The sequence below is a fragment of the Nicotiana tabacum genome, chromosome 17, assembly GCF_000715075.1.
Source record: "Nicotiana tabacum cultivar K326 chromosome 17, ASM71507v2, whole genome shotgun sequence".
In the NCBI taxonomy this organism is placed as follows: Eukaryota; Viridiplantae; Streptophyta; class Magnoliopsida; order Solanales; family Solanaceae; genus Nicotiana; species Nicotiana tabacum.
Window position 1 is genome coordinate 101,879,440 of NC_134096.1, and position 60,948 is coordinate 101,940,387.

The window sequence follows — 60,948 nt, forward strand, 5'->3', positions numbered from 1 at the left end:
GTGGCCCTGATGAGAACTGTGAGAACCATGGCCGGATGATGCACCACGGTGAAATGGCCGAGCTGGTTGAGCCTGCCTGAAATGATGACCTCTACCGTGCTGAAACTGATCCCCAAAAGGAGCACCGCTGAATCCACCCTGTCCACGAGGCCTCTTGGCCTCCTTCTCAACCCTTTCCTGACCGTGAACCATCTCAATCTGTCGATCAATGTCGACAACCTCATCAAAGGTAGCACCAGACACCCTCTCTCTGGTCATAAGCAACTATAGCTGAAAAGTGAGACCATCAATAAACCTCATGATCCTCTCCCTGCCCGTAGGAACCAACCAGATAGCATGACGGGCCAACTCAGAGAACCGCATCTCATACTGTGTCACAGACATATCACCCTGGCGAAGCCGCTCAAACTATCTGTGCAGCTCCTCTTTGCAAGATCGAGGCATAAACTTCTCCAAAAAGACCACGGAGAACTGTTGCCAAATAAGGGGTGCTGCGCCAATAGGCCTACACCTCTCGTAAGTCTCCCACCATCTGAGTGCAGCCCCAGAGAACTAAAAAGTAGTGAATGAGACCCCACAAGTCTCCAGAATAACAGCAGTATGGAGTATCCTCTGACACCTATCCAAGAAGTCACGATCATCCTCTCTCTTTGTGCCACTGAAAGGTGGTGGCTGGAGTCTCCCAAACCTCTCCAACCTACGCTGATCATCCTCAGGCATATCAGGAACCACATAATCCTGTGCAGCTACAACTGGCTGGGCTGGTGGTGCCTCCGGTGTCTGAAGTTCCTGAATAACCTGCTCGGCTGTGCGAGCAACGAGATTCTAAGTGCCTCCCCCGGCCTGAGAGGTGATTGCGGCCGTCGAGATAGAGACCGCCTGAGCAAGGCCGGTACACACTGTTAGAATCTGAGCTAGAGCCTCCTGGAGGCCTGGAATCACAATAGGCACAGGTGGTGCCTGAGGTGGTGTATCAACAACTGGAACCTGGTCCTGATCTGGGATAACTGGTAGATCTGCAGGTACTGCCCTAGCTGATGTACGGGCTGCACCTCTGCCCCTACCACGGCCTCTCGCACGGCCTCGGCCTCTCGCGGCCCTGGCTGGTGGTACTGGTGGTACTGGTGGCTGGCCCTCCTGACCGGCAGCACGAGTCCTCACCATCTGTGAGAGAATGAAAGTAAGTAACAATAATAAATAAAGATTGAGCAGTAGTGACGAGCAATAAAGCATATCAAGTCCATATCACAAAAATTCAGTAAAGTACAACATGCTTTAAAAATCAGTGTTTAAATCAAATTATTTAAAGATATTTTTCAATAGTTTTTCAAATAAAGGCTCAATGCAAAGGTGAACAAAAATGATGAGATCATAAACAACCCTTCGGGCAAAACATCACTCATATACAGTACCTCGGGCAAACCTCACAGTCACTCATGCCTCTCGGACATACCTCATAGTCACTCATGCCACTCCGGCATACCTCACAATCACTCGTGCCACTCGAGCATACCTCACAATCACTCATGCCTCCCAGTCACTCAACAATCGGCACTCGAAACTCGCACTCAGTAAGTACCTGCGCTCACTGGGGGTGTGTACAGACTCTGGAGGGGCTCCTTCAGCCCAAACGCTATATCAAGACAAATCATGGCATAAATCACTCAGGCCCTCGGCCTATATCGAACATGCTACGACGTGCAGCACGATCCCATAATTATCCTCACAAATCAGGCCCTCGGCCTCACTCAGTCATAAACCTCTCAAGCCACTCAGGCATTTCAGTAAAAATAGGGCATTCGGCCCAAAACAACATTTATATGCATCAAAATAGAGTCATAAAACTGAGTTATGCAGTAAACAAGTATAACCATGACTGAGTATAGATTTTCAATCGAAAATAGTGAGAAGATAGTAAGAAAAGGCCCCTAAGGGTCCAAACAGCACTGGCACAAGGCCCAAAATATGGCATTCAGCCCAATTTATAGAATCACTTTCTAAAACATATAAGTATCATATAGTTTTAACAAAATATGAAACTTTACAGTTGCTACGGGACGGACCAAGTCACAATCCCCAACAGTGCACGCCCACACGCCCGTCACCTAAAAATAGTAGAATGATACGAAATTCGGGGTTTCATACCCTCAGGACTAGATTTACAATCGTTACTTACCTCAAACCGGTCAAATCTCTACCCCGCAATGCTCTTGCCTCTCGACTCGGCCTCCAAATGCTCCGAATCTATTCACAATCAGTACAATACCATCAATATACGCTAATGGAATGAATTCCACAAGAAAAACTATCAAATTAGCCCAAAACCCGAAATTGGCTCAACCCGCCCCCCAGACCCACGTCTTAAAATCCGACAAAATTTACAAAACTAGGAAGCTCATCCACTCACGAGTCCATACATACAAAATCTATCAAAATCTGACATCGTTTGGTCCCTCAAATCCTTAAATTAAACTCTCTAAAATTTCAAGCCCTAACCCCTCATTTTCACTAATTACATGATTAACAATGGGAAATCACCATACATACGAGTATTAGGGCTCAAGAAACTTACCTCACTAATAGCCCTTGAATCACCCTTCAAATATCACTCCAAAAGCTCCAAAAACCAACTTGAAAATGGTGGAAATGAACTAAATTCGCGAAGGGTTCTATTTATGGTTTCTGCCCAGGCTTTTTCGCACATGCGGACAATTTCTCACTTCTGCGCCACCGCACTTGCGGTCCAATCAACCGCACCTGCGTAAGTCACTTAAACGCCCAGGCTCCGCACCTGCGCTCACTTTCCGCATCTGCGGGAAAATACCTCGCACCTGCGGCCACTGCCTGACTTCCTCAGTTTCGCTTCTGTGTCACCCATCTGTATCTGCGGACTCGCAGATGCGACCAATCCTACACACCTATGGACCCAGCCTACCTCGACATTGTCCGCACCTGCGACCTCTTGTGCGCTTCTGCGGCCTAGCAGGTGCGGGAACTTCATCGCACCTGCACCTTCTGCCCAGCTCCTCCAACCTCGCATCTGCGACATCCCGCTCGCTTCTGCGGGCTCGCACCTGCGATGAGACATCCACAGGTGCTATTATGACAGCTGAGTTCCAACTTCAGCAATCCTCCAATATCCAAACTTGTTCCGTTAATCACCCGAAATCACCCCGAGGCCCTCGGTACCTTAACCAAAAATACCAATAAGTCATATATCAACATACAAACTTAGTCGAACTTTGAATCACTCAAAACAACATCAAATCACCTAATTACCCTAAGATTCAAGCCTAAGAACTTCTAAACTTTCAAATTCGACATCTGATGCTGAAACCAACCAAACCACGTCCGAATGACCTCAAATTTTGCACACACATCACAAATGACACTACGAATTTACTCCAACTTTCGGAATTCCATTCCGACCCCGATATCAAATTTTCCACTGCCGACCAAAAATCACCAAATTTCCAATTTCATCAATTCAAGCCTAATTCTACCACGAGCGTCCAAATCATATTCCGGATGCACTCCTGAGTCCAAAATCACCTAACGGAGCTAACAGAACCATCAGAATTCAAATCTGAGATCGTTTACACATAGGTTAATATCCGATTGACTTTTCTAACTTAAGGTTCTAAATAAGAGACTAAGTGTTTCATTCCACTCTAAAACCACTCCGGACCCGAACTAACTAACCCGGTATATCATAATAGAGCTTAAGAGCATAAAAGAAATAGAAATGGAAGAAACTGGGCTATAACTCCCGAAATGACCGGCCGAGTCGTTACACATATGTAATATAAGTGACACATAAGAAATGAAGTGCCACGTGTAAGTACGAGTTGAGGATAGACGAAGCATGCCATATGTAAAATATGGGCATGACAACCTTGAGTTCCTCGAGATGATGAATGTGATACAATTAAAAGTCAATCTCTAATTATGCATACCAAGGTATGCGAGGATAAAGTATGTGAACTTAAATGGGTAAGCGTGAAAATATTAAGGCATAAGATGCACAAAAGGCATAATCTTGGAGGTTATAAGAAACAATATAGGTTGTTAGAGAAGAAAAAGAAAATGACGTGGAATGATAATCTTGAGTTTTTCTAGTCGAGGTATGTCTTATTTTATTCTATTGAAATGATAAAAAAAAAATTGAGAATTCCCAAGAATGATCTCAAAGCAACTCTATATGTGCCCGATATTGAAAGAGCAGTTAACTTGTGAGTGAACAGATCCTTATGATTCAAGAAGAATAAATATAGAAATGGATCATGGGCTAAGTTAAAGTTGTTGGAAAGTTATACATATAAGGTATATGACGTACGGCTCAAAACAATGATTGAAAACGGTTATGGTACGGATTTGGATATTGAGAAGTTACAAGAATTCTAAGACTACATGATAATGTGTCATAAATCCCTACATGAATGTGTATGGACGAGGTCAACAATACCATGAATAATAGGAAAATATGCAAGTATATATTTATCGTATGAAACATGTTGATATAAATATGTGGTATTAGCTATGACCAAAAGAGTTCATATTGTGATAAAGATATGAGGTAATAAGACCCCACATGCGTGTCATCTTTATCAGAAGTATTAGCCTACTCGGTGGGATACCATCAAAATAAAGTTTCATGAAAGGACTTAAGAGCAAGAAATATAATTTCAGAGATATATGCTACGCGACTTGAGAACATGATGGTGGCATAAAGATAGGATGTGTAATTCTAACATGTAGCATTGTGAAGATGGTATATGTTGTAGAAAGTTATATGATGATATGTGGATTTAGAGATAGGATGTGTAATTCTTACATGTAGCATTGTGAAGATAGTATATGTTGTGAAAAGTTATATAATGATATGTGGATTTAGCCTAAGGGAGTCACACTTGTTCAACATATTTAAGCATGAGATGAGAGGCGCAAGGTAGTCGTACTTGCTAGAATTGTATTAGAGCATGGATTGAAGGGTGAAATATTAAAAGAGATTTCAATGGTAGAGTGAACATGAAAGAGTGAAGTGCTAGCTATAAAGATGTCGCAAGGGCGGAAAATAATGGACCTTAGCAATATATGTTGCAGCTAGTAGCGACGTGATACTTGGATACGAAAATGAACAAAGAAAGTTCCTACGAGTATAACCAATATATCATATTGTTAGAATAATGACCATACCAGTATAATGATGAAACAAAAGACAATGTACAATGAAAGATTGAAGCGGTAAAATAGAGATTTATAATTGGGGGAGCCCGCCTGAAAGCTTTTGACAAAATAAAGGATGTAAAATCAGGTGAGCATGTACATGGTCCGAGAAAATTTATCCGAAATTTTAGTTAACTCTTTGAGTGGTAGATAAGAGTTTCAAATTTTATTTGTTCTTAAGTGGGGGAGCGTATGAGTAAGCAGATGTCACCTTTAAAGTGATGGTTTATAAGAAAAAAAAATGAAAGGTTATAATTACTAAAAATAAGATGAATGAGGTATTATCAGTAACCTTTATGATCAGAAGGGTACAATTTTCATGAAGTGCTTGTACGACAAATACAAACTTATTACGAGCAATAGTTACGATATTCTACATCAGGGATGTTGAAAGTTATTTCTGATAGTCAAGGATTTAATACGCAACTTGAATGTATTCCGACAACTTGGGGACATGTGCTATTTGAATTAAATTCAAGTATTGTAGAGAACGAGGGAGTACTTTGAATTATACATGTAATTGTATGGAATAAGAGAGTCCTTTTAATATGTGCGCACTTTGCACGAAATAAAATAGAAATGGATAATGCAATGCTTATTCTTAAATGAGAAGAGACTTCTATACAAAAATAAAGTATGTGAGTAAAAAGCACGGGTTCAAAGAAGAGCACTAATATTAAATGAGTGCAGGTACCATCGTAGTAACAATGACTCTTGACTGTTGAAAGTTTACGGGCTACGGTAGCATGTCTATGGTGCGCATGAAAATAAATGCAATCCCAATTTTTTGGTAGAAAAATATCACAAGATACTCAATGGTGTCAAGAAATTGGTAAAAGTTAAGAAATAAAACTAGAACACGGATGTCCGCGAGTAGGTGGCAAACTAGTGTCATGAACTCAAACGAAGTTAGTTGAATTATTTTTAGAGCAAACTTGTTGGTAACAATAGTTATCAAGTTATGTATCTAACATGAGCTCTAAAGGTATGAGCAAAAGTGGGGGTATAAAATTATCATATGATGGATAAATCTGAGATAAATATCGTATTAATCTTTGGAAGGAATAAAAGAACATTCCAAAATAGTTTTGATGATTAGTGAATATTAAAAGTCTCAAGTGGAAAAACTTTTCCTGGAAACAAGACTCAAAAAGGGCAACAGACTAATTTGAAAGTATTGGTTATAAGAAAATTTAGAGACTATGAGTCGGAATAGATAAGTTTACAGGTACCAAGTGGGAAATATAATTTTGCTCTCACCAAGCATGATCCATAGCTTCAAGGAAGCTGAGAATTTAGGAAGCATGGATATGTTCCATTCTACATTATGAAATTTTTAAAAGTTCCAATCACAGATAAATTTTAGTTTACTAGAAGAGACTTTTCAGGTACAACTTGACGTACACATGACAAAAGAAAATGCATGCATGTATAATAGTGATATGGGAGCTATGTATAATAGCAATTATTGATATTGAATGGTATTCATATATGTTATAAGTTAAAAGTTTTAAAGATATACATTTGATGCACTTATGGTATATGTACGGCCGAGTGAGGTCAAGATGGTACATTATATTATGTGTTGTTGGTTGTTGAGAGATATTGTTATTGGTGCCCGTGTGGGGGCTTGTTCTGGACAGGTTAAAGTTTTTGGATAGTCCTAGTTATAGGGGAAGCTCTGTCGAAATTTTTAAGAATTTGTAAAGATAGCCAAATTTTGAGGGCCATAAGTAAGTTGAGATTTTGGAAAGGAAATATAAGACCCATGTAGTAATAAGTGCCTATGCATAATGGTTAAAGGTAAAAGGATGGTAACTCTATTCTTAGAAGTGACTTGTAAAACATTCGAGGACGAATGTCCTTAAGTGGGGGAGAATGTAGTACCCCGAAAATTTCGAAGTACTTAAGCGCTATTAAGAAAGTTGATATGCGCTAATTATCGAGTCTAGTTTCTAACGCTTCAAACCATTTGTTATTTGGACATTCCTACAAGAATTATGACCAAATTACCAAAGGCTGACGGAGGAGCCAGCAGATGCGAAGCATATGAGGCCGCGTCTGAAAGAGAGGCTGGCAATGAAGTGCTGCCATAGCATCCAGGTCCGCATCCGAGCTTCAAAGAGGAGTGAAGTGGGGATGCGAAGCATATAGGTCCGCATCCGAAATCCAAAAATCTGGACCTATAAATACAAGGTCGGGGGAGGGGAGTATTTTGAATATTTGGGGGTTAGGGTTCTAGAGGTGAAGAGGCGAATTTGAGCTCAAATCAAGTCCAATCAACCAAGGTAAGTTGTTAATGATATTTTTGGTTGATTGTTACTCAATATACATGAGTTCTAACATCATTGTTACATCCAAATACTAGATTTCTTTATCAAATCCTCAAGAACACAAAAATCACCAAAGTTGTGGTTTTTCAAGATTGATCTACTAGAAGCAATCCTAATGCTTCAAACTCGGTTATTATGAGTATTTAGAAGTATTTGAAGCATTTGTTACAAGTTTTAATGGTTGAAAGATTGGATTATAAAACTCTAGTTCATGGCATGAATAATACTTTTGAGAAAATAAGAGAGAAGATGAATGGTAATTTTGACGATGAAATTTATGAATACAATGAACCTATGGAATTATTTGTTTGCAAAAGATGGAAGTGATCAACTAAGTAATCACCCGAATTATATATTTTGCAAGTGTTGATTATGGAAGACGATAAATAGTAACTTGGTGGCAATGGACAATTGATGTAGTATCATTAATGACTCCGAATGGGTATTAAAACATAAGAATGAAGTTGAATGGTCTAGCATGTAAAACTATTTGGCGATTTGAGTTGTTGGAGGCTTATAGACAACTACTGAGCCATATATGGATGTTGATCAATATCTTAGGTCATATTCTGATATAATTAGGATGTCTAATTGTAGATATTGACTTGTTAGTGATGTCGAGAATTTTAATCAATATTGGAATGATGAAAGAGGATTGAAAGCTTGTGAATGTTAATAACACGAAAACGAGGTAAGTTGCTTAAAACTTACTCTTCTTGAGGGACTTTCTCTAAAAGCATGTTTCGAGTTAATACTTAAGTTGTTTGCAAATGTGCTTTCGTGCTTTTGGGGACAAACAAGTACGGATGTCTCTATGTACTAGAATATTATGTTGCATATGTAGCGTCATGCCATTTTATAAAATTTTATTTTAAATCTTGTTGGCAATGTGACACTTAAGGTAAATGTTATAAGTTTTTATCAAAACTTACGTATTGACAAGAGTATACATATTTGAGTGCTAAAGATAAGTTTTCATGGAAAGTATTTCTTTTGGAAATTGACGAACATAATAACACTTGTGGTATCTTTTAAAGATTGCTGTTAAATTGCTAAAGGCTTTAGCATGTAAAAGGTTATTTATTTAAATTTTGTTCAAAGAATTTAGATTTTCTATAAATGCTATGATTTGATAAAAATAGATCATTTGGGGCTAATATGCTATGAATCTATTTTGAACTATCAAATGTTATGGGAGTTACTTGTGTTCACCGAGATTGACTTCGGATATATCGTGTTTGTTGTCATGACACTATATGTGCCGGTGTAGGCGTAGATGGACGCTTTGTGGTATAGACTACGGTAGAGTGCTCTCCCTCGAGAGAGTACTATTTTGTACTATTATTAGCATGGCTGAGTCGATTTGTACGAGACTACGATGAGACGACCTGAGTAAGTAGGGTATATGATACTTGCCGCTAGGTACATAACCTAGTTGAACTTCTTGTGTTGGTGATGGTATAGTACTCCCAGTGAAAGGTAAGGAAGATTTTCTTATGTTTAGGCCTGCCGAAAGTGATTTCGATGACTTAAAGCAAATGGAATGATTTTGTACGATTTTATCCAAACTCTTGGGTTGATGTAAATGTTTTAAAAGTTTATATTGTGGGTTATATTTCACTTGTTTGTTATTTAAAATAACAAGGGTCATGAATTGATAGAATTTCTTATCATTTTATATCAAATATTGGTGCATTATTTTTATAAAGTTTATCCAAAGAACTTGAGTTAGAGAGAGTCTATGACACTTATTAATTACCGTTGTGGTGTACTCAGCCCTTAGGGTCCCCCCTCCAGGGCTCTGCTTACTTTACATGTTTCAGTATGATGTATGATACGTGGCATGTGATCAGGCCAGGATGACTCTCTTTTCGAGGTATTATGAAGCACCACTTTTATTTTGTAGTAGCTATCATGTTCTTCCTTATTTTATTTTGTTAGAACTACTCCAACAGTTGGTTCTATTCATTGGTATAGAGGCCCCATAGATAGTTGTGAAAGGTTTTAATAATGGGGTTGTACACGACATACATGAAAGTATATTTATTTTACTTAGTCTCATTGTTATTTTCATGAAAGACATCATGTGTAATTTTGAATTGGAAAATATTTTATCATTTAACTTGAAAATGTATATGATTTTCAAGGAGCTTCTGCAGTTAAATTAGTTTTCATGCATATGATTTTGGTGCATCACATGCTTTGGTTCACTCGGGTCGGGTAGTGTGCCGGGTGACGGTCACGTAGATTTTGGGTCGTGACAAACTTGGTATCAGAGCACTAGGTTCTAAGTCAAGTCCTAGGAAGTCTATAGAGCCATGTCAAGTAGAGTCCCTCTTATCGGTGTGTTACCGGCCACACTTATATCGGGGAGGCTACAATGACATCTAGGGAGTTCATTTTTTCATACTCTATATCGTGCGTTTGTGCCTGAAATGAGAGTACTGATTCTCGATCGTATTGATTTCCTGTTGAGGAGGATATTGAAGTGACGATAATGAAGCCCAATGTTCAAGTTATAATACGAGATGTTTTGGCTAATAGCCAGAAAGTGTCAGATTTGTTCAAAATGGAAAGATAAGTTGAGAATAGATTGGGACTGATATAGTCAATACGTATGGCTTTGGTGAATAAGAATTATCAGTCGAATACTGAGAAATCATTGAAAAAAATAAGGTGATGATGTCAACTAGTATTGTCAGGATGGTGTCCTGACTTGTAAAGAGTTTTACTAAAGGATGTGAATAAGGGCACATATGTTAGGCCCTAGATTTCAATTCAAGATCGTTGGTCAAGATGTTGGAGAGACTGTTTACTATGGTAATCACCATTAACGAGTTTAGCAAAGGTATAAAAGAAAATATTGTAAATGAAGATGCTGCATCTTAAATTATCATGACAAGATATGGATCTAATTGATAAGTGAATGTGAATCAGTCAAGTTTGTGGTAAACAAAGTATGACTCATAAGAAGTTTGGCATAGTTAAGACAATGTCAATAATGACCAAAGACACATTCCCAAAAGAAAAAAAAAGACTTTCTTGATCATTCGAAAAAGGGAATGTCATAGGATGAGGGACATGAACCTTAATTATACTAGACACTGGTTTCCTCTGAGCATGATAGGTTATCGTCACGATTGTGTCATACTTAATATAAGTGACACATAAGAAATGAAGTGCCACGTGTAAGTACGAGTTGAGGATAGACGAAGCATGCCATATGTAAAAGATGGGCATGACAACCTTGAGTTCCTCTAGATGATGAATGTGGCACAAATAAAAGTCAATCTCTAATTATGCATACCAAGGTATGCAAGGATAAAGTATGTGAACTTAAATGGGTAAGCGTGAGAATATTAAGGCATGAGATGCACAAAAGGCATAATCTTGGAGGTTATAAAAAACAATATAGGTTGTTAGAGAAGAAAAAGAAAATGACGTGGAATGATAATCTTGAGTTTTTCTAGTCGAGGCATGTATTATTTTATTCTGTTGAAATGATAAAAAAAATTGAGAATTCCCAAGAATGATCTCAAAACAACTCTATATGTGCCTGATATTGAAAGAGCAGTTAACTTGTGAGTGAAAAAATCCTTATGATTCAAGAAGAATAAATATAGAAATGGCTCATGGGCTAAATTAAAGTTCTTGAAAAGTTATACATATAAGGTGTATGACGTACGGCTCAAAACAATGATTGAAAACGGTTATGGTACGGATTTGGAGATTGAGAAGTTATAAAAATTCTAAGACTACATGATAATGTGTCATAAATCCCTACATGAATGTGTATGGACGAGGTCAACAATACCATAAATAATGGGAAACTATGCAAGTATATATTTATCGTATGAAATGTGTTGATATAAATACGTGGTATTAGCTACGACCAAAAGAGTTTATATTGTGATTAAGACATGAGGTAATAAGACCCTACATGCATTCCATCTTTTATCATAAGTATTAGCCTACTCGATGGGATACCATCAAAATAAAGTTTCATGAAAGGACTTAAGAGCAAGAAATATATATATATATGGATGGCATGTGGGCCGGGCCCGGTCCTAAGTCGGTCGGTTCTAAGCGGTCCCGGACTTCGCGGGTTTCTTGTTGAAACCGGCCCGGGACCGGGACCACGAACTAACGGTCCCGGGTTAAGTGGGCCGGGTCCCGGGCCTAAGCGGACCCAAGTGGGCCCAACGGAAACTTTCTATTTTTTAAATTATTTTTATACAAGTTAGAGAAAAAAAATAGTAATAAAAATATCTAAGGCAATTCCTTGTAAATTATATTATAGAATTGTCACCTAAATTTTTTAATTCAAATTTAAAAATAAAAATATTGTAAAGAGATATTCAAAGCAATGCGTTATAATATATATATATATATATATATATATACACACACACACTATACTATATATACATAGTATATTCGATATACTATAGTATAGTGTGTGTATATATAAGATGTATATATAGTATAGTGTGTGTGTGTATATATATATATATATATATATATATATATATATATATATATATATATATACTATATTAAAAGCACGAAAATATTATAGTATAGTATAGTTATATATATAGTATATATATACTATACTATACTATACTATACTATACTATATATACATAGTATATAAGCCATATTCGATAGTATACATCTTAAGATATACTATATATACATCTTAAGATATATATATATATATATATATATATATATATATATATATATATATATATATTGTATAGTATAGTATAGTATAGTATAGTATAGTATAGTATAGTATATACTATATTATACTATATATACAACTTAAGATATATAAAAAGACAAAAATATTTTAAAGAGATATTCAAAGCAATGCGTTATAATTTTATTATATCATTTAAAAATTATGGCAATATCTTTCTTAGTCTTCCTCCCCCCTATGGAATGAGCACAACAAGGTGCTAATATCACCATTGAGAAGAAAAAGAAACTAATCACGATATGCCAAAATACAAGTTACATATTAATTTACATGGTATCTCTTACAAATTTTATAAATCCTTCAAGGTCCGGAGGAATTTCCATTGGTGGTGGCGAAAAAGAAGCTTGGTCATCACCGCTTCCAGGCGAAGCATCATCCTCCGCAAGTTCATCTAGCATTTCTTCGTAAGCTTCGTCTACCTCTGGTTGTGATTCAGCAAGTCCAAAATTTCTTCTTTCCGAACTGATCCAATCTCTAAAAAATACTGATTTTTCCAAGCTCTCCCTCATAGACGCTCTATAATCACCGAGTTGAAGTCGTGCTTGATTGAAAGCGCTCTCTGATGCCACTGTTGAAGCTTGAATAGTTAAAATATCTCGGGCCATCCTTGAAAGAATCGGAAAGTGTTTTTCTTTGTCCTTCCACCATTCTAAAATATTAAAGGAGCCGTCAAGATTCACTTCCTCAATTCCCTGTGACAAATAAACTTCAAGCTCATTTAGTTGTTAAAAATCACTAGTACTAGAACCTTGAGAACCCCTGAACCCCGCCCAAGCACTAAGTGCTCTTACTCCCGCAGTTCTTTTAGATGATTGAGAACTAGAAGAAGAAAGAGTTGGAACATTTGATCTAGCATGATCTAATGCAACTTGATAAGCATTATAAATAGTTTGAACATTTATTTTAATTGAGGCTATTGCGTCCGGAATTTTAGACAACTCCTCATCTTCAAGTGCTAAACCATTATAAACAGTTTCATACCAAAATTGAGGACCTCCTAATTTCATAGTAGGATTTAACAATGCAGCAACACCATAAATAAGGGGAATAGGGAAAAAATATTTTTTAAACTTTTTTCTCATAGAATCAATAGCAAGTTGATAAATTTCCCCACCCTCTGAAAAATGATCAAACAAATTTGCAAGTTTTGCAATATAAACTAAATAGTTAGAAATAGTAGGATAATATTGCCCAGAAAATTCATTTGAAGCAATATGAAATTTTTCTAAAAAATCTACAAGCATTTTAACATTAGCCCAATCCGCATTTGTTAGGTGCTCATCATCATCACTTACATGAGCATTAAACGTTGAGTTTATGGGGTTTCTATATTCATATGCAACAAATAAACTTTCATACATGTAATTCCATCTAGTTGGACAAGGTTTAGGAACCTTTCTTTCTCTTAGGCCAAATTCATCGCATCTTTTAAAATATTCTCTAAGTCTACTTCTACGGTTTGAATAAAAAAGCCAATTAAGAGCCATTTTAACCTTTTCAATTTCAACATTTAAAATTCGCATATCATCACCCACAATTAAATGGTAAATATGACAAATACATCTAACATGAAAAATATTTCTAAATACAGGACTTAGTGTAGTGGTAAGCAAGGCTACAACATTTATGTTACTAGTAGCATTATCCATTGAAACTGACATTATTTTATCACTAATGTAAAAATATCTACAAATATCCGTAAACGTGCTAGAAATAAACTTCCCTGTGTGACATGAATTAATTATTCTATAAGCAATAATGCGCTTTTGCATTATCCAATCCTCATCAATCCAATGACTGGTAACAGTAAGGTAATCACAGTCATTACCACTTCTACCAATATCAGTTGTAATAGCAATACGATAATTTATATGAGTAAATAAATAGCGCAAATATTATTCATGTTTATATTTATAAATATCGCTCTTTACGGTTGTAATGACCCGGCCGGTTGTTTCGAGAGTTATAGCCTCATTTTCTCCATTTCTACTTTTTTTTGTGTTATTCAGCTATATTATGTTATGTTGGGTTAGTTGGTTCAGGACCGGAGTGGTTTCAGAGTGAATTGAAACACTTAGTCTCTTAAGTAGAAACTTAAGTTGGAAAAGTCAACTGGATGTTGACCTATATGTAAACGATCTCAGATTTGAATTTTGATGGTTCCGTTAGCTCCGTTAGGTGATTTTGGACTTAGGAATGCGTTCGGAATGTGATTTGGAGGTCCGTGGTAGAATTAGGCTTGAATTGGCAAAATTAGAAATTTGGCGATATCGGTCGGCAGTGAAAAATTTGATATCGGGGTCGAAATGGAATTTTGAAAGTTGGAGTAGGTTCGTAGTGTCATTTGTGGCGTGTGTGCAAAACTTGAGGTCATTCGGACATGGTTATCGGTTGCCGAATTTGGAAATTTAGAAGTTCTGAGGCTTGAATCCGAGGGTAATTTGGTGTTTGAATGTTGTTTTGAGTAATTCGAAGGTTCGACTAAGTTTTTATGTTGATATATGACTTGTTGGTATTTTTGGTTGAGGTCTCGAGGGCCTCGGGGTGATTCCGGGTGGTTAACGGATTTGTCGAAGTTGGACTTTGCAGCTGGAGTTGTTGCTTCTGCTATTTCCGCACCTGCGGAAGAAAGGGTCGCAGGTGCAAGGCCGCTGGTGCGTGTGGGGAGTGCATAGGTGTGGGAGATGCTGGGCCAAGGCTGGGAATGCAGGTGCGAAGAATTGGCCGCATCTGCCGAGCCCGCAGGTGCGAGGCCTTGAGCGCAGATGCGGAGATGAGGAGTTTGGGCTGGTTTCGCATATGCGCACCTGGGACTGCAGATGCGAGTCCGCAGGTGCGAGAAAGGTGTCCGCAGGTGCGGAAGCTGGGGGATTAAGTGAGTTGTGTAGGTGCGGCTCCTTGGACCGCAGGTGCGGTCGCGTGGGTGCGAGATAATGGCCGCAGGTACGAAAAACCTGAGCAGAAACCATAAATAGAACCCTTCGCGATTTTGGTGCATTCTTCACCATTTCTATTCGGTTTTTGGAGCTTTTGGGAGAGATTTGAAGAGGGAATCAAGGGGGTTTCGTTGAGGTAAGTTACTTGAGCCCTAATACTTGTATATATAGTGATTTTCTGTTGTTTAATCATGATAATTAGTTAAAATGAGGGGTTAGGGTTTGGAATTTTTGGAAAGTAATTTAAGGATTTGAAGGACCAAACGATGTCAGATTTTGATGAATTTGGTATGATTAGACTCGTGAATGAATGAGCTTTCTAGTTTTGTAAATTTTGTTAGATTTCGAGACGTGGGCCCGGGGGCCGGGTTTGAGCCAATTTCGGATTTTGGTCTAATTTTATAGTTTTTCTTGTGGAATTTATTCCATTAGCGCGTATTGATGGTATTGTACTGATTGTGAATAGATTCGGAGCAATTGGAGGTCGAGTCCAGAGGCAAGAGCATTGCGGGGTAGAGATTTGACCAGTTTGAGGTAAGTAACGATTGTAAATCTAGTCCTGAGGGTATGAAACCTCGAATTTTGTATCATTCTACTAATTTTAGTAACACACATGCTAGGTGACGGGCGTGTGGGCGTGCACTGTTGGGGATTTGTGGGTCTGTCCCGTAGCAACTGTAAAGTTTTATACTTTGTTAAAACCATATGATACTTATATATGTTAGAAAGAATTTCTGTAAATTGGGCTGAATGCTATGTTTAGGCCTTGCGCCAATGTTGTTTGGACCCTTAGGGGTTGTTTCTTACCATTTTCTCATTGTTTTCGATTGAAAATCTATACTCAGTCATGTTTATACTTGTTTACCGCATAACTCTGTTTTATGACTCTATTTTGATGCATATAAATGTTTTGGGCCGAATGCCTTGCTTTACTGAAATGCCCGAGTGGCTTGAGAGGTTTATGACTCAGTGAGGCCGAGCACCTGATTTGTGAGGATGAGTGTGGATCGGGGCTGCCCGCCTGCAGCATATTTATGATTAAGTGAGGCCGAGGGCCTGATTTGTGAGGATGAGTGTGGATCGGGGCTGCCCGCTTGTAGCATACTTTATTATTTTGGCACGTGAGTTGTCCATGCAGATTATAGCGCTTGGGCTGAAGGAGCCCCTCCGGAGTCTATACACATCCCCAGTGAGCGCAGGTACCTACTGAGTACGAGTGCCGAGTGCTGAGTGTTGAGTGACTGGGAGGCATGAGTGATTGTGTGGTATGCCCGAGTGGCAAGAGTGATTGTGAGGTATGCCCAAGTGGCACGAGTGATTGTGAGGTTTGCCCGAGGGGCTGTATATAAGTGATGTTTTGCCTGAGGGGCTGTTTATGATTTCATCATTTTTGCTCACCTTTACATTGAGCCTTTGTTTGAAAAACTGTTGGAAAAATGTCTTTAAATGATTTTTACTGGAACTGGGTTTAAACTAGATAATTTGATTCAAATCCTGATTTTTAAAAAGCATGTGGTATTTTACTGAGATTTCCTGATATGAACGTTATATGCTTTATTGCTCGTCACTACTGCTCAGTCTTTATTTATTGTTGTTACTTACTGAGTTGGCGTACTCACATTACTCCATGCACCTTGTGTGTAGATTCAGGTGTAGCTAGACACGGTAGCAGTTATTGAGTGTTCTGGTTGCAGATTTTCTTGGAGATAGCAACTTTTTGGCGATCGCAACCCCTGCTCTTCTCCCTCTTATCTTCCTCTAGTTGTATTTAGCTATTTTTCGGGCTGAGTTAGCCTTGATATTGTTAGACAGATTGTAGTATATGCTCATGACTAGTGACACCCCGATGTCGGGCTTTTCTTTTCCGCACTTCTATTTTTCTTTGATTTGAACTCTTTAAATGGAGGTTTTATGTTAAATAACATTGAAATTATCTTTAAAATAAAAATATCGGTTTGTTTTAGAAATGAGTTGGCTTGCCTAGTTCCACGATAGGCGCCATCATGACAGGGGTTAGTTTTGGGTCGTGATAGATTGGTATCAGAGCCTAGGTTGCATAGGTCTCACGAGTCATGAGCGGGTTTAGTAGAGTCTTGCGGATCGGTACGGAGACGTCTGTACTTATCTTCGAGAGGCTGCAGAACTCTTAGAAAAATTTCACTTTCTTGTATTCTATCATGCGAAATTGATTCAGCTTGAGACATAACTCTTTGAATTCCTTCCACGCATCTCGTATGCGCACATGAGCGCTCGGTATCAGTTGTGCATCGCCGGTTTGTGATTCTATGAACAAGCTTGAGATGTGTATTCTGTGTTATGGTGGTGGGCCAGTCTGAAAGACTTGAAGCCATGTGAATGTGACGAGAAGTATTTTTTTGAAATGTAAAGGAAGGCCATTGGGTGCTTGATTTTCGTTTTGATGCGACATACTGTCTCGAGTGTGAATGTTTTGAAGGATCTTTCACGTTGTTAAGTTTTGGGGCAAATTAAATTCTCATGTCTGTCAATGAGTTTGAACTCAAGAAGCGTAAGTGTTTGTGTAGTAATGGTGGTTGCGAATGGGTATTTTGACGTTGATGGCTCGGGAAAGATAATCTTTGAAGAGACTTAGAGTCGGTAACATTTTATTGGTTCAGGTGTGACAGAGATACATTTCGATTTGATGCAGCGGTTGGGTAGCAAAGTATGAGGGAAGACATGACGGGAAGTGTTTCGCAGTGGTTGAAATACTAGCAGGTCAAGTAGGAGAAGTAGAGGTTGAGATGTTTCTTAAAGGATATGATTTAACCAAAGTAAGAGTGGCAGATTAGCATATGAATTCACTAGTAGGGTAGTCGTGCGCCTTGAGAAAGTGTAGAATGGTTTGGAATCGTATTAGTATGTGAATCGGCCTGCAGACTCTATTTGGAGTGATGATTAGTGTACAAAGGAAAAATTGAATATGGCAGAAAGGAGTGTGTTTGAAATGAATAGAGGCGTGAAGATCTGATTATCATGTCAGGTGCAATTTGACTTGAGTTAGGAAGGTATTGTTTACGTACAATTGATGTCAATAGAGAAAGTGCAGACTTATATAAATGGTGGGCGAGCATGAACTCAGGAGAATTTACGAATTTCATGGTTGTTGCACTCAGTGCAGTGTCATTGGGAGATGTCGGTAAGGAATTCCACATATGGGTTATCTCCTGTGTGCAGCTAGCAGTGGCGTAATGTTGATGAAGCTTTTGCGAGGAATATTTCTAGCTACCCGGTAGGAGGTCGCATGTGTAATTTTGGCTGGAGATTCAGAATGTTCATGAAAGGCTTAAAACGGTACGAGACCTTAGTAATTGAGAAGGAGAAATCCTTACGGGTTCTAATCTTATATAATTGCAGCTTAAGGCTAAGTGGGGGAGTCTGCTATCGACGAGTTGATTGCACGGTTATGGGTCGTATTATTTTCGGTTCGGGGTATACCGGTGAATCGGTTATGACTTACAGAGGTCGAGATCGAGGATGACTCGGGTAAAGGAATTTCTGGACACAAGTTGTATTACACTCTATGGTTATAGGAGGACCATAAAAATAATTGAGTGGTTATTCGCAGAGAATGTAGTGTACATGGAGGAGGAATTTGCTCGGTTGCGTAGGAGTGAGGGTTACTCTTTATTCCCTTGGGTGTTGGTGTGCTAATGGGGCACAGGTCGTTTCGATCCATTTGGTCGGTTAATTCGAGAATGGTTCCAATGGATTCAAGATTTATAAATATGGATAGAAAACTGGGAGTTGCATTGAACGGTGTTGAGACTCGTTGCATCTTATATCATTGTGAATTATGCATTTCAGTATCAAGTAGGTGAAGGAAACAGTTTTAGCTTCACATAAAGTCTCTTCGGAGTAAGCATTTTGGTTGTGGAACCTTTGGAATACATAAAAAGGGAATTCGGCGGCTTATAAACCTTAGGGCGGCGTGATTCTATGCTAGAGTTCGTGGGGCAAGTTTTAGTTAAGGATAGTAGTGTTCTAACAAGGAAATAAAATAGCAATTTGAAGGCAATTTGGAAAGGACTTGGGGAAAATAGGACAGTTTGGAAGTAGGTTGGGGTAGCACAGTAATGGGTATGATTGGTTATTTGTGTACTTATGACGTGGCTAGTATCTACAGGTGTTTCGTGCCAATGCTCCCGGATTTGGCAACCTGTGTGGCTTGGTGAAGTTAGTGGAATTCGGTTCAGATAGCTTGGTTATGTGCAAATGGATTTCAAAGTGTTCATGATGTTTTCTACCATGGTTTGAACCAGATATTTTCTACCGGTGTACGGAACGTGCTGTGTGTTATGATTTTCTCCTGGAAAGAAGCAAGAAAGAGGTTTCTGACTAATAAGGTATGTAATTTGCTAGTGACTCAGAGTTGATAATAGAATTTTTATGCTTGTCACATGATGGCATAATAGATGTGGTGTTGTGCGGGAGTAGGATTTACATGTAGAAGGTCACAATTCAGTTTTGAAGGGAAGGACATAAATTCTTAGGCAGCATGGACGGTTTTTGATGTCTAGATAAATGATGTTACTATTTAGTATGGCTTGATGGGAGTGTACAGTTCAGAAGGGGCAGTGTGTTTTGATTAATAGGTACTTCGCTGGTATTGCGGCACTCTCCCGGTTGATCGACTGTTGATATTTAAATTTTTGCCAAGTGGCACGGAAGATTTTTTTTTTATGTATTTATCGTGGGATGATTGTGTATGAGAGAGGTGTTAGACATTCGGGCTGTGGAGGTGGAATCAAATATGATGATTCATGTGTTCTATGGAATTGGAGATTGGGAGTTCTCAGGAGCAGATTGTTTCATGGCTGTGGACTGCGAAGTTGTGGCCGGAGCTATCCAGATGATAGAATGTGTTATGATTCAGTCATTGTGTACTTTTGGAGGTTATTTATTGTGATTCGTTGGTTACATGCACATATGGTGCGGTTCTATTGTGGCCTTATAGCGGAATTTGAGCGAGAATAGTATTGGATATTTCTTGGTTGATGGCATATTGGTCATGTTCTTTCGGGTTTTGTGTGGCATGGTATCGTTTGCTTCTCCGTGGTTATGGTAATGCGCTTTGGGTACTTGATGTCGAATTGCGCATGGTTATTGATTTTAGCAGAGTGTCTTGAGGTGTTTCAGATGGACCAGTATTTGGATAGAGTCATATATTGCAGTAGAGTTATGTGTGAATATGATCCTTTGTGTAAGATTCATGTGTTATGGGTCTGCGGTTAGTGAAGGGTGCTTAGCATGGCGTCGAGGCGGTACCCGTCGAGCTTGCGGAACGGTTCTCCTGTTTGGGTCCTTGGTACGATTGGGTACACTTAGAATGTTGCTATCTGGTGCACGGATTGCACGGGTTGTGGCTTTAGATTGTATTGATATGTCATGTCACTAGAGTGGTCGTGTGGGATGAGACGAGGTCATTGGGCCTAGAATGGATGCTATCGGATTTGATTGTGATATAATTGGGAGGATAATATCGGAAGTTGGCTTTGAAATTGGCTATAGTTCTTGTAGAAGGATCGGGAGCTCCATGACCTGTTGGTCTAATGAATGGTTATGAATTTGGTATGTTTCTTTCATCATCGGCGGTGTACGAAGGTTTTGAAATGAGGTTTTGTCTGATATGAGGTTATTACCGGCACTGGGTTGATTTGAGTCGATACTGTGATTAGAAATCATTGCTTTGAGCATTTGAGCTATGCGGTATTTGGATTTGAGTATTTGAGTTATGGTTACGGATTTTGGTACAGATTGTTTAGACATATACGGTATATAGATGCAAACTTCTCATCTTATAGGAAATTTTGGATGTTGGAAATTTGATTCGAAGGCTTGTGAGTTAGGTTGAATTTAGAAATTTCAGTTATGCTATTCTATCAGACCTGTATAGGATAGGGTGACGTGGGATCACCCGCAGGTATGTGCATGTGAAAGGTACACAGTGATTTAATGGCTTTTGGAACAACTTTGGCCACGTTCGAGAACTAATGTGTGTTTAAGTGGGGAGGATGTAACGACCCGACCGATCGTTTTGAATATTTGCACTTCACTCGGTTGTTTGAGGGCATGAGTAGCTCCGTATGATGTACTTTGACTTGTGTGAATCATCAGTTTTGGGTTGCAGGTATTTCGGAATCGAATTGAAAGAAAGAATTTCATTGTTGAAGCTTTAGATTTGGGAGAGTTGACCAAAATTTGACTCTTTAGCATTGGACCTCAGATTTGAATTCTGATGGTTCTGTTAGCTCCGTTAGCTAATTTTGGACTTAGGAATGCGTCCGGAATGTGATTTGGAGGTCCGTGGTAGAATTAGGCTTGAATTGGAAAAATTAAAAATTTGGCGATTTCGGTCGGCAGTGAAAAATTTGATATCGGGGTCGGAATGGAATTTTGGAAGTTGGAGTAGGTTCGTAGTATCATTTGTGGTGTATGTGCAAAACTTGAGGTCATTCGGACGTGGTTTGGTTGGTTTCAGCATCGGTTGCCGAATTTGGAATTTTAGAAGTTCTTAGGCTTGAATCCGAGGGTAATTTGGTGTTTGGATGTGTTTTGAGTGATTCGAAGGTTCGACTAAGTTTTTATGCTGATATATGACTTGTTGGTATTTTTGGTTGATGTCCCGAGGGCCTCGGGGTGATTCCGGGTGGTTAACAGATTTGTTGAAGTTGGACTTTGCAGCTGGAGTTGCTGCTTCTGCTATTTCCGCACCTGCGGAAGAAAGGGTCGCAGGTGCGAGGGCCGCTGGTGCGCATGGAGAGTGCGTAGGTGCGGGAGATGCTGGGCCAAGGCTGGGAACTCAGGTGTGAAGAATTGGCCGCATCTGCGAGCCCGCAGGTGCGAGGCCTTGAGCACAGATGCGGAGATGAGGAGTTTGGGCTGGTTTCGCAGATGCGCACCAGGGACCGCAGATGCGAGTCCGCAGGTGCGAGGAAGGTGTCCGCAGGTGCGAAAGCTAGGTGATTAAGTAAGTTGCGCAGGTGCGGCTTCTTGGACCGCAGGTGCGGTCGCGCGGGTGCGAGAAAATGGCCGCAAGTGCAAAAAACCTGGGAAGAAACCATAAATAGAACCCTTCGCGAATTTTGGTCATTCTTCACAATTTCAACTCGGTTTTTGGAGCTTTTGGGAGAGATTTGAAGAGGGAATCAAGGGGATTTCATTGAGGTAAGTTACTTGAGCCCTATACTTGTATACTTGTGATTTCTCGTTGTTTTAATCATCGTAATTAGTGAAAATGAGGGGTTAGGGCTTGAAAATTTTGGAAAGTAATTTAAGGATTTGAAGGACCAAACGATGTCGGATTTTGATGAATTTGGTATGGTTAGATTCGTGAATGAATGAGCTTTCTAGTTTTGTAAATTTGGTGGGATTTCGAGACGTGGGCTTGGGGGCCGGGTTTGAGACAATTTCGGGTTTTGGTCTAATTTTGTAGTTTTTCTTATGGAATTCATTCCATTAGCGCGTATTGATGGTATTGTACTGATTGTGAATAGATTAGGAGCAATTGGAGGCCGAGTCCAGAGGCAAGATCATTGCGGGTTAGAGATTTGACCGGTTTGAGGTAAGTAACGATTGTAAATCTAGTCCTGAGGGTATGAAACCCCGGATTTTGTATCATTCTACTATTTTTAGTGACGCACATGCTAGGTGACGGGCGTGTGGGCGTGCACTGTTGGGGATTTGTGACTTGGTCCGTCCCGTAGCAACTGTAAAGTTGCATACTTTGTTGAAACCATATGATACTTATATGTTTTAGAAAGAATTTTTGTAAATTGGGCTGAATGCCATGTTTGGGCCTTGCGCCAATGCTGTTTGGACCCTTAGGGGCTGTTTCTTACCATCCTCTCATTGTTTTCGATTGAAAATCTATACTCAGTCATGTTTATACTTGTTTACCGCATAACTCTGTTTTATGACTCTATTTTGATGCATATAAATGTTTTGGGCCGAATGCCCTGTTTTACTAAAATGCCCGAGTGGCTTGAGAGGTTTATGACTCGGTGAGGCCGAGTGTGGATCGGGGCTACCTGCCTGCAGCATATTTATGATTGAGTGAGGCCGAGGGCCTGATTTGTGAGGATGAGTGTGGATCGGGGCTGCCCACCTGCAGCATACTTTATTATTTTGGCACGTGAGTTGTCCGTGCAGATTATAGCGCTTGGGCTGATGGAGCCCCTCCGGAGTCTGTACACACCCCTAGTGAGCGCAGGTACCTACTGAGTGCGAGTGCCGAGTGCTGAATGCTGAGTGACTGGGAGGCATGAGTGATTGTGTGGTATGCCCGAGTGGCAAGAGTGATTGTGAGGTATGCCCGAGTGGCACGAGTGACTGTGAGGTTTGCCCGAGGGGCTGTATATGAGTGATGTTTTGCCCGAGGGGCTGTTTATGATTTCATCATTTTTGCTCACCTTTACATTGGGCCTTTGTTTGAAAAACTGTTGGAAAAATGTCTTTAAATGATTTTTACTGGAACTGGGTTTAAACTAGATAATTTGATTCAAATCCTGATTTTTAAAAAGCATGTGGTATTTTACTAAGATTTCCTGATATGAATGTTATATACTTTATTGCTCGTCACTACTGCTCAGTCTTTATTTATTGTTGTTACTTACTGAGTTGGCGTACTCACATTACTCCCTACACCTTGTGTGTAGATTCAGGTGTAGCTGGACACGGTAGCGGTTATTGAGTGTTCTGGTTGCAAATTTTCTTGGAGATAGCAAGGTAGTTGTTTGGCGATCGCAGCCCCTGCTCTTCTCCCTCTTATCTTCCTCTAGTTGTATTTAGCTATTTTTCAGGCTGAGTTAGCCTTGATATTGTTAGACAGATTGTAGTATATGCTCATGACTAGTGGCACCCCGATGTCGGGCTTTTCTTTTCCGCACTTCTATTTTTCTTTTATTTGAACTCTTTAAATGGAGGTTTTATGTTAAATAACATTGAAATTATCTTTAAAATAAAAATATCGGTTTGTTTTGAAAATGAGTCGGCTTGCCTAGTTCCACGATAGGCGCCATCACGACAGGGGTTAGTTTTGGGTCGTGGCAGATTGGTATCAGAGCCTAGGTTACATAGGTCTCACGAGTCATGAGCGGGTTTAGTAGAGTCTTGCGGATCGGTACGGAGACGTCTGTACTTATCTTCGAGAGGCTGCAGAACTCTTAGAAAAATTTCACTTTCTTGTATTCTATCGTGCGAAATTGATTCAGCTTGAGACATAACTCTTTGAATTGGCCAAATAACATATGTTTCTGCCCGTTTAGAAGGTTGTCTAGAAAAAGTATGGGCATTAACAAGAGGGTCAGACGGGGCATCATTGGATTATTATTAGTTGGGTTAACTTCAGGAGCAGGACTAGTGGGTGTATCGTCATCCAGTTGCGTTTCATCAAAATATATTTCTTCATCATCATTTTCATCAATAGTTGGATTACCATAAAGAGCATTCATATATTCATGGTTTAATTGTTCACCGGGTGCAATATTATGGAAAACTTGACTCTCGGTAAATTGTAATAAACTATTATTGCTATCAAGAATAGGAGGTGTAGGACGGGTAACAGGTTTGGGTTGGGGAGCCGGGGGAAGTGGAGGAGGAACATATTGGCCACTAGATTCACCACTCTTGGATTTTTCCTTATTTTTACTAAACATTGTTGTTAAGGAATAAGCCATCTTAATTAATCAAGCAAAGTAAATAAAACAAACAAAACTATAATATTAAAACTTAAGATTTGGAACAAGTTTACCGAATTGACGAACAACTTGTTGAAAATTAATTATCGTTGAAGACTTCCATTCACCAACTTCACAATTTTGCACAAATTGTAACAATTAAGTAAGCAATTATAGAAGAATATTAGAGAGAGATTGAGAGAGATTGATGATTTTGTGAGAAAAATGAAAGAATGAGGGGGTATTTATAGTTGAAAATAGGAAAAAAGTATAATTATAAAAAGTTTGGGGTTAAAACAAAGTTTGGGGGGTTAAATGGCTATTTTGCAAATAGCCAACGGCTATTTTGGCAGACCAAACGGCTAGTTTTTAAATGACCAAACGGTCAAATTTTGTTTTAAAAAAAATTATCTGTTGGGCCCGGATAGGCCTGTTTAGGACCGCTTGAACCGGCTCACTTCTCAGCCGGTCCCGGTCTCGGTCCCGATCCCAAACGGTCCCGGTCTCGCGGGCCTCGCCTATGGGACCGGCCCACTACCCAACCCACCTCCCCACGGTCACGGTCCTATCCGGTTAGGACCGTTTAGGCCCACCGCCCATTTGGGCTTGCGGTCCTGGGCCGGTCCCGGTCCTAACCGGCCCACATGCCACCCTTACTTCAAACACTTAATTATATAATCTAGCTGCAGCGCAGGTATTTTCTTAAAACACTTGCTAACCATCAGAACAGTCCATACTTTTGGGGATAGTGAAGATAGTATATGTTGTGAAAAGTTATATAATGATATGTGGATTTAGCCTAAGGGAGTCACACTTGTTCAACATATTTAAGCATGAGATGAGAGGCGCAAGGTAGTCGTACTTGCTAGAATTGTATTAGAGCATGGATTGAAGGATGAAATATTAGAAAAGATTTCAACGGTAGAGTGAACATGAAAGAGCGAAGTGCTAGCTATAAAGATGTCGCAAGGGCGGAAAATAATGGACCTTAGCAATATATGTTGCAGCTAGTAGCGACGTGATACTTGGATACGAAAATGAACAAAGAAAGTTCCTACGAGTATAACCAATATATCATATTGTCAGAATAATGAGCATATCAGTATAATGATGAAACAAAAGACAATGTACAATGAAAGATTGAAGCGGTAAAATAGAAATTTATAATTGGGGGAGCCCGCCTGAAAGCTTTTGACAAAATAAAGGATGTAAAAGCAGGTGAGCATGTAAATGGTCCGAGAAAATTTATCCAAAATTTTAGTTAACTCTTTGAGTGGTAGGTAAGAGTTTCAAATTTCATTTGCTCTTAAGTGGGGGAGCGTATGAGTAAGCAGATGTCACATTTAAAGTGATGGTTTATAAGGAAAAAAAATGAAAGGTTATAATTACTAAAAACAAGATGAATGAAGTATTATCAGTAACCTTTATGATCAAAAGAGTACAATTTTTATGAAGTGCTTGTACGATAATTACAAACTTATTACGAGCAATAGTTACGATGTTCTGCATTAGGGATGTTGAAAGTTATGTCTGATAGTCAAGGATTTAATACGCAACTTGAATGTATTCCTACAACTTGAGGACATGTGCTATTTGAATTAAATTCAAGTATTGTGGAGAACGAGGGAGTACTTTGAATTATACATGGAATTGTATGAAATAAGAGAGTCATTTTAATATGTGCACACTTTGCACGAAATAAAATAGAAAGGGGTAATGCAATGCTTATTCTTAAATGAGAAGAGACTTCTATACAAAAATAAAGTATGTGAGTAAAAAGTACGGGTTCAAAGAAGAGCACTAATATTAAAAGAGTACAAGTACCATCGTGGTAATGGTGACTCTTGACTATTGAAAGTTCACGGACTACGGTAGCATGTCTATGGTGCGCATGAAAATAAATGCAATCCCAATTCTTTGGTAGAAAAATATCACAAGATACTCAATGGTGTCAAGAAATTGGTAAAAGTTAAGAAATAAAACTAGAATACGGATGTCCGCGAGTAAGTGGCAAACTAGTGTCATGAACTCAAACGAAGTGAGTTGAATTATTTTTAGAGAAAACTTGTTGGTAATAATAGTTATCAAGTTATGGATCTAACATGAGCTCTAAAGGTATGAGCAAAAGTGGGGGTATGAAATTATCATATGATGGATAAATCTGAGATAAATTTCTTATTAATCTTTGGAAGGAATAAAAGAACATTCCAAAATAGTTTTGATGATTAGTGAATATTAAAAGTCTCAAGTGAGAAAACTTTTCCTGGAAACAAGACTCAAAAATGGGCAACAGACTAATTTGAAAGTATTGGTTATAAGAAAATTTCGAGACTATGAGTCGGAATGGATAAGTTTACATGTACCAAGTGGGAAATATAATTTTGCTCATACCAAGCATGAGCTATAGCTTAAAGGAAGCTGAGAATTTAGGCAGCATGGATATGTGCCATTCTACATTATGAAATTTGTAAAAGTTCCAATCATAGAGAAATTTTAGTTTACTTGAAGATACTTTTCAAGTACAACTTGACGTACACATGACAAAAGAAAATGCATGCATGTATAATAGTGATATGGGAGCTATGTATAGTAGCAATTATTGATATTGAATGGTATTCATATATGTTACAAGTTAAAAATTTTAAAGATATACATTTGATGCACTTATGGTATATATACGGCCGAGTGAGGTCAAGATGGTACATTATATTGTGTATTGTTGGTTGTTGAGCGATATTGTTATTGGTGCCCGTGTGGGGGCTTATTCTGGACAGGTTAAAGTTTTTGGATAGTCCTAGTTATAGGGGAAGCTCTGCCGAAATTTTTAAGAATTTGTAAAGATAGCTAAATTTTGAGGGCCATAAGTAAGTTGAGATTTTAGAAAGGAAATATAAGACCCATGTAGTCATAATTGACTATGCATAATGGTTAAAGGTAAAAGGATGGTAACTCTATTCTTAGAAGTGATTTGTAAAACATTCGAGGACGAATGTCCTTAAGTGGGGGAGAATGTTGCACCCCAGAAAATTTTAAAGTACTTAAGCGCTATTAAGAAAGTTGATGTGCGCTAATTATCGAGTCTAGTTTCTAACGCTTCAAGACGTTTGTCATTTGGACATTCCTACAAGACGTTATGACCAAATTACCAAAGGTTGACGGAGGAGCCTTCGGATGCGAAGCATCTGAGGCCGCGTCTGAAAGAGAGGCTGGCAATGAGTGCTGCCATAGCGTCTAGGTCCGCAACTGAGCTTCAAAGAGGAGTGAAGTGGGGATTGGATGCGAAATCCAAAAATCTGGGCCTATAAATACAAGGTCGGGGGAGGAGAGTATTTTGAGTATTTGGGGGTTAGGGTTCTTGAGGTGAAGAGGCGATTTTGAGCTCAAATCAAGTCCAATCAACCAAGGTAAGTTGTTAATGATATTTTTGGTTGATTATTACTCAATATACATGAGTTCTAACATCACTCTTACATCCAAATACTAGATTTCTTCATCAAATCCTCAAGAACACAAAAATCACCAAAGTTGTGATTTTTCAAGATTGATCTACTAGAGGTAATTCCAATACTTCAAACTCGTTTATTATGAGTATTTAGAAGTATTTGTAGCATTTGTTATAAGTTTTAATGGTTGAAAGATTGGATTATAAAACTCTAGTTCATGGCATGAATAATACTTTTGAGAAAATAAGAGAGAAGATGAATGGTAATCTTGACGATGAAATTTATGAATACAATGAACCTATGGAATTATTTGTTAGCAAAAGATGGAAGTGATCAACTAATTAATCACTCAAATTATATATTTTGCAAGTGTTGATTATGGAAGACGATGAATAGTAACTTGGTGGTAATGGACAATTGATGTAGTATCATTAATGACTCTGAATGGGTATTAAAACATAAGAATGAAGTTGAATGGTCTAGCATGTAAAACTATTTGGCGATTTGAGTTGTTGGAGGCTTGTAGACAACTTATTAGACATATATGGATGTTGATCAATATCTTAGGTCATATTCTGATGTAATTAGGATATCTAATTGTAGATATGGACTTGTTGGTGATGTTGAGCAATTTTAATCAACATTGGAATGATGGAGGAGGATTGAAAGCTTGTGAATGTTAATAAAGTGAAAGCGAGGTAAGTTGATTAAAACTTACTCTTCTTGAGGGACTTTCTCTAAAATCATGTTTCGAGTTAATATTTAAGTTGTTTGCAAATGTGCTTTCGTGCATGTGGGGACAAACAAATACGGATGTCTCCATGTACTAGAGTATTATGTTGCATATGTAGTGTCATGCCGTTTTATAAAATTTTATTTTAAATCTTGTTGGCAATGTAACACTCAAGGTAAATGTTATAAGTTTTCATCAAAACTTATGTATTGACAAGAGTATACATATTTGAGTGCTAAAGATAAGTTTTCATGAAAAGTATTTCTTTTGAAAATTGACGAACAGAATAGCACTTGTGGTATCTTTTAAAGATTGATGTTAAATTTCTAAAGGCTTTAGCATGTAAAAGGTTATTTATTTAAATTTTGTTCAAAGAATTTAGATTTTCTATAAATGCTATAATTTGATAAAAATAGATCATTTGAGACTACTATGCTATGAATCTATTTTGAAGTATCAAATATTTTGGGAGTTACTTGTGTTCACCGAGATTGACTTCGATATATCGTGTTCGTTGTCATGAAACTACACGTGTCGGTGTAGGCGTAAATGGCCACTTTGTGGTATAGACTACGGTAGAGTGCTTTCCCTCGAAAGAGAACCATTTTGTACTATTATTAGCATGGCTGAGTCGATTCGTACGGCACTATGATGAGACAACCTGAGCAAATATGGTATATGATATTTACCGCTAGGTACATAACCTAGTTGACCTTCTTGTGTCGGTGATGGTATAGTACTCTCAGTGAAAGGTAAGGATGATTTTCTTATGTTTAGGCCTGCCGAAAGTGATTTCGATGACTTAAAGCAAATGGAATGATTTTATACGATTTTATCCAAAATCTTGGATTGATGTAAATATTTTAAAAGTTTATATTGTGGGTTATATTTTACTTTGTTATTATTTAAAATAACAAGGGTCATGAATTGATAGAATTTCTTAGCATTTTATATCAAATATTGGTGCATTATTTTTATAAAATTTGTCCCAAGAACTTGAGTTAGAGAGAGTCTATGACACTTATTGATTACCGCTGTGGTGTACTCAACCCTTAGCCTCCCCCCTTCCCCCTCCAGGGCCCTGCTTACTTTACATGTTTCAGGATGATGTATGATACGTGGTATGTGGTCAGGCCAGGATGACTCTCTTTCCGAGGTATTATGAAGCACCACTTTTATTTCGTGGTAGCTATCATGTTCTTCCTTATTTTATTTTGTTGGAACTACTTCAACCGTTGGTTCTATTCTTTGGTATAGAGGCTCCATAGATAGTTGTGAAAGGTTGTAATAACGGGTTGTACACGACATACATGAAATTATATTTATTTTACTTAGTCTCATTGTTATTGTCATGAAAGACATCATGTGTGATTTTGAATTGGAAAATATTTTATCATTTAACTTGAAAATGTATATGATTTTCAAGGAGTTTCTGCATTTAAATTGGTTTTCATGCATATGATTTAGGTGCATCACATGGTTTGGTTCACTCGGGTCGGGTAGTGTGTCGGGTGCCGGTCACGCGGATTTTGGATCGTGACAGCCCAATTTGAGGGGATGTTGAGTAAGCTTCTCATCAGAGAGAAATGGAATCGGCGGAGTCACCTATGAAGAAATAAAGGAGAAGAAGAAGAAGAAGAATAAGGGCTTCAGACAAGAGACTTAGGTTTGTTTGGAATTAGACTATGTTGTCTATATTATTGACTAATGGACTTGACACGTGGAGGAATCTCAGCATTCAAGAACTTCTTATCTGAGTTGTTGGATCCTACACGAGAAGAGTACATGCTGAGCAAAGTAGAGAATATTTTTGATTACACAGCTGTATTTACAAGCAATGAAATTTAGACAAGTGTACAGAATAATTTAATTACACTGTTATAGACATAGGCAATAGAAATTAGACAACTGTATAGAGTAATTTTATTTTGCAATTTCTTTTTACAATAAATATCTGTATAAATATCTGTACAGTGAAGTGAATGAAAGAAGATATAGAAAATTCTGCAAATTCCCTTCTTCAATTTTTCATAAAAGAACGTGCAATGTAAGGTCAAAGTTTAGTTCATTGAAGTTGTTAAAAAAAAAAAGTTTAATGTTTTCGAATTGCAATCTAATGAAAAGTAGTGCTACGTACATAGTTTCAATAAATTGTGATTTAGAAGAAGCTAGGATGTGTAAGATTCAATAGCCACAAACCCTACCGGTTAGCATTAAATGAGTGTCGCACTTGAATCAATTGGATGACTTTTCTTTTGGACGATTTTGCAGTCTCCACGTAAGCAACCCTTATGCCTTATAAATTGGTAAAATTATTTGAAAAGTTGTGATTGATCACAAATTTTCATTAAAAAATACTATGATCCTAGTGTGAACTCATGATTTGCTTGAGTGAAGTGAATTTCCCTTGAATTACACAGATGTATCCAAGACTTCATATTTTAATGAACGACTAATATGTTGGTTAGGTGTAGATGGGGAACCTGATTGGCTTCAACCTACCTCCTTAATTGTACTTAAATATACATCTCTTATCCTAATCTAAATTATTCCTAAGGTCTAATATCTAGTTTAAGGGGTTGGCTTAATCTTTGAAAATCACCCTATATATACTGCTAATCAGACCTCCTAAACTGCAGAAATTGGGGGCACTTATATCCACAAACACAACCTAACTTTCTAGTTGACAGTGAAAACTTCCATACAATCACATCACCTCATCTTTCTTGCCATCTTAACTATTTTTAGTATTTTAGCTAGTAACTAATAACTATATAGTGGAGTAGTATCTTTTAGAAGTTCAAGAAAGCCACACACACTCACTATATCAACTTAAGTGGCAGGTAGCTTAAGGCTCTGATCACAAGAAAACTTCAGATTCTGAGCTGCAGAGAGAGATATGGAGGTGGCAATGTCCTTACCAATAGAGCTACCAAAGCAGAGGAATGATTATGGAATGTGCTTTGCTAATAGTTTTAGCTGCAGTCTGAATGCAAGAGACAGAAAAATCGTTTGTGTCACCAGTGGAAACTCCTACTTTGGTTCTCACTTGATCAAGAAGCTTTTGGTATGTGGTTACCTTGTTCGAGTTACCATTCAAAATCAAGGTACTAGCAATCCCTTTTCCTTAATTAGTTGTGTACTTGTGCAGTCCCTTCTTTATCTTTGGTTTTTGTTGCTAATATTTGCAAGTTATTTCCTTTTGAGCAGCTAATCTTGAGGACATGAAGGAGCTGATGAGAGAAGAAATGGAGCAATTGGAAAGTGTTGTGGTGGCAAAAATGGGTGATTTAGAGAGCCTCTGTAGTGCTTTTAGAGGTTGCCATGCTATATTCCACACATCATCTTTTATTGATCCACATGGGATCTCTGGATACACGGTTGGTCATATTTTTCTATTTTGCATTGCATATTATATATAGTCACTACACTTGGTACTTGGTACTCAATGAAAAGAAAAAGGGAAAACTTGGTAGCATCAGTACATTTGTCCACATCTAGTATTTGATCTTTCTCAACTCTGAAATATTTATCTTTTTTAGTCTTGTCCCCTGGTTAGGATGAGGCGGATGGGGCCTGGTTTACTCGGTTTAACTAAATCGAGTATTTTCCACACAGAGTGTAAATATATGTGAACTAAGGTTTCAATAAATATTGAACTTTGAAGTCTGAACTCATATTTCAAAAGTGCTAGGGATTCAATAGTGAGAATTTAAAGGTTTAAACAATCAAATTAAATTCTGGATCCGTCCATAGAATAATTGAGGCAACAAATTTTCTTGAACCTCCTTATACACAACAGATTACTGAAAAATGTATTAAAGAAAAAGAGAGAAAGTTCTTTAAATTCCTTCTGGTGCAGCTCTGCCTGTGTAATGTTTTTTTAACTTCTACAAAACAAAAATTCAAATATGTAAATCCAAAACGTAGGGTCTATTGGAAACAGCCTCTCTATCCTCACAAGGTAGGGGTAAGGTTTGCGTACACACCACCCTCCCCAGACCCCACAGTGTGGGATAATATATGTTGTTGTTGTTGTTCTATGCTGACAAGCCAACATGTCTCAGGAACGGATGGCATTTCTTGAAACAGAAGCAGCAAAGAATGTGATAGAAGCCTGTGGCAGGGCAGCATATATAAAAAGATGCATTTTCACCTCCTCTCTACTTGCATGCATCTGGAAAGGCAATGACCTGCCAAACCTTATAGATGAGAGTTCTTGGAGTGATGAAGCATTCTGCAGAGAAAACAAGGTACTTTTTACTATTTGTTAACCTTCATTCTTCATTTTGGTCTAAAAATCAGAGGGAATACAAATAAAATTAAGACATATACATTTACTAAGATCATGCTCATTCTGAATCAGTAGTGACTCTATATTCTGGATTCGCTTATGCTAAGATAAGAAGAGCTCTTTTTTAATCTTCTTGACTATTAAATTTTTTTTCATTGAAAAGCAGCTTTGGCTAGCATTGGCCAAGACCAGGGCAGAGAAAGCTGCTTGGAATAAAGCAAGGGAGATGAAGGTGAAACTTGTTTCTTTATGTCCTGGACTTCTCATGGCACCATCTTTCCCAAATGCTCACCTTGAAACTTCTATTCCATATCTCAAAGGTAACATATCAATTATAGATAGAGGACGTAGTTGATTGATTGATTCGTTTACTAACTCGAAGAAATGTATGTTAATTATAGATAGAGGAGGTAGTTGATTGATTGATTCGTTTACTAAATCGAAGAAATGTATGTTAATTATAGGTGGTCATTTCATGCTACGGCAAGGACTTTTAGCAACTGAAGATGTTAGTAAAGTTGCAGAAGCACATATTTATGTCTATGAAGATATGGACTATGGAGCCTGTGGAAGATATATTTGCTTTGGAAAAATAATTGGAACATTGGAAAAAGCCATACAACTTGAAAATGGCTTGAATATGCATGGCCAGTTATCTGGGAATCAAAACCTTCTTGCAGTAGAAGTGGATAATGATGAAATTCATCCCAGAACCAGAATAACTAAGTCAAAGCTCAGTAGATTAATATTCCGTTCGTCACAACGCCGTTCTTGCAAACAGTGATTAGAAAACCGTTACTGTAATTTTTATCTCTCATTTTGCAACTGTTTTATGCGAGTAGCTTGCTCAATTTTGAATATAAATTGAGTTATGTATTTTCTTTTGTTCTCTTTGTAAAAAAAAAAAAGGGCATAATTACCTGTGAAATAATTTTGTTTCACTTTCGATTCTCATTTCGAAGATATACAAATTATGTAATTATTTGTTACAAATGATTCAAAGTCGATCTACAGAAAATATTTAAAAACTAAAATTATTTCCTCTTTTCGTGATATCATTTAATCTCGTGGTCAAACTAACTTTATTTAGATGTATTATTTGTATGCTATTTACCTAAAAGAATATATTGAAACGCTAAATGTTGAACGACAAAAATATCCTTAAAATGTTGATCGACTTTTATACCCTTGAAATTTTAATTCTTTTTGGGAAAACCCAATACCATAGTGGGTAAAATTTTAAAATTTAGAATTTTGCTTATAATAGAACTCTAAAATCAACCAAGATTTTAGAAAATCACCGCCACTACATAAAGGAAGCGTACCTTATTTGCAATGGATTCTAATTCAGTTACGCCTTACTACTCTATGTCCTTTATATAAGGGAAATTATTTGTTTATTAGGCATAAACGAGTTATTAAGGAATTATTTGTAAGATAAGTGCATAATTTTTTTATTTAAACGTTGAGAATTATCATCTATTGTTCAATATATTTTACTTGTGATTGCAGTGGTTATGTTGCTTTGAGATACAACAATTGAGTTCTTGCTCATTTGGTAAATTTCTTCTATGTGCTTTATGTTTGTATATCTTGACATATTAGAGAATTTATGATGAGAATTAGGGTTTGTAATAATTGTATTCTTCTTTTAAATTATTATTCAAATAGGTAGATAAATTTTTACTTTTTTTTCACCGTAGATGAATTTTTTTGCTTTTTTTTTGTTATGCAGAATGCACCTGCTAATTTAGAAGTCGTATCTATATCACATGCATAGTTTCTTCTTTATGTAACAAGGTAACCGTGATCATTTATTTAGGTATGAGTACAAACATATTAATAGGAACATATATATTTGAATTTGAACTCAAATTCATATTCATCGAACATCACATATGAAAATAAGAAAGTTAAGAAAATTGTTCTCGCCTATAAAAATTACTACATATTATCAGTTTTCTCTTAGTAAGTAATTAAGTATACAAAATTAGTCTAAAATATATAGTAAACTAAGACATGAAATACAACAAAGCTAAAGTGAGATAGAATTCTAATGGAACTTTATCACACAATGATTTGACTACAACTGTGTGTGAAAGAATTCTAATACCAATCAACAGTCTTTCCAATTCAAGTTTGACTGTCGTCTTCCAGTTAAATTTTGGATACTGGAATCTTACACAAATGTAATTTTTTAAATTGAGTTTCTTGTTTAAAAATTAGAATTAACCAATTCAGTTTAGAATTTAGACTTGGCTAGCTACAGTGAGAGAATCCTAAAACCAAGGCCTTCTCAATTTCTAGTATGAATTCCGACAATGTCGTACGTGCACATGCAATAATTTTTTTTACATGATAGGTCACAATTAATTTTCTAATATTTGGACATTTTAGAATTAATAATCTATTAAAAAAAACTACTTACGTTTTATATAAGTATAATTTCACATACCTCCCTCCAAATTTGGCTTGTAACACTAATCTTCCATGCGATTCATAATACAAAGTTTGCCTCCCTTGTTTTGATTTCTTAACTTAATAATTATTTTAAGAGAAAATGCATAAAGACCCATTCAACTTGTCCTGAAAAATTATTTACACACCTAAACTTTACGGGTGTCCTAACACCCCACTATTATTAAAATAATTGTATTTATTTACTCCTTCCTAAGCCCTGGCCAGCCGAGCGTCTCACACAACGCAATTGAACGCGTCTTTGCTCTCTTTTAATCGTTAAAAACACACCCAAAAAAAATAAATAAATAAATTTTTAACTTCAATATAACCCTCAACCAACGGTAAAATTCATTCTTCCCCATTATTTTACCAAACCCGATTGAAGAACCCTAATTTCTTCTTCATCTAAATTCTGTCGAAATTGCATCAAATTGCTCTTTGAAGTTTTGATCTTTGAAAGCAAAGATTAATCTTTCTCCTCCAAACGTAATAATGGTTCACAGATAATTCAACTTCAATGTTTGAGCTTGATTCTTCAAAGAACTTCGGCTTCGAACGGGTCTTCCTCCAACTCGTCAGGAACTCTAAATAACAATGAAATCGAAGGATTTTGCAACCGGTCACTTCGATTTTGTTTAGGCAAATCAATTTTGGTGAGGCAAGAAGAATTTTCAATGGTTGGGCATTAGGGTTCTTCAATTTAGAATTTTTTAACTGATGGGGTAAATAAGGCTCATTTAGAGACTGTTATTTTTATTTACTAGACATTTTGAATTGAGAAAAAGTCAAAGTTTGACTAGAATCAACATAAAAAAGAGCTGGTTTTTCAGGAAAAAATGAAATATTTCTAAAGAGAAAAGAGACCATAGAAAGATTTTGGTTTTTTGGAAGAAACAGATGAGGTCTAAGTGATCTGTATATTCCATCACACCCAATATTTCTATTGAATTGAACACTGTTTTTTTCTTGATTTTTATGTAACATTTTTTTCTGAATTTTCAGTGGGAAATGAATTGGTATTTGGAATTCTTGAATTGAGGAGAAAAGATAGGAAGATGGCACGGAAATATATAACGTGCTATGAAGATTAGATAGAGGAAAGACAATTTGTTGGGTGCCGTCCATGTTAATTACATGACTTACTAATAAAGCGCATGTTTCCCACTCAAATTAATATAGTTGGGTCAGATCTTAGAAGGGAGTAAATAAATCCAATTGTATTAACAATAGTAGGGTATTAGGACAGCCGTAAAGTTTAGGTGTGTAAATAATTTTCTAAGACAAGTTGAATGAGGTCTTTATGTATTTTCTCTTCTTTTAAACTATTTATCATTACTGCAACATGATATATCACCATTAAACTAAAGTCTATGTGATTTGGCTAAAGAGACTTACCATATTTATTTCTAAGACTAAAGTCTTTCTACGAAGAGCTCAAAACTCAGATATTCATTCTCTAAACATATATATACAACACGAGAAAAAAATAGGCAACTACTCAATATATAATAGAGATAAAATTTACTAACATTCGTATGTACATTGGCTCTAAATATCTACGTACAAAGACGAGAAAAGAAAACATGCAACTACTCAATATATGTAACGATCCGGCCAGTCATTTTGAGTATTATAAACTCGTTCCTTCATTTACTGCTCAATTTATGTTTTATAGTTGTTCTATAACTTACCGGATTAGTTGGTTCAGGTCCGGAAGGAATTCGGAGTGAAACGAGATACTTAGTCTCATAATTAAAAATTTAAGTTAGAAAAGTTGACCGGATGTGGACTTATATGTAAACGACCTCAGATTTGAATTTTGATAATTTTAATAGCTCCTTATGGTAATTTTGAACTTAGGAGTGTATCCGCAAAAATTATTTGGAGGTCGGTAGAGGAATTAGGCTAGAAATGGCTAAAGTTGAATTTTTGGAAAGTTTGACCGGGGGATTGACTTTTTGATATCAGAGTCAAAATCTGATTCTGAAAATTTTAATAGGTCTGTTATGTCATTTATGACTTGTGTGCAAAATTTGAGGTCAATCGGACGTGATTTGATATGTTTCGGCGTTGTTTGTAGAAATTGGAAGTTTCAAAGTACATTAGGCTTGAATATATGTGGGATTCGTGTTTTTAGTGTTGTTGGATGTGATTTAAAGACTCGACTAAGTTCGTATAATATTTTAGGACTTATTGGTATATTTGGTTGAGGTCCCGGGGACTTCGGGTGAGTTTCAGATGGTTAACAGATCAAATTCGGACTTAAAACCACTCCTGAAAATTTTACTTCTGGTATTTCCGCAGAAGCGGAGCTAGCCTCTCAATGCGAGCCCGCAGAAGCGGCTCCTAGCTCGCAGAAGTGGCTCCAGTGGAGGCTTGGCGAAACCGCAAAAGCGGTTGAATTCTCGCACCTGCGAGACCCCAGAAGCGGCTAAGTGAGTCGCAGGTGTGGAACCCCTAGACAATATACATTTCGAAGGGGTTCCGAGTTTTGCAATTTTTGGACCTTCAAGCACGATTTTTTGGGGTGATTTTGAGAGAGAATTCGAGAGAAACTTGATGTAAGTCCCTTGTGATTATTTCTACTCCATAATATTGAATTATCATCGAACATTCCGACTAGATTACATATTTTTGAGGTGTAAATCGGGGGTTGGAACTTACGGATTTGGAAATAAGATTTGATGATTTGGAGGTCGAGTTGATGTCGGATTTTGGTAAAATTAGTATCGTTAGACTCTTGGTTAAATGGGCTTTCGGATTTTGTAACTTTTGTCGGGTTCCGATATGTGGGTCCCACTAGCAAATTTTGAGTTAAATTTCGGATTTTTATGGAAAACTTGCATTTTCTTATGAAATTAATTTCAATAAATTTTATTGATTGAATCGAATTATTTGTGACTAGATTCGAGGCGTTTGAAGGCCAATTCATGAGGCAAAGGCTTAGCAGAATAAGAATTTCACGGTTTGAGGTAAGTAACAGTTATAAATCTGGTCCTGAGGGTATGAAACCCTGAATTTTGTGTCATGTGATTATTTTGGAGGTGATGCACATGCTAGGTGATGGGCGTGTGGGCATGCACCGAGGGGATTATGACTTGGTCTGTCCGTAAAACTGTAAAGTTGAATAACTTGTTGTTAGCTATATGCTCTCTATGTGTTGAAGAAATTTGACTGTAAATCATGTTAGAAATCATGCTGAGGCTATGTGATAGTAATGTTGGGACCCGCAGAGGTCACGTACTTGTTGAATTATTTGCTAATTGTTGTCTTGTGCTCAGTCATGATTTTTATCATACCTCAGTCTTTCTTGATTTTGTTGATACACTATGTTATCTTTGTTTGGACTGATCTTTGTGATTTCCGAGAGCCGAAAGACTAGAGAGGTTAATGACTGAGTAAGGCCGAGGGCCTGTCGATGAGGTATGGATATTACAGCACATGAGTTGTCCGTGCGGATTATAGCGCTAGGGCTGTAGGAGCCCCTCCGGAGTCTGTACACCCCCAGTGAGCGCGGGTACCCTTTGAGTGTGAGTGCTGAGGGCTGAGACCCTAGTGAGTGAGTGTTGTCCTGAGAGGCTATACTTGCTTTTCATTTGTTGTTGCACTTAGTTGCTATTTGTCATTATTGTGAAATTTTCTAAAAGATTTTATATTCGAAATATATGAACTTGAACTGTATAGAATTGATTTGACTTAAAATACTGGATTTGAAAACATGTCTATTCTTTCCTGGAATTACTGAAAATAAACTATAACTGTGTAGCTCGTCACTATCTTCAGTTCCTTATTTATTATTGTCACTTACTGAGTTGGTTGTACTCATACTATACCCTGCACTTCGTGTGCAGATCCAGATATTTTCGGACATAGCGGGTGTTGAATCGTTCGCGCAGTTGATTTTCCAGAGATTCTGAGGTAGTTGCCTTGTTTCGTAGACCTTGTCTATCCTTCCCTATCTTATTGTTTACTGTACTTGGTCTCAGACTATCATAGACCGTATTTTCCAGACTTGTAATCATATTAGATGCTCATGTACTCAGTGACACCAGTTTTTGAGAAGTGTTCATATCAATATTTATGGGATTTTGTATTGTATTTAAATATTATATTTTTCAAACTTAAAGGAAATCGGGGGTTATTGATGTTATCGGCTTACCTAGTATTGAAATAGGCGTCATCACGACATGTCAGATTTCGGGTCGTGACAAGTTGGTATCAGAGCCTAGGTTGCATAGGTCTCAAGAGTCATGAGCAGGTTTAGTAGAGTCTTGCGAATCGGTACGAAGACATCTGTACTTATCTTCGAGAGGCTGCAGAACCATTAGGAAAATTTCACTTTCTTGTATTCTATCGTACGAAATTGTTGATTCCGAAAACTAAATTTCTATTATTCTATTCTCCAACAGATGGTGAGAACACATACTACCGGATCGGACGGTCAGCCACCAGTGCCACCAGTTAGGGCCGCGAGAGGTCGGGGCCGTGGTAGAGGCCGGGGCCGAGGTAGAGGTCGAGGTGTAACTCGTACCACAGTTGGACCAGCACCTGTAGTACCACCAGTTGCTCCAGCTCAGGAGCAGATTCCAGATATAGCTAAGCCTACAGGACCAGCTCAGGCACCAGCTGTGCCCATTGAGATTTCAGGCCTTCAAGAGACTTTGGCCCAGATATTGACAGTTTGCACTGGTCTTGCTCAGGTGGTTTCGGCTCAGGACGCACCTTCCACTTCTCAGGCCGGAGGAGGTACTCATACCCCTGTTGCTCGTACTCCAGACTAGGTAGTGCAGGGACTTCATATACCAGGGGCACTACCAGCCTAGCTGGTTGTAGCTGCTCAGGCCCCGGTAGTTCTTGTTATGGCAGACGATGAGCAGAGAATACTTGAGAGATTTGAGAGGCTTAGTCCTCCACCATTCAGTGGTACTGAGTCAGAGGATGCTGAGGCTTTTCTGGATAAGTGTCAACATATGCTTCGGACAACATGTATTTTAGAGACCAGTGGGGTCTCGTTCACTACTTTTTAGTTTTCTGGGGCTGCCTTCAGATGGTGGGAAACTTACGAGAGGTGTAGGCCGGTCGGCGCAGCACCCCTTACCTGGTAGTAGTTCTCTGGTCTATTCCTGGAGAAGTTCGTGCCTTAGTCCCGTAGAGAGGAACTGCACAGGCAGTTCGAGCAACTTCATCAGGGTGATATGTCAGTGACGCAGTATGAGATGAGATTTTCAGAGTTGGCCTGCCATGCTATCTGGTTGATTCCCACAGACAGGGAGAGGATCGGGAGGTTCATAGATGGCTTCACTTTTCAGCTGTGATTACTCATGACTAGAGAGAGAGTGTCTGGTGCTACTTTCAATGAGGTGGTCGACATTGCTTGTAAGATTGAGATGGTTCGCAGTAAGGAACGGGTTGAGAGGGAGGCTAAGAGGCCTCGTGGTTCAGGTGATTTCAGCGGTGTTCCTTCAGGTGGTCAGTTTTACTACGGTAGTGGCCATTCTTTCATACACTCTCAGGCGACTCATCCAGCTCATCGTGGTGCATCAGCTAGCCACAGTTCTTACAGTGCTCACTCAGGCCAGTCTTCATTTAGTTCACTACCAGCGCAGAGTTCTCATTATGCCTCGTCCGCTCAGGCTTCTACAAGTAATTACCTGGGTTATCAGGAACAATAGTTCCGTCAAATGAGGGGTTGTTTCGAGTGCGGAGAATTGGGTCATTTCAAAAGAGATTGTCCTAGGCTATTAAGTGGGGCTCCACAACAGAGTCCTCGACTGACAGCACCAGCACCAGCAGTTCCACCACCCGCCCAACCAGCTTGGGGTGGGGGTCAGGCAGCTAGGGGTCGCCCAACAAGGGGAGGCCGGTCAGGTGGCGGTCAGGCCCGATTCTATGCTTTTTCTGCCAGGCCAGATGCTGCTGCTTCAGATGCAGTGATCATGGGTATTATCTCAGTGTGCCACAGGGAGGCTTCTATATTAGTTGACCTTGGATCTACTTATTCATATATATCATCGTATTTTGTTCATTATCTGAACATGCCCTGTGAGTCCTTAGTTTCACCTGTTTGTGTATCTACACCGGTGGGCGATATTATTACTGTGGACCGTGTGTATCGGTCGTGTGTGGTAGCTATTGGGGAACTGGATACTTGAGTTGATCTCTTATTACTTGATATGGTTAATTTTGATGTAATACTGGGTATGGATTGGCTGTCTCCATGTCATGCTATTCTGGACTGTCACGCAAAAACCGTGACGTTGACAATGCCGGGGTTGCCAAAGATTGAATGGAGAGGTTCTCTAGATTTTGTTCCTAGCAAGGTAATTTCTTATTTGAAGACCCAACGTATGGTTGGTAAGGGATGTTTGTCATATTTGGCCTTTGTGAGAGATGTTGATACAGATGCTCCTATTATTGATTCAGTACCGGTCATGCGAGACTTTTCGGATGTATTTTCTACAGACCTGCGGGGGTACGCCACCCGACAGGGATATTGATTTCAGTATTGACTTGGTGTAGGGCACTCATCCCATTTCTATTTCTCCGTATCGTATGGCACCAGCTGAGTTAAAAGAATTGAAAGAGCAACTTTAGGAACTCCTTGAAAAGGGATTTATTAGGCCTAGTGTGTCACCTTGGGGTGCATCGGTTTTGTTTGTGAAGAAGAAATATGGTACTATGCGGATATGCATTGATTATAGGCAGTTGAATAAAGTTACAATCAAGAATAAATATCATTTGTCGTGTATTGATGACTTATTTGACCAGCTTCAGGGAGCGAAGCTGTTCTCCAAAATTAATTTGAGAACGGGGTATCACCAGTTGAAAATTCGGGATTCGGATATTCTAAAGACGGCATTCAGAACTCGTTATGGCCACTATGAATTTCTTGTGATGTCTTTTGGGCTAACCAATGCCCCTGCAACATTTATGCATTTGATGAATAGTGTATTCCAGCCATATCTTGATTCATTTGTCGTGGTATTTATTGATGATATCCTGGTGTACTCACGTAGCCAGGAGGAGCATGCACAATACTTGGGTGTTGTATTACAAAGATTGAGAGAGGAGAAACTTTATGCCAATTCTCTAAGTGTGAGTTCTGGTTTTGTTCGGTGGCATTCTTGGGACACATAGTGTCCAGTGAAGGAATTAAGGTGGATCCGAAGAAAATAGAGGCAGTTCAGAGTTGGCCCAGACCATCTTCAGTTACTGAGATTCGGATTTTTCTCGGCTTGGCCAGTTATTATCGTCGCTTCATGGAGGGTTTCTCGTCTATTGCATCGCCTATGACTAAATTGACCCAGAAAGGTGCTCTCTTCAGGTGGTCGGATGAGTGTGAAGAGAGCTTTCAGAAGCTCAAAACAGCTTTGACTACAACTCCAGTATTAGTGTTGCCTACATGTTCAGAGTCTTATACTATGTATTGGGACGCGTCGCATATTGATATTGGCACAGTGCTTATACAAGACGGTAGGGTGATTGCCTATGCATCCAGGTAGTTAAAGGTACCTGAGAAGAATTATCCGGTCCACGACCTTGAGTTAGCTGCTATTGTTCATGCCTTGAAAATTTGGCGGCATTACTTATACGGTGTCCAGTGTGAGGTATATACCGATCATCATAGTCTACAACATCTGTTCAAACAGAAAGATCTTAATTTGCGGCAGCGAAGGTGGTTAGAGTTGCTTAAGGATTATAATATTACCATTCTCTATCATCCCGGAAAGGCCAATGTAGTGGCCGATGCCTTGAGTCGTAAGGCGGAAAGTTTGGGCAGCTTAGCATACTTACCGATAACGGAGAGGTCTTTAGCCTTGGATGTTCAGGCCTTGGCCAACCAGTTTGTTAGATTAGATATTTTCGAGCCGAATCAATTTTTGGCTTGTGTGGTTTCTCGGTATTCTTTATATGATCGCATCAGCGAGCGCCAGTATGATGATCCACATCTGCTTATCCTTAAGGACACGGTTCAGTACGGTGATGCCAAGGAAGTTACTATGGGAGATGGTCGTGTATTACGGATGTAGGGTAGGCTATGCATGCCTAATGTAGATGGTTTGCGTGAGTTGATTCTCTGGGAAGCTCACAGTTCGCGATACTCCATTCATCCAGGTGTCGCGAAGATGTATCAGAATTTGAGGCAGCACTATTGGTGGAGGCGAATGAAGAAAGATAAAGTTGGATTTTAGCTCGGTGTTTAAATTGTCAATAGGTAAAGTACGAGCATCAAAGATCGGGCGGATTACTACAGAGACTTGAAATTCCGGAGTGGAAATGGGAATGTATTACCATGGACTTCGTAGTTGGGCTCCCACGGACTTTGAGAAAGTTTGATATTGTTTGGGTGATAGTAGATCAGTTGACCAAATCTGCGCATTTTATTCCAGTTAGTACTAATTATTCTTGGGCACACAGGTTCTGTTGAGTACAACATTTCACCCTCAGACGGACGGATAATCCGAGCGTACTATTCAGATATTAGAGGATATGCTGCGCGTTTGTGTCATCGATTTTGGGGGTTCTTGGGATCAATTTCTGCCACTTGCGGAGTTTGCTTATAATAATAACTACCAGTCAAACATTCAGATGGCTACGTAAGGCTTTGTATGGGAGACGGTGCCGTTCTCCGGTGGGTTGGTTTGAGCCGGGTGAGGCTAGTCTATTGGGTACTGACTTGGTTCAGGATGATTTAAAGAAGGTCAAAGTGATTTAGGAACGGCTTCGCACGGCACAATCTAGATAGAAGAGTTATGCCTACAGGAAGATTCATGATGTCGTTTACATGGATGGGGAGAAGGCTCTGCTCAAGATTTCACCTATGAAGGGTGTGTTGAGGTTCGGGAAGAAGGGAAAGTTGAGCCCTAGGTATTTTGGGTCTTTTGAGATGTTTAAGAAAATTAGAGAGGTGGCTTATGAAGTTGCCTTGCCACCTAGTTTATCAGGTGTTCATCCAGTGTTCCATGTATCCATGCTCCGAAAGTATGTCGGGGATCCGTCTCACATTTTGGATTTTAGTACAGTACAGCTGGACGGTAATTTGACTTATGATGTGGAGCCGGTGACTATTTTAGACCGGCAAGTTCGAACGCTTAGGTCAAAGAATATAGCATCAGTGAAGGTACAATGGAGAGGTCAGCCAGTCGGAGAAGCTACTTGGGAGATTGAGCAGGAGATGCAGAACAAATATCCACACCTATTTGAGACTCCAGGTATTATTCTAAACCCATTCGAGGATGAACGTTTGTTTAAGAGGGGGAGAATGTAACGACCCGGTCGGTCGTTTTGAGTATTATAACCTCGTTCCCCCATTTACTGCTCAATTTATGCTTTACAGTTGTTCTATGACTTACTGGGTTAGTTGGTTCGGGTCCGAAAGGAATTCAGAGTGAAACGAGACACTTAGTCTCATAATTAAAAATTTAAGTTAGAAAAGTTAACCGGATGTGGACTTATGTGTAAACGACCTCAGATTTGAATTTTAATGATTTCAATAGAACCGTATGGTGATTTTGGACATAGGAGGGTGTCCGAAAAATTATTTGGAGGTCGGAAGAGGAATTAGGCTTGAAATGACGAAAGTTGAATTTTTGGGAAGTTTGACCGGGGGGTTGACTTTCTGATATCGGGGTCAAAATCCGATTCTGAAAATTTTAATACGTCTATTATGTCATTTATGACTTGTGTGCAAAATTTGAGGTCAATCGGACGTGATTTGATAGGTTTCGACGTTGTTTGTAGAAATTGAAAGTTTTAAAGTTCATTAGGCTTGAATATATGTGGGATTCGTATTTTTAGTGTTGTTGGATGTGATTTGAAGGCTCGACTAAGTTCGTATGATATTTTAGGACTTGTTGGTATATTTGGTTGAGGTCCCGGGGGCCTCGGGTGAGTTTCGGATGGTTAACGGATCAAATCCAAACTTAAAACTACTAATGGAAATTTTGCTTCTGGTATTTTCGCACCTGGGGAGGTTTGATAGCAGGTGCGAAGCCGCACGTGCGCACCAGCCATCGCAGAAGTGGAGCTAGCCTCGCAAATGCGAGCCCGCAGAAGCGGCTCCAGTTGAGGCTTGGAGAAACCGCAGAAGCGGTTGAATTCTCGCACCTGCGAGACCGCAGAAGCGGTTAAGTGAGTCGCAGGTGCGGAACCCCTGGACAGTATACATTTCGAAGGGGTTCCGAGTTTTGCCTTTTTTGGACCTTCAAGCACGATTTTTGGGGCGATTTTGAGAGAGAATTCGAGGGAAACTTGAGGTAAGCCCCTTGTGATCATTACTACTCCATAATATTGAATTATCATCGAATAATCTGACTAGATTACATGTTTTTGAGGTGTAAATCGGGGGTTGGAACTTAGGGATTTGGAAATAAGATTTGATGATTTGGAGATCGAGTTGATGTCGAATTTTGGTAAAATTAGTATGGTTAGACTCGTGGTTGAATGGGCTTTCTGATTTTGTAACTTTTGTCGGGTTCCGAAATGTGGGTCCCATGGCCGAATTTTGAGCTAAATTTCGGATTTTTATGGAAAACTTGCATTTTCTTATGGAGTTAATTCCAATAAATTTTATTGACTAAATCAAATTATTTGTGACTAGATTCGAAGTGTTTGGAGGCCAATTCACGAGGCAAAGGCTTAGCGAAATAAGAATTTCACGGTTTTAGGTAAGTAACAGTTATAAATCTGGTCCTGAGGGTATGAAACCCCGGATTTTGTGTCATGTGATTATTTTGGAGGTGACGCACATGCTAGGTGACGGGCGTGTGGACGTGTACCGAGAGAATTGTGACTTGGTCCGTCCGTGAAACTGTAAAGTTGAATAACTTATTAGCTATATGCTCTCTAAGTGTTGAAGAAATTTGACTATAAATCATGTTAGAAATCATGCTTAGGCTATGTGATAGTACTGTTGGGACCCGCAGAGGTCACGTACTTATTAAATTCTTTGCTAATTGTTGTCTTGTGCTCAGTCATGATTTTTACTTGCGTATCATACCTTAGTCTTTCTTGATTTTATTGATACACTATGTTATCTTTGTTTGGGCTGATCTTTGTGATTTTCGAGAGCCAAGAGACTAGAGAGGTTGATGACTGAGTAAGGGCGAGGGCCTGTCGGTGAGGTATGGATATTACAATACGTGAGTTGTCCGTACAGGATATTATAGCACGTGAATTGTCCGTGCAGGATATTATAGCACGTGAGTTGTCCGTGCAATACGTGAGTTGTCCGTGTAAATTATAGCGTTTGGGCTTAGGAGCCCCTCCGGAGTCTGTACACCCCCAGTGAGCGCGGGGTACCCATTTAGTGTAAGTGCTGAGGGTTGGGAGCCTAGTGAGTGATTGTTATCCTGAGAGGCTATGCTTGCTTTTCATTTGTTGTTGCACTTAGTTGCTATCTATCATTGCTGTGAAATTTTCTGAAAGATTTTATATCCGGAATACATGAACTTAAACTGTATAGAATTGATTTGACTTAAAATGTTGGATTTGAAAGCATGTCTATTCTTTGCTGGAATTACTGTAAATGAACTATAAATGTGTAGCTCGTAACTATCTTCAGTTCTTTATTTATTATTGTTACTTACTGAGTTGGTTGTACTCATACTACACCCTGCACTTCGTGTGCAGATCCAGGTATTCCCGGACATAGCGGGTATTGATTCTTTCACGCAATTGATTTTTCGGAGATTCTGAGGTAGTTGCCGTGTTTTGCAGACCTTGTCTCTCCTTCCATATCTCCTTATTTACTGTATTTGATCTCAGACTATCATAGACCGTATTTTCCAGACTTGTAATCATATTAGATACTCATGTACTCAGTGACACCAAGTTTTGGGAAGTGTTCGTATCAATATTTGTGGGATTTTGTATTGTATTTAAATATTATGTTTTTCAAACATAAAGGAAATCGGAGGTTATTGATGTTATCGGCTTGCCTAGTATTGAGATAGGCGCCATCACAACAGGTCAAATTTCGGGTCGTGACAATATATAACATTTGCCAATGTACACATATTTTTTATGAAAGACAAAGAAAGTATGATGAAACAAAAAGAGTAACTTAATAATCGGAATTTAAAGGGTAAAGTTACATTGTCTTTTTAAAATGGTTGCTTAATTGACATATTTTGGGACGTGCCATAATAACCGTTTATTTGTTTAAAGTTGGATGGATTTCTTTTTAATATAAAGTTGGAGGAAGAAGTACTTTTCACCTTACCTTTAAATAGTTAACGAGAGATATACGTACAATGCACGTAGATAGAAATTAGTTAATATAAAAGTACAAATATTTTACACTAAATGTTGAACGACAAAAATATCCTTAAAATGTTGATAAACTTTTATGTCCTGTGAAAGATAAATTATTTCTTCAAGAAATAATAAAATGTTGGATAAAATTGTAACATTAAATGCCTAAAATAGGAGTTTGAAACTAACTAATACTAGAAATTTTAAAGCTATAACATAATGTGAAATTCTAACGTCACACAAATTCACTTGGGGAATAACAATGGTCATTTGAATGACTTTGACTGAAATTCTAATTCCAATTGCTTTCAAACATTATAACAATCAAATACTTGAAAAAAGAATTATTTCCTTAAAAAATATTAATTCTATTTTGGAAAAGAATTGTAACATTAGACTTTGCCTAATTTTAGGACTTTGATTATAACTGTAAATTTGCAATAATTTGCTAAAAGAGACTTAATTAAATGGGAATGGATTAATTTATAGTTTATTATTAAAGGAAAAAATAGGAATCGGTCCCTACAATTTTTTTTTAGAGGCAGATTCTTGATTTGAGACCTGCTGGATGCAAGAGGTCAAGATTAAGACTCTGAACTGTGTTTATGGTGGAGCTAGACGGTATCGTACGTGAAAGGAGTATTATTTGGTGCATTAGAGTACTTTAAACCTTTAAAATATAATTGATATTCCTCGCAAAGAATTGTCGGACGGAGGCAAAAGCCTGATACTTATTTTTGGTGTACGATTTACTTATTTTCACATCTTGGTGCTCTTATAGTTTTTATGTATCACCAATGCTCTTGTTTCCGACTTCAAACAGCTGGTATACATATATAGCACTTGATGTCTTCTCTTTAGTTTGCTTAGTTTTGCAGCGCAGTCTTCAAACAGCTTTGTGCATGAACAAAACCAAGTCCTCTACACCGGTAATTGTTGGTAATAAGTATCTATAGAGGTGGATAAGAGATGTAAATGACCGCTGCAAATTTATGTTACAATTTTGTACTCTTCATGCTAATTTCAATCAGGTACATGTCATGCATTTAAATTATCTATGACATGATTTTCTTTTTAGACGTAGACAAATTTACGATATATCATGCACATCGACAAAGTGTTTTTCATGTGCCCTTAGATATACTTATTTTGATATGTTTTTTCAATTATAGAAAAAAATATATATTACTTATGTGGTGTACCCTTCGGTTTCAATTGTTACAAATATTAGTGAATAGCCGTCAAATTTTTCACGATGTGGCATGATCGAGTCTAGTGCGATTGGAACACATAGTTGGCATGATCGAGTCTAGTGATATTGGAACACATAGTTGGTACTTATGAGTTGATCTAAAACAATATTGTCCAAAGCCATGACACTAGAGGTCTTCCAACTAAAAATATCAAAGACTCTTAAATTGATCTTATTTTAGTCCAGTTTGTTTGCAAATTAATTCTAAACGAAAAGAGGAAAATATTTAATGCAAATAGTACAGAAATCAACCTATAGGAGTCACAAGCTCATGATTATTGCCACAAGCATTTTGAAGGTATAACTTGGATTATATATGATATTTTTCTATTTTCGTTTTTAAGTAACTGATTATTGAACTTAGTATATATTCACTAACAATTAGTTATAGAGTATCCGCATAATTGATAGTTTATCATCTTTGGAAGGCGTTTTGTAATATTTGATACAAAATAATTGGTGCATCGCACGAACATAGAGACTAGTATTATCAAAAAAAACGGTTCACCACTCAAGCATAGTCGCTAGATTTATGGGACCATTGAAGTAGATTTTTTTTTAAAAGATGTGATTGATTGTAAGGAATATTTGGATTACGTAAAAGCTAATTACAAGAACTTGTCTAGAATGAGCGTAAAGCGAAAATGATAAATCATAACCGGTTAACACTAAAAGAAATAAAACTTTCAGTGGCGCCTTTAATTCCTTGGCGACCGTTGTAGTCGCCACCAAAAAAGTATGTCTATGTTGAGGCGACCTAGCTAGAATTTATTTGTGCCATTTATTACTTTTAGTGACGAGATTATTAATAATTAAATTCGCTTTTATGCTCGCCACAAAAAGTAAATAAATGACAAATTAATGTAGGAGACGTGGTTCTCCAGCACTGTCCGTCAAAAGAGTTCTAAAGAACACCACGACTAAACGACTGTGAAGAATAGTAGAAGCAACATCAACTACTCCACGGATTTTCACAACTACTAGTAGTAGCAGGGAGCGATGGGAGAAGGAGGAGAAGATGATTCCCAAAAATTGAAGAGAATAGCGGCGGCGGCGTATGACTATGAAAATGATCCCAGATGGGCCGATTACTGGTCCAACATTCTCATTCCTCCTCACATGGGCTCACGCTCCGATGTCGTCGACCATTTCAAGCACAAGTTCTACCAGCGTTACATTGTACGTTTTCTTTCTTTTTCTTGTTCATCATATGCTGCGCCGAATAGAATGGAACAGATATAGATGATGACTCCAATTAGCTTGAGATTTGGTGCTTAGTTGATGAATTGATTGAATTTGCGTTTCATGTGTATATGCACACTATATCTGTTTACAGTATTTTTTCTCTAACTGCTCCGAGATCCTTGGATTTCGCATTTTAATTAATGGCTGACTTTTTATGGTATAGTAATGGATCTAATGTCCCTCTGTTGATTCGGAAGGCTTAATTTCCGGGGTAATCTAGATGCAGGGATGCCGATTTCATTCGATTATGAGTTTGTGTATGTGCAGAACTGGTTTTTGGCTTTTTTTACCATAATACCGGTTCTTCTGCGTGTTCAGCTTTTCTCCGAAGTGTGCTTCTTAGTTGCCCTTGTTCAGTGTTCGTAGGCCTTTTCTTACAGCCCCATCAACTGTAGGGCACTGCTTTCTTATCCCTTGCATTATGTCATATGGTGCCAAATGAAATTTATGGAGGCTCCCTGACCACATGGAGTCCTTTATCTCTGAACTTCATGCAGGTCACTTTGTCATCCTCTTCTTCCTTAGCTTGTTTTTATATTAATCCATTGCTGATAAATACAATGTTGACAAAGTTTGACTTGATTAAATTGGGAAGAGTCTTTCATGTTTGCTTTGTTTGGCTGTTCCCACTTCCTTCTCCCTCTGCTTCTTCCTCTCATGGGTCAAGTGTATCAGTATCACTTGCTTCTCTTTCTATGATGTGATTGTTTCGCATAACTGTATAAGTTCCTAATGTTTAGATCATAGTTGCGTATTGTTTTGTTGTACTGGAGCATATGAAATACTCTCCTCCATTGGTTTTCTGTTATATAGTGGTGTAAACCGTCCTGACATACCAGTACTACACTATGGACTGAGTAACACCGAGAGATATTTAACTTGCAGTAACATGAAGTGTATTCCAATTCAAAATTTTGCTATAAGTGACTTATCTACGCTTTCTGATGGGCTCTTAAGCTTGGCTGTAACTGACAGTAGAATTTCAGATGATCTAAATAATCAGGGGATGTTTATTATTTTAATTGTGGAAAATTTCCTCTGAGGTTCACAGTGTTGATTGTATCTATGTGTCCAGGATCCTGGTCTAATTGTTGAACCAATGACTACCAGCAGTTCGTCCCAACCAGCAAGATCATCAGCCCCACAATCTTCTTCATCGTCGTCGTCATCATCAACTTCTAACAACCAGCCAAGACAACGTAACTCTGGTATAAATTTCTTTCTTAATAGTGAACTCTGAATGAATAAAAAGAGCCCCTTTTTCTTTGGTTGAGAAAGGTAACAAAAAAGCCCCTTTGCTTTGTAGACATCTTCACTTCAAATGTAAATGTGTATTTCATCCAAATGATATTTATTTCAGGGTCAGCTAGTAGAACTTCTGGAACATCCACAACTCCAACTTCATGTGCAACATCGCTGCGATGGAATCGACAAACTCTACAATTTTCAGTGAATGCTTGGGTACCATATATTCATCTTTTTATCTTTTGCACCATGATTTTCTGTGCGAGAAAGTTTTGATTGGCTGCTTCTATGTAGTAACTGCTCTATGTGATACTAGATTAATTGTTAACTCTTTATTAGCCCAAAGAGTCCAAAAGTGGATATATACTTTCAAGGATAGGACCTTATCTCCTTTACAGTGATGGAATCTGATATGCCCTGCTTTACCACATGGCAACTTTTGCTATCAGGTGATGCCTCTCTATGAACAGGATGCATTATGGAAAAATTCCTTGTAGAAGTATTGCCTTTTATCATGACTTCTTTTAGCCTTGATTAATTGGGGAGGGGAGAGGGGGGAAGAAAGAGGCCACTTTGCCGTTAATCAGAAATATCATTGCATGATATCTTACCTCTTCTTGAAATCACCTTTTATTTGAATTTGTTGTTTAAGTTCCTGGAGACAAGCTATGGAAAAACTTGACTCATTGATGGGTGTTTGTCAGTTTTCCAAAATAAATACTGTATTTGGTTTCCGTTTCCTTTTAGATGTCACAGTATGCTAATTCCTTCTGTCAGTGACGCCCTGTCTTTTGCAGCGCAGAGGGGAGAGGCCCTTTGTACATTTCATTAGCTCTGAAAATTGTCTGTTAAGAGCTCTTGGGATTTCTGGGATCAAGCTTCATATAAACTTCTATCATTATCTCACTGAAGCATTTCTGCATGTTCCATTGTGCTTTCTAATGTGGCATTGATTTTCAGCGTGGAAATCATGCGCCAAATGATTTTGATGATTGGGTTTATCGCTCTTGCGTTTGATTTGACTACAGAATAGTTGGCCATCTCTTTCGATTAATTTTTGGTACTCTTCTCTGCAGGTCCTTGTTGTGGCAGTTCTTGCAATCTTACCACTTATACCTGCAAATCTGTCAAACAGAGCATTTCGACTGGCCTTTGCAGGAACTGCATGTTCTTCCCTATATTCATTATACTCATTATATGGGGTAAATTCTGAATGCAGATTCGCCCTCTTACTTTGTTGAGGCTAGTTCGTGTCTTTTGGTCTATGAGGTGACTTTTGATAATCTAATCCCCTTTTTGCAGAAGCCTAGCGCTTGGAATTTGCAGGCGGTGCAAGTTTGGTTTCAGTCAGTTATTGTGACGAAAGATTTTATCTACTTCATTTACTGCCTTACTTTTGTCACTTCACATCTTTACTTGAAATGTGAGTCTATTTTCGTTTGTCCCTCTCGTTCTTTATAATTTTATGGAAATTTGGTCTATTGGTTCAATAACATGTGTTAATTGATCAATGCTGAGCAGTTGCTTTGATTCCCGTTCTATGCAGAGCACTTGAACATGTTGCGAAGTTTCTTCGACGCAACTTCAGCACATCTTCGTTATACAGGTAGCAGAACGCTTTTCCTTAAGTATCATGAAAAAGAGCTGTTTCTCTTGAAATGAGTGATTCTAAAATTGATTGAAATTGATAATATCCTGCAAAATCTGTAGAACAAACCTTAAAGAAATCTTCGATATAATGGCAAAATATTTATTCATGTTGTAAATCTCCTAGATGTGCTTTTACCTATTCGCGCCTCCTCTTGATTATTTTTTGTGGTGTGTGTTGCGGGGGGCGGGGGGTGTCCTAGAAAGTTTTTTCCTTATCTCTGACTTACATGGCAATATTTACAGGAAATACTTGGAAGAGGCTTGTGTATGGGTCAAGTCAAACACAACTACTCTTAGCATACTGTCTTCACAGGCTGAGATTGGGCTTGGATTTCTTCTAATTGTGTCCCTATTATCGTTAGTATCAGAGCTCATTTTCTTGCACCAAGTTTCTGTAACTGGTGCTGGTACTTGTTATTCTCATTGTTCTTTCCATTTTCTGCATTTAACTCTCCACATCCTTAAAAATGCAGGTGGCAGCGTAACATAATACAAGCTTTCATGTATTGGCAGGTATGTGCCATTCTGTCATTTTCATCGAAGTACTTCAACTTCTAAATGAGTGAACTCTAAAAGTTCTAGTAACTTCAGCTTCTTGCTCCGTAAAAATTTTATCAAGTTACATCTTGTGTTCCATCATGTCAGTCAGTACATTACATTACGTCAGGCCACTACTATCACTAACTCTCATTGACGCGTATTCAACTCATGTGCAGCTATTGAAGCTTATGTATCAAGCTCCTGCTACTGCTGGTTACCATCAGAACATGTGGGCTAAGATCGGGAGGCATGTAAATCCTCTGATTCAAAGATATGCTCCATTCATGCATACTCCTATCTCTACTATTCAGAGATGGTGGTTCAGGTAAAACGGTAGAACATAGCGGGCAAAAAAGACATAGGACACAATTCATGACAACTAGGTCGGAAGTACTATTTTAGATTTATACTTTGTTCAGGAGGACGAGTATCAACTAGACCTTTACTTTTTAACTTTTATAAAAATATTAGCTAGTAATTGTCTTCCGAAGCAAGACCTTGTAGTTACCTTCGGGACAACTGCCAATTTTTAACATTTTTCCCAGAAGAGGTTCGGTGAGAGGTGACGTGGCGCTTGGTTATAATTTGGTTCACCTTGCCAGAATGTAATCTATTTGTTGAAGAATGATTCACTGAAAACGGGCTTGAAGGGTCTTCTGAGAAGACATGTGATTTGGGGTGGTTTTACAGAGTTTCACAACCTAAAGTTAAATAAGTATAGCATATTGTAACTAATGTATTAGTGTTAGATTGACTCATGTATATCTATTGACATTTTTGTTTCACTTATTTACTTCTTTTTTATTTAATTAATGTTATATTAGTTCTTGTAAAACTAAATAAAAGTGACATTCTAATAGCTAGCCAAATAAACCAGGTCGCTCGTAGCATCCCTATTTAAAATATATTTAGTTTTTAAAAACTATTCAAAATTTAGTTTGTTTGGGCAAACTTAATACTTCCTCCTCCCGCTTCTTCAGGTCTAGGTCTAAAGATTGAAAAGCCAAAGTTCAAATTAAGAACCTGTGAGTCTGAAGTTGGGTACTATCAAAGCCTAACTTAATTTGAATTTCATTTAAATTGGTATGAAGTTAGGCTTTTGCAGTGTAACTTCATACCCGTATGTCTGAAGCTGATTCTGAAGTGGTTAAATTTTAAAACTTTATAAATTTGACCTTTTCAAAATAGGGTCCTAAAAACGACTATTTGTGCACTTTGCCCATATGATAGTAAAATCAAAAAGGGGAATTTACCTAGCTATACAATAATAGAAACTTATTTACCACTTTTCTTTAGGTTCCTTTAATATTACATTTTCTATCTATATTTACTATTTATATACAAAATCTTAATAAAGAGAGCAATCCTTAAAATTAGGATGTAACTGATATAACCCCCCTCCTCACGCCGCTCCCCTCCCCATCTCACTCTCATGTATATCTGTTATACAAAGCCCCTTTTTTCATCATATTTTTAAATAGATTTCAAAATATTTCTTTCTCTTTCGTACAAATCAACCCAAATCTCTCCCTCTTCACACAAATCCATCGATATTATCTCTAAAATTGCAGCAACAAAGAGTTCTCCATTGATAATCATTAAAAAACTTTGATGCTTTGAATTCAATATTTGGGCTTTACGAATTTGTGATTTGTTTGGATTGTGTGTTCTTGAAAATGATTGAGAATATATCTTGGAGTTTTATATCTCAATTTTGAGGGAGATTGGTTAAGTTTAGAGTTATTTTTAGGTAAAATTTTATATTGAATCTCGTAGAAGAAGAAGTTTCTGAGTTGTATCACGATTGTATGATAATTATATCATAAATGTATCAGATTTGTTTCATAATTGTATCGCAATTATATCAAAGTTGTATTTGACTTGTATCCGATACATCAATACCTAAAACAATACCTGATACAATACTAATACAATTATAATACAATATTGTATCAGAATTTAAGTTTATAGTTGTGATTGAAACTTGAAGAAGATGAAGATCAGTATTGTATCATAATTTTTCAGAACTGTATCACGATTGTATCATTATTGTATTTGTATCATAATTGTTGCATAAATTATATCACAAATGTATGATAATTGTATGTTAATTATATATGGCGACCCGCAATTGTAAGTTTGTGCCCAATTTTACATTTGAATTTTGTACGAGACATTATCTTATTAGTAATAGTTTTGGTAGAGTTTAACGATTTTTGAATTGTTGAAAAAACTTTTAGCAACTGATTTTTTCTGTCATCGCATGACATTCTATGCCGTGTGTATAGATTTCTAACTGCAAAGAAAAAGTTTTTTTTTTTTGCTATTATGGAATTATTTTCCTAATATTATAACAATAATATGAACATATAATATGTTGTATAACATTATATCCATTCAACCAAAACCATTCAACAATTGAAGCAAAATTACCAGCTTCTTGTTGAAGACGTGCAATTATAAAAGAGAGAGAGAGAGAGAGAAGAGGAAATCTATAAGATATTAGGACGCGTGAAATGAGGAGAAAGGATATAATTGAATTCCTTAATTGAACACATTAATAATGGAATGAGAGCCTTTTAAAGGGGGACTGTATACAATTTGTAAGAAAAATCTAGATACTTTTTGAAAAAATACAAAACCTAGAGAAAATAAATTAATAAGTTCCTATTATAGTATATGTAGGAAAAACTCCCAATCAAAAAAGCATTTACAACCTATTTGAATTAATGGACCTTGACTCAAGCCCAAATTCATCGTAGCGAGCTGATTTTTTTTAAATAAATAACTGCAAAAAGATTAACAGGATATAATCTATTGAAACCCGTCTTTATATTTATGTGCTTTTTTAAAAAAAGATATAATCATGCTAAGGCAGCCAGAAAGTAGAACGCTATGGCTTCAAATATGTTATCATTTACTAAATTGTGAGCTCATCGTAATTGTGATTATGTTGGTGTATGAGGCAAAATCTATCTCTAGAGTATCTAAGCCAAGATAATATTATGGGAAGGATTCTCGAGTCTACGTTAGTCGAAGCGACCCAAGAAGCAACAAAGTCCTTGGCCGAAGTATCGACATGAGCCATAGTCGAGATGTTGACAAGGACCGTAGTCGAGATGTCAACAAGGGTCGAGTTCGAGGTTGAATATCAATGATAAGAGTTGTAACAGCGAGTTTGTCAGGATAAGATATTAAAAGAAAATATTCTAGTGGATATTCTCTACACTTGTACTATTAGGGTTTCTTAGGAACATATCTCATATATATAGAAAAAAGAGATAATGATAAGGGCATGTGATATTCATTTGTAAGAATACTCTTTGATAAAAAGATCTCTCTCTCTCTCTCTCTCTCTCTCTCTCTCTCTCTCTCTCTCTCTCTCTCTCTTACTAAGCTTACTAAGATACAAACACCACCTTTTCACTGATATTCTTGTCTATATTATTTTATATTTCCATCAGATCCGAGAATAACTCGAACATTTAAGGATTTGTCTGTCACTCATCATTGTCAGAAGGAACAACCATCTAGTTCATCATTTTTTGGGTGAATCATTCCTCCTATTTACTTAAATGTCATTTATTGTTATTCATTGCTATTAAATGCTACATTATTGCTCATTCTTTTTGGAATAGTTATTGTATATTGTTATCACTATTTGACAAAAACTATCTAATATTTATTGCACCCTTGGAAGCTACATCTAGAAATATTATTGTTAACTAAGTTTGACCCATAATTACATAAATTTAATTATTTGAACCAAGAGCCATATTTTTTGTCAAACAAATTGGCGCCGTCTGTGGAGATTTCTTAGTTAAATTTTTAGTTTCCTCTAGATCTACGACTATCACGAGTCACTAACATTACAAAACCCAAGATCTCCTTTCTTTGTGCATACAAAACCCTACATGGCAGGTAACCGAGAAGAAAGGACGAGAATAGCAAGTGACCTCCCAACCAACCTCATGAACGTCATCAATGAAAGTTGTGAAACCGCGGGTGAGGACACGACGCCCAGTACATCCCTTAGGCGAGACGGGTCACCACCCCCTTACTGCAGCATCATCACAAAATCTCATGGTAAGGGAGCCTCCACGTATGTGGGGGGAAGAGACACCCCCAGCTTTAAAAAAGCTCCTTGAAGTATGGCTAATTGACATGCTAACCCGCGTCCTCAACAAGCCCACTCGGGATACGAATACAGAAAACGCAAAGACTTGCATGATACAACAAGCGGACGAGCAGTGTAACCAGCTTTTTCCTCCAACGACAGGTATTACTCACAATGTCATTGATAGTGCAGGTGACAACTCCCTTGCAGCCATTCGGAAAAGGATGGAAGAAATGGAGAATGAAAACAAGACGCTCCGAGATCAAATGAAAGAACACCAAGAAAGGGTCGATAAAATGTCGGGCGCCCCTACGCTATTGCCGAAGAGGTATGCCGGCCGGTTCGTCGAACAGTCGTATAGTGATGACGCAACCCCACATGCTATACCAAAAACCTATAAAATACGGCCCTACCTCTGGATATATGATGGCACAACCAACCGACCCTGAAGATCATATGACTCATTACGTCACCTCCGTAAAGAGCAACGACCTCGCCAAAGAACAGGTGTCTTCCATCTTACTGAAGAAGTTCGGCGAAACCCTCACATGAGGGGCATTAACCTGGTATTCGCAGCTACCAGCAAGCTCCATAGAAACCTTTGAAGAAATGGATGACAAGTTCGTAACGGCCCACGCCGGAGCCAAGAAGGCCGAGGCGAGAGTGAATGACATATTTGCTATTAAACAATCTCTGGGAAAGGGGCTGAGGAAATTCCTTGCCCGGTTCAACCGAGTAAGGATGACTTTGCCAAACGTGTCCGAAGGGATGTCGGTCGCAGCTTTTCAGAAGGGCTGAGTAGGGATGGTTCAAGAGCAATGAGGAAACTGTTGAGTCAGTTGATGAAGTACCCCCCAACCACTTGGGTCGAAATCCACAATGCTTATTGTGCCGAGGTCCACGCAGATGAGGACGACCTCAACGGGCCAACTAACCTCGATACAAGCGAAATCAAGAAAGGAGTGAAGAGACAATGCCAGAAGAGATCATCCAATTCCGCGACCTAACAGGGAACAACATCAACCATATATCAGAACGGCCGCCCCCCTCCCCCCACTACGAAGAAGGTCCATCCAGACCAAGGATGGGAACCCATCGGAACGACAAAGTTATGTCCTCGTATTATCTGCTCACAATTTTTGTGTGTCACCTACAGAGATAGTCTACGCCCTGGAGAAGCTTAGGCCAAAAGTGAAGTGGCCACCAAAGATGAGATCAGACCCTAATACCAGAAAATACGACGCTCTATGTGAGTTCCACCAGGAATGAGGGCACAAGACTGAAGACTCCATCGCCCTGAGGCAGGAAGCCGTGAATATGTTACGACAAGGACACCTTAAAGAGTTGCAAAGCAATAAGGGAGGAACCAATTTTGCCAGAGGACACGAACATCAAGGGCCACCTAGACCACCCTCACCAGCCCTTACCATCAACATGATCATTGGCAGTGACGACGACGCCTCTATCAACAACGTGAAGTTCACCACTACCCACAAACTCAAGCGATCTATCACCCACGAACGGTACGACGAACTCGAAGAAAGTATCATCTTCGACAAGTTGGACGCCGACGGTTTAGCTTTTTCGCATAATGACTCACTCGTTATTACTCTGCGAATTTTAGATACTGATGTTAAACGCATTATGATAGATGACGAGAGCAGCGCGTGCATTATCCATCCCTGAGTACTTAGCCAAATGAAACTCAAGGATAAGATAGTACAGCGCTGCATCACGCTAACTAGTTTTAACAATGCAGTTGAACGGACATCCGGGGAAATTACACTCCCCATTTTGGCCGACGGAGTGACTCTCAAAACAACTTTCCATATCATGGACCAAGAAACCGCGTATAACGCCATAGTAGGATGACCGTGGATATACCCCATGAAGGCCGTCCCCTCCAGCTTATACCAAGTCATTAAATTCCCAACTCCATGGGGAATAGTCACCATACGAGGAGAGCAACGTATGTCACGGGAATGCTACCGCATTTCTTTATACAGCACGGCCACCCAACAAAAGAATAACAAAGAAAAAGAGACATAGCAATCATCAGGGTCAAGGTATGGGCATGACAAGATCGGGGAAGGCATCAAAGAGCCCGACATAGTCGAAGCTGCGGGATCGACCATAGAAGACCTCAACCCCGTTCAATTAGATCCCAATGACCATAGCAAGAAGGCCTATATCGGTTGCAAACTTCAGGTTCATGGTAAATTCAGTCTATTCTTAAAAGCTAATACGGATTTGTTTGCTTTCAGCCATGCAGATATGACGGGCATCCCAAAAGAAATCATCACGCATAAATTAAACGTCGACCCCTTCCACCCCCCACCCCACCCCCCGGTAAGGCAGGTCAGGTGTAAATTTAACTCTGCAATCAATGACGCAATGCGTGATGAAGTGGAAAAACTGTTAGAAAATGGTTCCATCAGGGAGTCGAAGTACCCCAAGTGGGTCGCCAATGTAGTAATGGTTAAAAAGAAGAATAGGAAATGGTAGATGTGCGTGGACTTCACATATTTGAACAGATCATGCCCAAAGGATTCGTTCTCGCTACCTCACACTGACCATCTCATTGACGCAACGGCCGGGCATGAGCTGCTAAGCTTCTTGGACGCTTACTCAAGCTATAATCAGATCCTCATAGAAGAGGAAGATCAGGAAAAAACCAAATTCATCACCCACCAAGGAATGTACTGCTACAGGGTCATGCCCTTTGGACTAAAGAACACGGGGGCGACTTACCAAAG

At 38.3% G+C, this 60,948-nt stretch overlaps 2 protein-coding genes across 2 annotated transcripts; both read left to right on the forward strand.

Annotated features, from left to right (window-relative positions):
• The first annotated feature begins 31,768 nt into the window (after positions 1-31,768).
• On the forward strand, positions 31,769-34,356 carry LOC107785400 (cinnamoyl-CoA reductase-like SNL6). Its single transcript, XM_016606700.2, has 5 exons — positions 31,769-32,241; positions 32,345-32,514; positions 33,202-33,387; positions 33,595-33,748; positions 33,893-34,356. Exons 1-5 carry the CDS (start codon positions 32,034-32,036, stop codon positions 34,210-34,212), a joined length of 1,038 nt encoding a protein of 345 aa, XP_016462186.1. The 5' UTR covers positions 31,769-32,033; the 3' UTR covers positions 34,213-34,356.
• Positions 34,357-50,267: 15,911 nt separating this feature from the next.
• Positions 50,268-54,861, forward strand: LOC107785402 (uncharacterized). Its single transcript, XM_016606704.2, has 9 exons — positions 50,268-50,574; positions 51,716-51,848; positions 52,001-52,101; positions 52,962-53,087; positions 53,188-53,308; positions 53,407-53,491; positions 53,779-53,892; positions 54,009-54,048; positions 54,252-54,861. Exons 1-9 carry the CDS (start codon positions 50,395-50,397, stop codon positions 54,402-54,404), a joined length of 1,053 nt encoding a protein of 350 aa, XP_016462190.1. The 5' UTR covers positions 50,268-50,394; the 3' UTR covers positions 54,405-54,861.
• The last annotated feature ends 6,087 nt before the right edge of the window (positions 54,862-60,948 follow it).

Coding starts and splice junctions, on each gene's coding strand:
- LOC107785400 (XM_016606700.2), top strand. CDS start 32,034: ATGGAGGTGGCAATGTCCTTACCAATAGAGCTACCAAAGCAGAGGAAT. Junction 32,515..33,201: donor ATGGGATCTCTGGATACACG/GTTGGTCATATT, acceptor AACATGTCTCAG/GAACGGATGGCATTTCTTGA. Junction 33,388..33,594: donor CATTCTGCAGAGAAAACAAG/GTACTTTTTACT, acceptor ATTGAAAAGCAG/CTTTGGCTAGCATTGGCCAA.
- LOC107785402 (XM_016606704.2), top strand. CDS start 50,395: ATGGGAGAAGGAGGAGAAGATGATTCCCAAAAATTGAAGAGAATAGCG. Junction 53,088..53,187: donor CATTATACTCATTATATGGG/GTAAATTCTGAA, acceptor CCCTTTTTGCAG/AAGCCTAGCGCTTGGAATTT. Junction 54,049..54,251: donor AAGCTTTCATGTATTGGCAG/GTATGTGCCATT, acceptor ACTCATGTGCAG/CTATTGAAGCTTATGTATCA.